This window comes from Neovison vison, chromosome X, assembly GCF_020171115.1.
Source record: "Neovison vison isolate M4711 chromosome X, ASM_NN_V1, whole genome shotgun sequence".
In the NCBI taxonomy this organism is placed as follows: domain Eukaryota; kingdom Metazoa; phylum Chordata; class Mammalia; order Carnivora; family Mustelidae; genus Neogale; species Neogale vison.
The window spans coordinates 29195212-29267300 of record NC_058105.1 but is presented as its reverse complement, the minus strand read 5'-3'; the positions used below and the strand labels follow the sequence as shown (position 1 = coordinate 29267300).

The window sequence follows — 72089 nt, the reverse complement described above, 5'->3', positions numbered from 1 at the left end:
AAAAGCTATGCAAATGACTAATAAGCATTTGAAAAGATGTTAAACATTATTAGTCATTAGGGAAGCGCAAATCAAAACCACAGTAAGAGACTATATCACATCCACTACAATAGCTATTAAAAGAAAGGACAGTAACAAGTGTTGTTGAGGATATGGAGAAATTAAAACTCTCATAAACTGTTGGAGTGAATGTAAAATGGTGAAGCACTTTGGAAAAAACAGTTCAACAGTTCTTCAAAAGGTTAAACATAGATTTTACCATATGACCCAGAAATTCCACTCCTAGATACACACCAAAGATCACTGAAAACAAATGTCCACCCAAAAGCTAGTATTAGAATGTTCACAGCAGTATTATTCATAACAACCAAAAAGTGGAAATAACTCAATGTCCATCAACTGAAGAATGAATAAACAAAGTGTGTCATATCCATATAATGGAATATTATTCAGTTAAAAAAGCTCTGAACTACAGATTCATGCTATAGCACAGATGAACCTCAAAACATGATGCTAAGTGAAAGAAGCCAGAAAAAAAGGCCACATATATCATCCCATGTATATGACATGTCCACAATAGGCAAATCCATAAAGACGCAAAACAGAACAGTGGTTGCCAGGGAGGGGCTGGAGGGGGGTGGAATAGAGTGATTGCCAATGGGAATGAGAATATCTATCTATTATCTATCTGTCTGTCTGTCTATCCATCCACCTCTCTATCTATCCACCTATCTATCCATCAAAAAGACAGAGGGACAGAAATTTATGGTCATATGGCAACTTCTTGTTTAGCTTTTAGTGGAACTGCCAGGCCATTTTCCAAGGCAGCTGCACCATTATACAGTCCCACCAGCAATATATGAGAGTTCCAATTTCTCCATATCCTCGCCTACACTTGTTACTATCCATTTTTTAAATTATAGTCATCCCACTGCGTGTACAGGGGCATCTCATTGTGGTTTTGATTTGCATTTTGCAAAAAATGTTGAACATTTTTTTCATGTGCTCATTGGCCATTTGGATATTTTCTTTGGAGAGATATCTATTCAGATTCTGTGCTCATTTTTAGTTCGGTTGTCTTTTTTACTATTTTTGTTAGAGCTATTTATGGTCTGGATATGAGACCCTTATCAAGTATAAGATTTACATAAATTTTCTCCCATTTTATGCATTGTCTTTTCAAGTCTTGATAGAATCCTTTGAAGTAAAAAAGTTTTAATTTAGGTGAAGTACAGTTTATGTATTTTTTCTTTGGTTGCTTGTGCTTTTGGTCTCATATCTAAGAAACTCTTTCCTAACTCAAGGTCATGAAGTTTACTCCTGTGTTTTCTTCTAGGTGTTTTAGAGCTTCTGCTGGTACATTTAGATCTATGACCATTTTGAGTTATTGCATTTTTTTAAAGATTTTATTTATTTATTTGACAGAGAGCAAGACAGCTCAAGCAGGAGCAGCAGAAGGAGAGGGAGAAGCAGGCTTCCCGCTGAGCGGGGAGACATAGGGCTCAATCTCAGAACCCTGGGATCATGACTTGAGTTGAAGGCAGGTCACACAAGTGTCCCTTGAGTTAACACTCTTTTAATTACTATAGCTTTGTAGCAAGTTGTGATTGGGAAGTAAGAATCTTCCAACTTTGTTCTTCTTTTATGTATCCTTTTTACTTCTATCTAAATTTTTGGCTCTGCTTGTTAATTTCTGCAAGACAGGTTCTATTTCAATGGTTGCTTTAGGATTTACAGCAGGTTTCTCTCAGCATTGTTGACATCTGGGGCCAGGTAATTGTTTTGGGGACTGTCCCATGCATTTTGCCCCATCCCTGGCCTCTGTCCTATAAATACCAGTTTTGGAAACCAAACATGTCTCCAGACACTGTTGAATGTCCTCCAGGGCCCCAAATCACCCCTGACTGAGAACCACTGGTTTAGAGTTTACATCTTTAACATCACAACCTACCTTCAAGTCATATTATACCATTTCATGTATTGTATATGAGCCTTACTGTAGTATATTTCCATTTTCCCCATCCAGACCTTTTGGCTACTATTATACATTTTACTTATTCATATGTCCTAAGTCCCACAACACATTATTATTTTTATTTAAACAATTGTTTTACAAATAGATTTAAATAACAAGAAAATTAATTGTATATATTTAATCATGTAGTTACCATTTCCAGGGCTCTTTATCCCTTAGTGTAGATCCAGATTTCCAAGTAGCATCATTTTCATTCTGCTTGAAAAATGTCCTTTAACATGTTCAGTGGTGTGGAACTGCTGGTGAGGGTTTTTTCAGCTATTGTGTGCCTGAAAGTCTTTTTTTTTTTAATTTTTAAAAAATCTTTCTTTTTTTTAAGATTTTATTTATTTATTTGACACAGAGAGAGAGAGATCACAAGTAGGCAAAGAGGCAGGCAGAGAGAGATGGAAGCAGGCTCCCCGTTGAGCAGAAAGCCCGATGTGGGGCTCGATCCCAGGACCCTGAGATCATGACCTGAGCTGAAGGCAGAGGTTTAACCCACTGAGCCACCCAGGTACCCCGAAAGTCTTTATTTTTGCCTTTTTTTAAAAAAATATGTTGATGAGTATAGGATTCTTGATTGGGAGGGGCACCTGAGTGGCTCAGTTGGATAAGCATCCAACTGTTCATCTCAGTTCAGGTCTTAATCTCAGTGTTGTGAGTTCAAGCCCCATGTTGGGCTCCACACTAGGCATGGAACCTACTTTTTTAAAAAAAGAGTTCTTTTTTTTTAAGATTTTATTTATTTATTTGACAAACAGAGATCACAAGTAGGCAGAGAAGCAGGCAGAGAGGAAGGAGGAAGCAGGCTCCCCGCTGAGCACGAGCCTGATGCTGATGCTGATGCGGGGCTTGATCCTAGGAACACTGGAATCAGGATCTGAGCTGAAGGCAGATGCTTAACAGACTGAACCACCCAGGCATCCCTTCTAACCCTAACCCTGACCCTGTTTGTGAGATTTTCTCTTTATCACTACTTCTAGGCAATATGATATTATGTGCTTGACACAGTTTTCATGCTCCTTGTGATGGGAGTTCATTGATCTTCTTGGATCCATGGGCTTCCTAAAATTTGGAAATAATTCAGCCATAATTTGTTCTTCAAATATTCTTTCAGCTACCACTCCCACCTCATCCTCTCCTTCAGGGACTCTGAATACATATATGTATTAGGTTGCTTTATATTCTCCCATAATTCATTGATACACTGACCTTTGTTTCCATTCATTTTCTATCTGCATTTCATTTCAACTATTTTCTATTGTTTATCTTCAGATACACTAATATTTTCCTCCACACCTGGCAATCTATCATTAATCAAAAATACAGTGCTTATTTCATCTCAGATACTGCAGTTTTCATTTCCACAAGTTTGATTTGGATCCTTTTCATATTTCCCATGTCTCTATTTATTATGTTCAATCTTTCTGTACTATATTAAATACATTTATAATGACCCTTTTAACGATTTATTTATTATTTGAGAGAGAGAGTGTGGGGTGAGGGGCAGAGGGTTTCTGGGTTTCTGGATCACAAAGTCTGAGTCAACACTACTACCTCAGATCTTACAGAGTATTTGATCAATTAGCATGTCATATCACATAACATTGCATTAAGCCGGGAGATCCATTTTACAGCAAAGTAAATATAAGAATGGGACTATGATGATGAGATCTACTGGTTCCATAACATATGACATCCCCCCAGAAAGCTGACAGCCTTACAAAGTAGTGGAATTGCCTGCTGAGGAATAGTTGAAGCACCAACTCAAAGTAAATACTTTGTGAGGACAGAATGCTGTTCTCCAGAATGCATTAAATTTATCGAATCAAACATTTTTACATGGTGTGTATCTTCAATTGGGATACATGGGTTCAGGAGCCAAGAAGTGGAAACAGGAGTAGCCACACTTATCATCACTTCTAGTGACACATTTGGAGAACTTTATGTTTGCCATCCCTGCAATTCTGAACTTTCTAAGGTCAGAGGTGCTGGCCCTGAGGGGAGCTCACTCTAGCCCAGGATTTCTCAACCTTGCCCCTAATGACACTTGGGGCTAGATAAGTCTTTGTTTGAAGGGGCTGTCCTATACATTGTAGGATATCTAACAGCATCCCTGGCTAGATGCCAGTAGCACACTCTTCCCAGCTGTGATGGACAAAAATGTCTCCAGATATTTCCAAATATTCTCTGGGAGACTGAATTGCCCCAAGCTGAGAATCACTGCTCTATCCAATAGAGGAAAAAAAGGTTCACACTGAACTATAATTTGTGGCTGCCACCCAGGCATTTTGATCTCCTAGTGTCCACAGTCCAGCAGGCAAGAAGAGTCACCATTTTAACTTGGTCAGTTGACCCTGACCATCAAGAGACAGGGCTACTATTGCACAATGGGAACAGGGAGGAATGATTGGAGGATCAAGAAGTCTCTAAGCAGAAGCAGCCGCTAGGTTGGGTTACTACTCTGTCAGAGATCTGTCCAGCAAGGGGAAAAGACCAACTAGATACACACACTTCGTTACTGACATAGATAGTATAAGCAAGATCAGCTCAGTGTCAGCTCCCCACATCCCTAATCTCACAGAATGACTCCTGAACCACAGGGGTCAGGTAACAGACTGATAGAGCACTCTGTTGTGGAGGAACCAATTCTAAACTGCAGCTAAGAAATGTTAGAGCCTTTATCTATATGCTAAGGAGGCCAAGGTAGACAGTCCATGCCTCATTGGAACCAGGGAGGTAGATAAGCACCTGATTTGTGGCATCCTCCTGCAAGATAGGGTTGAGCCTTACCCATGTGGCCTACACAGATACATGAAGGCTCCCAGCGTGCTATGGTTGATCCATTTCCTTACAGGTATGTATTTAGAACCCAGGTGATCCACTTGAGTATTTCTAGGTACTACCTTTCCTGGTTATGACTCTAAATGGACAGGTACAGTGACCTTGAACTGAGAAGGACTGAGGCCACTCAAAGGCTAAGGTCCGGGTCATACCTCTAGGTAAGCCACTGAGACAACAGAGGTAGTAACTGGGGATAAATGGATCTTAAAATGGAAGGTAGAGGAAGGAGATATTGACTATCAATTGTGAACCCAAGACCAATGTCTACAGTATTGCCTGTGTTTATAACACTGACCTCCCTCTTCTAAGTTTCCCCTTAGGAGGAAAGATCTTATGGAGTCTTGTAGAATCTGCCCCCAAATATAAAGAAAGAAGCAGTGGCACAGGTAGTATATTGTGGTAGCACAAAAACATACACTACCTAGCTGCCTCTTCGAGGGAAATGGTTGCTGCTCAGCTCTGGGAAGGGCAGTCAGCGGACCCTAGGTAGCTATCAGTGTTCTCAAAGTGTGTCTCAGCAACCATCTCTCTTTGCCCAAGTTACACCCTTCCTGTGGCAGCCCACATGTAGGAACTGAGTGAGTCTGACCCGGGGCCACACTGATTGGCAGTACTCATGCCAAAGCCCTTTGCTGGGTCACCGAAGTCTTTGGCCTATATCATATTCCAGCCTCTCCACTGACCCAATGCTACTTCCTCTGCCTTTCGTGGGTGTTGATCCCTGACAAACATCTGACACCCTAACTCCATTTCAGCATCTGTTTCTGGAGAACCCAAACTGGAACACCAATGATGATGTGCAGACCCAGGTTTAGCGGAAACAGTGTATCTTGATATGTCAAAATATACTCTGCACTGATATTTTTGCAGCATAAAGTTGTTCATAATATTTCCTTAAAGCATTTTAATGTCTGTATGAATCTGTAGTGATGTAGTGATAGAATGATCTCTCTTTCTTTATATTGGTAATTTTGTGTCTTTTCACTTCTTCTCCCCTGGTGAGTCTGCCTGGAGGTTTATCAATTTCACTGATTTCCTTAAAGACCCACTTTAGAGTTCACTGATTTTCCTCTATTGTAGTTTTACTGTTTTCTACCTCATTGATTTCTGTTCTGATTTTTAAAAATTATTTTGCATTTAATTAGTTCTAATATTTTTGGATTCTTTTGGGGGGGTTTCTTAAAGTGGAAACTCAGGTCATCGAACTGGACCTTTCCTCTATTCTAATGTAAACATTTAGTTCTATAAAATTTCAGGTATGTTTAGATTTAAACAATATATTTAAACATGTTTAAATTTTCCTCTAAGTAAGCTTGGGCTTTAGCTACACCTCAATCATTCTGATATATTGTGTTTTTATTTTAATTCCCTTCAAAACACTTTCTAATTTCCCATTTAATTCCTCCTTTAACTCATGAAATATTTAGATGTAGTATTATTTAGTTTCCAAATATGCGGGTATTCATAGGTATCTTTCTGTTACTGATTTCTAATTTAATTTTCCATTGTGGTAAGATGACATTCATTATATTATCTAAATGATTTTATATGTATTGACTTGTTTTATGACTCAGAATATTGTCTATTTTGGCAAATGATCACCTGAAATATATATTCTGATGTTTGCAGGTATAGTGTTCCATAAATATCAATTAAGTCAAGTTGGTTAGTCATATTTTTTTAAAGATTTTTTGTTTAGTTATTTGACAGAGAGAGAGAGAGATCACAAATAGGCAGAGAGGCAGGCAGAGAGAGAGGGGGAAACAGGCTCCCTGCTGAACAGAGAGCCCCATGTGGGGCTCGATCCCAGAACCCTGGGATCATGACCTGAGTCAAAGGCAGAGGCTTTAACCCACTGAGCCACCCAGGCACCCCTGCTAGTCATATTTTTTGCTCAATCATACTTGTCAAGGCTTCTTTGTGTTTGCTGCTCTGCTGTCTACTTTGTTTGAAATTAAAGCCACCATTTCAGCTTCATTTTGGTTAGTGTTAGGAGGATGTATTTTTTTTTCTATTCTTATACTTAAACTTATTTGTGTCTTTAAATCTAAGGTGGGTTTACTGTAGACCACATGTAGTTGGGTCTTGGGTTTTTTCTTATGCTGACAATCTCTACCATTTACTTGAGTTGTTCAGACTGTTTATTAATAACGTGATTATTGATATGAATTTTATTTAAATCTACCATCTTGCTATTTGTTTTCTGCTGGTCTTCTTGGTTCATTGTTTCCCTTTCTTCTTTTTTCTGCCTTCTATTTGAATTAGTTGGGTTTTAAAAATGATTCTACTTTATCCCCTTTATTGATTTATTAGCTATATTGTTTGATTTATTTGTTGGGGGGTTTTTTAGACATTGCTTTAGGGTTCATAGCAGGTATTTTTAACATATCACTGTCTACCCTGAAGTCATATTTTACCACTTCTCATATAGTATAGGAAATTTACAATATACATCCATTTTCATCTTTGTGCTATCATCATATATTTTTCTTCTATATAAACTACAAACATCACATTACATTGAAATAAACTACAAACATCACATTACATTGCTATTATTTGCCTTAACCAATTATTTTTTGCAAACATGACTTTTAATAACTAAATTGTATGATGTACTATTGAGAGTATGGATGTGTCAAGTGTATTTAACCAATTCCAAATTGTGCATTAAAGTTGTTACCTTTTTTGGTTGATATTACAAATTTTATAGCAATAAACATTCTTGCATAAAAATCTCTTTACATGTTTCTGATTATTTCTCTACGATAGTTTTTTATCGTGGTAAAAAGTGCATATAACATAAAATTTAACATCCTAATCATTTTGGGGGCCACTAGGGTGGCTCAGTCAGTTAAGCCCCTGCCTTCAGCTCAGGTCATGATCCCAGGGTCCTGGGATAGAGTCCCGCATCGGGCTCTCTGCTCAGCAGGAAGCCTGCTTCTCCCTCTCCCTCTGCCTGCCATTCTGCCTGCTTTTGCTCTCACTCTCTCTGTCAAATAAATAAATAATCTTGGGGGAAAAAACATGCTAATCATTTTTAAGTGTATAGTTCAGTAATGTTCAGTATCTTTATATTGTTGTGAAACGGATCTCCAGAATTTTTTCATCTTGCAAATCTGAAACTTTATACCCATTAAACAACTCTTCCTTTTCTCCCTCCCCCAGTCCCTGGCAATAACCATTCTACTTTCTGTTTCTGTGAATTTAGATACTTCATATAAGTGAAATCATATAGAATTTTTCTTTTTTGGCTGGTTTATTTCACTTAGCAGAATGTCCTCAACATTCATCCATATTGTGGTATGTGACAGAATTTCCTTTATTCATTTATTGGATGCCTTTTCTTGAGTGTGTCATTTGGGATGGCTTCTACTGCTATTCAAGTTTACTATTTTTTTTTCTTCTGCAATGTCTAATTTGCTGTCAATCTCATCCAGTATATTTTTATTTCAAATTGTACAGTTCTCATCTCGAGATCTGATTTTTGTCTTTTATATTATCCATGTTTTTACTAAACTTTTTGAACATACAGAATATAGTTATAACTGTTTTAATGTCCTTGTCTTCTAATTCCAACATCTGTGTTACCTTGGGGTTGCTTTCAATTGCTTTTTTTTTTTCATTTCATTATGATTTATGTTTTCCTCCTTCTTTCATACCTAGTAATTTTTTGCTGGATGCCCAAGATTATAAATTTCAACTTATTGGGTATTTGTTGCTTTTGTAACTCACAAATATTACTGGGCATTTTTCTCAGACGTAGTTAAGTTATATGGAAACAGTTGGGTCCTTTAGGATCTGGCTTTTATGATACTTTAGGTGGATTGAGAGCAGTGTTCAGTCTGAGTCTAAATACCCTCCACTACTAAGATAAGACCTCAATACTCAGGACACCTGGGTGGCTCAGTCGGTTAAGCGTCTGCCTTGAGCTCAGGTCACGATCTCAGGGTCCTGGAACTGAGTCCTGCATCGGGCTCCTTGCTCAGCGAGGAGCCTGTTTCTGCCTCTGGCTGCTGCTCCCCCTGCTTTTGTTCTTTCTCTGACAAATAAATAAATAAAATCTTAAAAAAAAAAGAGAACCCCAAGAGTCTAGCCAATGTCCCATGAATTATGAAGTCTTACCAGTTTGACTAAGGGATCAGGTACTAGTTCTAGCTCTGTGTTCCAGTCTTTTTGTGTGGTTAATTCCTTAGCCTTGGGTAGTTTCTTCAAATGTATGTGCACATTAGTACTGGGGGGACCTTCTGTTTGTCCGTGGAGTCCTCTCTATATACATCTCTCCTATCTAGTACTCTGTCTTCCAAACTCTAGTTGCCGTAGTCTCCCCAGACTCTCCACTCCATCTCCTCAGTTTTTCAGGTTCCACCTGGGTTCCCTCTCCTTACACCATGGCCTGGAAACCCACTGCAGACCGTATGCCACACAAGCATGGGGTTCACCTCATTTATCAGGAGTCATTGTCCTTAATTACTTAATGGTCAATTGCTTTAAACTTAAAACTGTTATTTCATATCTCTTGTCCATTTTAAAGGTTTTTTTCTGGTGGGAAAATAAATTATTTTCTGTTACATCCCTATCATATCATTTTGGCCAGTAGTGGAAATCTACCTCCTTTTTTGGTTAAATTTTACTTCAAAGTGTGTCAGTCAGGCTTCAAAGTAGTAGAACTACCATGTGTGTGTCCGTATGTGCGCTTGTAGGTATATGCATGTAATTTATAAGGGATTTGCTACAGAGATTTTCCCTTACACAATTGTAGGAATTGGTTAAGGAGTCTCTGTAAAGCTGTTATCTTTAGGTCTGATGCTGAAACTTGAGGTCTGCAGTGTAGAGCTGGACATAATGTAAAGCATCAGAGAACAAAGCCAAAGTGGAACACACAAGCATGAGCTGGCACCCCCAAGGATAGGCTGAAACCTTTGTCAGTTTCTGTTTCCTCTGACCTTGAAGGAATGGGTATTCTGTAGAGGTCAAGACACTTCATTACAGAACTAAATTCACACAACCTGGTCCAGGAGTCAGAGGAGCCAAAGGAGGACCCAGCAAAAAGTGGAACAGTTCCAAACCCAGCTCCCACTTTGTGTCAATAAGGTGAATCCACACAAAAAAGCCACCGTGCGTTTAAGCTACGAAGTGGCCACTGCTTCGTTTTGTCCTCCAAATCTCCCAAAATAAACCCGTTTGTGTCCCACCCTAACCGGAAACATAAAGGAAAGCGAGTTCCCCCAATGTTTATAGCAGCAATGTCCACAACAGTCAAAATATGGAAAGAGCCCAGATGTCTATTGACAGACGAATGGATAAAGAAGAAGTGGTATATATCTACAATGGAGTATTACTCAGCCATCAAAAAGGATAAAATCTTGCCATTTGCAATGATGTAGATGGAACTAGAGGGCTATTATGCTAAGCGAAATAAGTCAGTTAGAGAAAGACAAATATATGATTCCACTCATACATGGAATTTAAGAAACAAAACAGAGAATCATAGAGGTAGGGAAGGAAAAATAAAATAAGGCAAAATCAGAGGAGACAAACAAGAAAAGACTCTTAACTGTAGGAAACAAGCTCAGGGTTGCTTGAGGAGCGTGGGTAGGGTAAAGAGGTAACTGGGTGATGGACATCAAGGAGGGCACTTGAAGTAATGAGCACCGGGCATTGTATGCAACTGATGAATCACTACACTCTACCCCTGAAACTAACAGTACACTACACGTTAATTAAATTGAATTTAAAATAATTGTTAAAAATTTTTATTTTATTCTTTTTATCATTATGTTCAATTAGCCAGCATATAGTACATCATTAGTTTTTGATATAGTGTTCAACAGTTCATTAGTTGCATTAAAAATTTTGGGACGCCTGGGTGGCTCAGTTGGTTAAGCAGCTGCCTTCGGCTCAGGTCATGATCCCAGCGTCCTGGGATCGAGTCCCACATCGGGCTCCTTGCTCGGCAGGGAGCCTGCTTCTCCCTCTGCCTCTGCCTGCCTCTCTGTCTGCCTGTGCTCTCTCTCTCTGACAAATAAATAAATAAAATAAAAAAAAAAATTTTTTTTTAAGTTAAAAAAAAAAGAATTCTGGGAAATGTAACTGAAAAGGAAGGAAGGACTGAAGGAAGGAAACCAGGAATGAAGGAAGGGAGCGAGGGAAGGAGGAATCAGATACAGCGGAGAAAACAAAACAATGAAACAGAGGTCCACAGTTTGACCCAATTGAAGATCCAAAGTTTACTAAAAGAATTTATAAAACAGAAAGATAAAAGTGTGCTGATTTGCTTTTGCACCTCTACAACATAGCTTCTGAATTAACTTTAATATCTGCTGAAATGCATCAACTGGCAATCCTTGATGGCCTTAATCAATACTTGGGCTCAAATTCTAGTGATACCTGAGGATCTTTCTAAATTTGAACACAAGCCCTATAACCATAGGAAGTTACCATAACATAAAATAGAGGGCAGTTATGCCTCATCTTGATTATCAGGACAATAGCTTTGGCTAAATTCCCTGTGATGGTAGCACCCACTGCCCTAAAATATCCCATAATAAGGACACAGACGCTCTAACCTGATGGATACTAAATTAAAATAAAATCTTTGTCACTTAGAAATTGGCTTTTAAAAAATGAGACCACAGTGGGTCGCCTGGGTGGCTCAGTGGGTTAAAGCCTCTGCCTTTGGCTCAGGTCATGATCCCAGGGTCCTGGGATCGAGCCCCGCATCGGGCTCTCTGCTCAGCGGGGAGCCTGCTTCTCCTTCTCTCTCTGCCTTGCTCTCTGCCTACTTGTGATCTGTGTCTGTCATATAAATAAATAAAATCTTTAAAAAAAAAAAAAATGAGACCACAGTGTTCGCACCCCCCGCCGCGCCGCCGTCGCTCGCCAACACCAGCGCCGCCTCTCGCTCGCCGAGCTCCAGCCGAAGGAGAAGGGGGGTAAGTAGGGAGGTTTCTGTACCATGGCTCGTACAAAGCAGACTGCCCGCAAATCGACCAGGGGTAAAGCTCCAAGGAAGCAACTGGCTACAAAAGCCGCTCGCAAGAGTGCGCCCTCTACCGGAGGGGTGAAGAAACCTCATCGTTACAGGCCTGGTACTGTGGCACTCCGTGAAATTATACGATATCAGAAGTCCACTGAACTTATGATTTGCAAACTTCCTTTCCAGCGTCTGGTGCGAGAAATTGCTCAGGACTTCAAAACAGACCTGCACTTCCAGAGTGCAGCTATTGCTGCTTTGCAGGAGGCAAGCGAGGCCTATCAGGTGGGCCTCTTTGAAGACACCAACCTGTGTGCTCTCCATGCCAAACGTGCCACAATTATGCCAAAAGACATCCAGCTAGCGCGCCGCATACGTGGAGAACGTGCTTAAGAATCCACTATGATGGAATACATTTCATTCTTTTTTTTTAAAGAATTTATTTATTTATTTGACAGACAGAGATCACAAGTAGGCAGAGAGGCTACACAGAGAGCCTGATGTGGGGCTCGATCCCAGGACCCTGGGATCATGACCTGAGCTGAAGGCAGAGGCTTTAACCCACTGAGCCACCCAGGCGCCCCTACATTTCATTCTTTAAAAAAAAAAAAACTCTCTTCTTCCTGTTATTGGTAGTTCTGAATGTTAGATATTTTTTTCCCATGGGGTCAAAAGGTACCTAAGTATATGATTGCAAGTGGAAAAATAGGGGACAGAAATCAGGTATTGGCAGTTTTTCCATTTTCATTTGTGTGTGAATTTTTAATATAAATGCAGGGGCATATAAAGCATTAATGCAAGTCAAAATGTTTCAGGGAACCCGTTTCAGCAGTTCAACTTTATAACAATTATAAATAAACCTGTTAAATTTTTCTGGACAATGCCAGCATTTGGATTTTTTTTAAAACAAGTAAATTTCTTATTGATGGCAACTAAATGGTGTTTGTAGCATTTTTATCATACAGTAGATCCATCCATTCGCTATACTTTTCTGAGTTGTCCTACATGCAAGTACATGTTTTTAATGTCTGTCTTCTGTGCTGTTCCTGTAAGTTTGCTACTAAAATACATTAAACTATAAAAAAAATGAGACCACATGCAACTTCTCCCCTCCACATACCTGTTAAAAAAAGCTACCAAGGTCCAATGTAAACTTAAATAGGGCCTTCAATGATAGAAACCCATTATATACTATATGTTATGTAATTATATATTTAGAGAAAGAGTGATTGTTAACCACTCCTCCTCCATTTAACAATTCACTTTGACCTGTTCTTAAACTTGGAAAGAACAAATTACCTCCCAGATTATTGCAGCCTTGGTGCTGTGGTCCCATTCATTAAGTCTCCCATACTCAGAATTATTGAAATTACTATCTGATCAGCAACTGGTAAATATTTTTCCATAATAGATTTGGCTCATATGTTCTGCTTAGTGTCTATTCTACCGTTAGTTTCCTTTACCTGCTGATGGACATGATACACCATAACCTGGTAATCTATGGAGTACCACAACAGCCTGGCCATCGCACACAATCATTGCAGACGTGATCTTAACAACATCTAGATTTTTCCAGGGGCACACGTAAAGCCTTATACTTGTGACACCCTCCCAGGGGACATTCATTTGGAACACTTATTCAGAGCATACGAATACTCACAAGGGAGCTCGGCAAAGTGGATGGGCCATTGCCTCACACATAGTGCAAGGCCCCACCATCTCTGTAAATTCCTGAAAATTATTTGGGAAACCAAGGGCCCCTCCATTCCTAACACTGTCCAGAAACACCTACTGACTCTTTCAACACCCACAATATTAAAACAAACCTGGGCGCCTGGGTGGCTCAGTGGGTTAAGCGTCTGCCTTTGGCTCAGGTCATGATCCCAGGGTCCTGGGATTGAGTCCCGCAAGGGGAATCCCTGTTAAGCGGGGAGTCTGCAGCTCCCTCTGCCCCTCTCCCCCACTGCATTCAAGTGCATGAGCACACACACTCTCTCTCTCACTCTCTTGCATGGGCTAACATGCAAACATAAAAATTAATAAAATCTTTAAAAAAAAAAAAAACCAAGCCCAACAGCTTTTAGGCCTTTTGGGTTCCATAGGCAACATATTCCTCATTTACAAATTTTCCTTCAAGCCCATTTCTGCAGTTATTTGTAAATCAGTCCAACCTGAATGGAACCCCTTCCAACAAGAGGCTCTAGATTCTGTCAAAATTGCATTACAACAACCACTCTCATTAATGCCCCTCCACCAGACTTCCTTCATGGTAGAAGCTTTAGCAACCTTCTCTCATGCCCCCCTGGAGTCTCTGGGCCACCCATACTGGCCATAGGTTGCTGTCCTCTGCAGCCCTGTGCTGTATACTATAGGAGAGGCAATTGCTGGCCATAGTCTGGGCTTTCCCACAGGCCCTGAGCGCACGTTCCTCCATACCTAGCCGCTCACTATGCATTGGGTCATGGCAAAAGCACCCATGAGTTTGCCGTGACCACAAAGGCCTCCTTTGCTACAGGATAGAACCAAATTTAGGGCACGCCTAGATGGCTCAGTCAGTTACGCGTCTGCTTTTGGCTCAGGTCATGATCTCAGGGTCCTGGGGTCGAGCCCCACATTGGACCCTGCTCAGTGGGGAGTATGCTTCTCCTTCTCACTTTCCTTCTGTATTCTCTCTTTCTCTCTATCTCAAATAAATAAATAAAATCTTTAAAAAAAAAAAAAAAGAACGAAACAAACCTAGGCCCCCTGGCATATCCCATCTGCAGGAGGGGTGACCTCCCCTGTCCTCAGTTCTTTGCCAGATGGCATGGTACTGGAAGAAGCCATCCCTCTAGTAGACCCCTTGGCTACTTGGGGAGCCCCTTGGGATCAGCTGAGTGAACAGTGGGAGTTTACACATTTTAAAGATGATACTGTCCATCACATGTGACAGAAGTTCACTGGAGGGCTATATTGTTTTCATCCCTTAACCAGGACATTCCTAATAAAGGATAAGACAGAAGAGTCAACACAGTTGCCCAAATTTCAAGCCTGCATCTCAAAACTATTTTTCCTGGCCAAGAATCAGCCCCATCTGCACCATTTTACAGACTCGCAGACTGCTGCCAGTGGTCAGGCTCTCTGGTCCAGCCAATGATAGGAATAATAATTCTTTGCCTGGGGTTCTCCCCCTTGGGGTAAAGAACTTTTGCCTCACAGACACCCCACATAAAATCAGGGTCACATATGCCTGTACGTATACTGAAACCACGATAGAAGGCCTTACCAAGACACTCTTTATCCCCTTTGGAGTTTCAAACATCACTGATAGTGACCAAGGCACTCATTTTGTTTCTCAAAAATAAAATACTGGGCTCTTGAACAAGATATTCTGTGAAACTTTCACTTTCCTTACAGGCTACAGGCTTCAGGCCTCATAGAGTGCCATAATGGCTTATTTAAACAAGTTCCAATTCGATTAAATGAAGCATGGTACATTTTTGTCATCACTCAAATATCCAGGGTGAATTATAATGAACAGCCTGACTCCATTTTTTGATGTTTTACTGCTGACAGCTTTTAAGCCTCAACCCGCACTCTCTCCCTGAGTTCCACATGTGGGCAAGTTAATAAGAAGGCCTAAGTTTTCCTTTGGCGCCGACAGGGTTTTCAAACCATATCCATGCAGGTTTCAAGCCCCTGCCCCATGCAGGAACTGTCAGCCCAGCCCTAACTCTAACCACCATTAAAATCCCAAACCAGTCTCCTTTCCTTACTGTCTTAAGCCATTTGCGGAGGCCTGACTTCTCTCTCCAGAGAGTCCCATTAGGTAAGTAGTAAACACTTTCATACCCTCTTTCTTTTTTTTTTTTTTTTAAAGATTTTATTTATTTATTTGACATAGAGAGATCACAAGTAGGCAGAGAGGCAGGCAGAGAGAGAGAGAGAGGAGGAAGCAGGCTCCCTGCTGAGCAGAGAGCCCGATGCGGGACTCGATCCCAGGACCCCGAGATCATGACCTGAGCCGAAGGCAGCGGCTTAACCCACTGAGCCACCCAGGCGCCCCTCATACCCTCTTTCTGATTGTCATCAGTCTTGACATCTGAGTCAAATTCTGGGTGGGAATTCACCTTGTTTCCACATGATGTTCACAACATATGTCTGCCATGTATCTCTTCACGGTCTCAAGGTCTGACAACAACCCATCTTCATACCAGCATTCCAAGGATGAGGGCTTGTGGTAAGGTTTTCATTTTATTGCTCCTTTATCACAAAGGAGCATCTTTCACTGGAGCCACCAGGAAATTTTCTGTGTCCCCCTGACCAGCACAGCGGAACATACCCACCCCTCAACCAATGACTGACAAAGGGAAACAAGATGGCTGAGACCAATCATGAGACACTGCCCATATCTTAACACATCACTGTCTAAGCAACGTAGAGGCTGTGCTGGCAGGTAAGAGAGGATGGCTTCCTGTTGGTTATTAACCAGCAATATCTGCCACCGGAATGCTGATATAGTCCTTTTTCAGATATTTAATGTAGAATTTCTACAGATGGGCCAGTATGTTTTATACTATATTATTTTTTACGCTATTTTTTTCTGATTGGCTGTTATATTTCATTGGCTTCATAAGAGCAACTGGGAAGCTATCCATCTTTTTCTATGATGTGGAATATACATCTTTAGCTTATCACAATATACCTTTAAGAGTCATCATACTCCTTCATATATAATGCAAGAATCTCAAAACAGGGAATTGCTTTTGGATATTAACCAAAAGTAGCATAGAAATGTTGGTACAATCTCTTTGCAGCTATACTTATAAATGAAATGGGTTAGTAGTGTTCTTTTTGAGGTAATATATTTTTCTCACTGGATACTATAGTATAATGGCTACACAAAATGATCTAGGGAGCTTTTCATGTTTCTCTATGGTTGAAATGCCATATGTCATAATCATCTGATTTTAAAGGCTAAATAAGAATTAGCATGGAAGGGTGCCTGGGTGGCTCAGTGTGTTAAAGCCTCTGCCTTCAACTCAGGTTATGATCCCAGGGTCCTGGGATCCAGCCCCGCATTGGGCTCTCTGCTCAGCAGGGAGCCTGCTTCCTCCTCTCTCTCTGCCTGCCTCTCTGCCCACTTGTGATTTTTGTCTGTCAAATAAATAAATAAATAAAATCTTTTTTTAAAAAAAGAATTAGCATGGAATCATATTTTGTGCTTTTAATAACTGACTACACTCAAACAATGCTTCTATAGGTTGGACTGCTCCAGGACTCGGTCCTCTTGTTTTCTACTCATCTCTTTTCCTAGGGGATCTCATTCAAGTCCATTGTTAAATCCCATCAACTCATTGTTTTTTCCCCCAAAATTTATATATCAATCCAATTTCTCCCCTCTGCTTCAGACCTGTATATCCCAGAAGGTCTGCTTGAAATCTCTATCTACCCTAGTCACAAAGAGACATCACAACCACAACTCTGAAAAAGTACTCCTGTTTTTTCCTTTCTTCCCCTGTTCTTCCCCGTCTTAGAAGTGGTACTATCAACCACCCACTTGCTCAAGCCTAAAAACTAGGGGTCATCCTTATCTCCTTTCTTTTTCTCAATCTTTATAACCCTCATACAGTCTAAAAATACTTGTCAATTTTACCTTTTTAAAATAGAGATTTTATTTATTTATTTGACAGAGAGAAAGAGAACCCAAACAGGGGGAGTGAGAGAGGGAGAGGGAGAAGCGGGCTTCCCGCTGAGCAGGGAGCCTGATGTGGGGCTCGATCCCACCACCCTGGGATCAGGACCTGACCTGAAGGCAGATGCGCAACTGACTGAACCATCCAGGCACCCAATTTTACTTTCAAAATACATTCTCTCTCCCTGTGTCCATATCCACTAACACCACTTTAGACTAAGCCAAATCATGATCATTTCTTGCTTAATCCACTGCAATAACTTCCAAACTGTTGCCCCGTTTATGTAATTTCATATAATGTCTATTCTATAACATCCAGAGGGAAACTTTTTAAACCTGACAACACTACCACAGGAAATACTACGACGTTGCTCCTTCATACTTAGAATAAAATTCAATCTTCTTAATATTGCTTCCAAGGCCATTGCAAGATGGCCCTTTTGTTTATGTTTCTAACATCATCTTATTCCACTCCCTCCCTAACTTAGCAGGCTCTTGCCCACTTGGATCTTTTCTACTCCCTAAAAATTTGAAAATTTTCTGCACCAAGACTTCTGCCACTGGAATTCTGGGTCTCAGTTCAAATGTCCCCTTCTCATAGAGACCCTCCCTAAACTCCTTATTCACAAGGGACAATTTCAAACCCCTGCGGAATCTCTATCTCTCACATCAACTTATATATTAACTTGATAGCACATATCACAATTTACAATTATTTTGCTTATTTATTTACATTTTTCATTTATTATTCCACCAGTGGGATATAAATAACAGGAGGGCCAGGAACTTTTCCATATTTTTCACCTTTTGTCCAATGAGCTTACTATGTGTTTAATAACTATCTGTCAAAGGAAGAAATATATACGTATCCGATGATGAAGAGAAAAGTCTAAACTGGAAATACAGAGCTGGTGATTTGAAGTAGTGTTTAAAGTTACTGGAGTGGATAAGCACAACCAAAGAGGAGGGGTCTGAAGACAAAACTGGAAAAACACCAATTCTGGGGCTGTGGGCTTTAGAACAGGCAGTTCGACGAAAGATAAGCGACAGAGCTGAGAGGAACGTCAGTGAGAATTTGGTATCACAGAAACCAAGACAGTATGGCATCCAGAAGGGACTGGTCAACAGAATTATATACTGCTGAAAAATCATGTGAAAACTAACTTTTGGGGCACCTGGATGGCTCAGTTGGTTAAGCGTCTGCCTTCAGCTCAGGTCATGAACCCAGGGTACTGGGATGGGACCCCGCCTCCTGCTGCCCGCTGAGCAGGCAGTCTGCTTCTCCCATTCCCTCTGCTCTGCCCCACTGCTTTGATCGCGCATGCGCAAGTGGTCTCTCTTACAAATAAATAAGAACTTTTTTTTTTTAACTAACTTTCAAAGTATCCACTTGTTTTGTGTTGAGGTAGGGACTGCTGGTGACCTTAACAGAGAATTTTCACTCAGGTTTTGGGAGTTAAGAACCAATATGCAGCAGGCTGAATGGTAAAAGGAGCATGATGAAGCGGACAGCGAGTAGACTATGTCTAATGCGACATAGTCAATTTCTCTAAGAGAGGAAGGGAAGGACATGGGGTAGATGGAGGAAATTATTCTTTTTTTTCCAAAGATTTTATTTCTTTACTTGACAGAGAGAGATCACAAGTAGACAGAGAGGCAGGCAGAGAGAGAGAGGGAAGCAGGCTCCCCGCCGAGCAGAGAGCCCCATGCAGGACTCGATCCCAGGACCACGAGGCCATGACCCGAGCTGAAGGCAGCGGCCTAACCCACCGAGCCACCCAGGCGCCCCTGAAGGAAATTATTCTAAGCATAGAGGGAACTTGAACAGGTTGACTTTATGGGAGAAAAAGATTCAGTAGCCCAGGGGATGCTGGGAAATATGGGTGGCGGGGATGAGATGTATTGAAGCGGCTGAGGAAATGGAACAGGAGGGACTAGGGTCTGGGGCAGGAAGATAAGGTTTAGCAAGGCAAGCTGAGGGACTCCACGGCTCAGTCACTTGATTTTCTCAAGGACAGGAACTCTAAGGTCACCTGCTTAGAACCAAGAGGGAAGCTTGGGACTACAGAAAGTTTGGGATCGAACCTGAGAGCTATGGGAGAGGGCGCTGAACCAAATAGTCCCCTCCCCGCCCCCTGCACGCACTCACCCGACCCCCAGGTCAGAAATTCATTCCGCGCGCCTCTGGGTGCTGTCCAAGCTCTTGGGAACGACAGGCGTCCTCTGGGCTTGCAGCAATTTCCAGCACAGTCGCTCTCCGGAGGCGCCCTGTAGGAGGCGCTTGCCAAGGAAAGGGGGCAGAGCCCAGCGCCGCAGCCCTCCTGCCAGACAAGCAGGGGGCTCTCTCCCGAGAGGGGCGGTTCCCAACAGGCCTTGCGGTCGTGACTCAGAGCCCAGATCTCTGACGCGCTAGTCCGCCCCGACCGAGGGCGGTGTGGCGAGCCGGCTTCACGCTTCGTCGGGAGGACGAGTGGGTGAGAGAGGAAGCCCGCGGAAGGGGAGGCCAGGACCGGGCAAGGACTAAGGAGGACCGAGGCGGGTGGGGGTGCGGAGTGCGGAGTGCGGGGCAGACCCGTCCTAGGCCGTGGTGGTTTCCCAGCAGCAGGGGCGGTCGGGTTCGCCGACTAGGCCGCAGCGGCCATGGCTGTAGATTTCGGGGACCCCCGGAGCGGGTTCCGCCACAACGAGGTGGTGGTGTTCATCAACGAGGAGGTGCTCAGCAACGGCGGCGGTCCCGACTTCTACCTGACCTTCTGCTCGAGGCCCTGGAACGAGGTAGAGGACGAGCTACTGTCCATCGTGGCGGACCCGCAGGTGCCGCGCGCCGTCAAGCGGGCTTACTCGTGGAGCGCGCTGGCCTTGAGCGTGCGCGCGGCCGCGAGGCAGCAGGAGCAGCAGGCGCACCGCGTGCGGCGGCTGCAGGAGCAGCTGGAGGAGCGCGAGACCACCACTTGGGCTCTGGCCAACCAGCTGCAGCGGCTACGCCAGGAGCGCGAGCAGGTGGTGTCGCAGTTGCGCCGCGTGCAGCACGACCTGCAGCATGTGCTGGATGAGCGCGAGGCGCTGCGTGGCCAGCTTCTCCAGGCCCAGAGGCAGCCCCAGCAGGTCGGGGCTCGAGTGCAGCGGCTGGCGACGGAGGTGTGGCCCCTGAATGCAGAGGAGCGGAACGAGGTGCTGGCCGCCACCCGGTCGCAGCGTGAGCAGGATGCGGAGACCCAGAGAGGAGAGAGAGAGGAGAGAGAGAGAGAGGAGGCCCGCATGGCCTCTGAGACAACAGGTGTGCTTTACGCGCCAGGATCGCCGCCGCCGCCGCCGCCGCCGCCGCCGAGTCCCTGGGCCCAGGTTGTTCAACCCTCTCTGCCAATGCCGTTCCCCATGCCATTCCAGGTGGCGTTCCCCTACCCACCACCTCCCCAACCCAGGGTAGTCGCAGAAGCAGCAGCAGGAGCGGCGTTCACACCCCAGATGCCTGCTGCAGCCATCTACCCACCTGGCATATGGCCTCCGTTCAGGCCTCTAGAGGAGATAGCCATGTGGTGGAACCAGAGACGCCAAAGCCAAGAGGAAGGTCCTGCCAGGCTCCACTTTGGCGTAAACCCCGCAGGGCGCAGCTGGAGCCAGGGAGACCTGATGAAGCAACAGCCACAGGGAGAGATGCCCAAGCAACCAAATGGTAAGAAAGGCTTTGAATGCCAACAAAAGGAGAAACCTGCCTTGGACTTGGGGAGGAGGGATTGGGGCTGCCTATGGTGTCGAGTGTGATTCATTTTTCTGGACACTTGGCTTGTGATAAATGCAAGAAAATCTAGATACTAACTTTGACCCCAAACTAGCTCCTCCCCAAACCTGGGCATGCAGAAAAGAATGGGGACAGCCTCCAAAGAAAAACCAATTTTGGCAGGCTCCTTTCTGATAAAAAACTCACTCTTCTATGTACATCTTCTGTTTACATCTCTTCTATTTACATATTTACAGAAAATTTTAAAATGCCCCACATTTTCAGTATCCTACCATCCAGCAATGACCACTTTTAGCACATTGATATAGCTGTTTCCACAGGTGGCTCTCTTTCCCTCGTTGCGTATTATACATGTATTTGTGTCTGTGTTTAATGTGTATTGCTTTAAAGAAAGATGAGACTTTAGTGAATAGTTAATGAGTCGTTTAAGGGAAAATTTTTCCGATTGTGTTTGAGTTCACAGGTGGGGGACTCTGGATGGCGGCTACCAATTGCTTCACCCTCTGGCAAGGCTGACATGATGAAACCTTCTTTTTCTCGTTTCTGTGTTCTCATTAACTTCCTCTCTCCCACAGTAGCAGGTCTTTGGCTAAGAATAATCATGCTTTTAGAACACATGCCCATTACATTCTAGGAACACCACTTCTCCTACAGAATGCGATTGCTGGGCTGTAAACTGCAGCAGTGTTCCTATTTGTTTCTTGATTTATTTTTACAAAATTCATAGCCGAGGACCTGTTCTTTGTGTCTCTAAGCTCCAGGAACTTTGTGTGAAGCCGAAGAAACTCCAGCTCCCAGTGTGTGAATGAATCCTCCCAAAATACCCTCTGGCTCTCAGCGGGCTTCACCTCAGTGAGACCTCAACTGGCTGGAGCTAGTAGAAGTGTGAAGAAATCAGGGAAAAGGAGACATTCTGGCACACATCTTGAAACGGGGGAAGCAGACAGATTTTGTTAGAATTTGACCCTTCTCTTATGGAAAAGGGATTGGCAGCAGATTTCAAAGGGTGGATGGGAAGATAGTATTAAATGTTAGAGGTTATAGCAAGTTTGTTGAATTTTGTTTATTAATTCATTGAACAAATAGTTACTGATTGCCCCGTAAGGGTTAGGAACTACAGTGATATTTTATTCTCTGGTGCATACATTATAGCTCAATTGGATGAGTCTGGTTAGATAAGAGCCTTATTTGGGATACAGTGTACACTGGGGTTGTTTTTTTGTTTGTTTTGTTTTGTTTTTTTGCCTAGCATGCAATATGGCTTTTGGGTAAACCCAACTGAAATGACACAAGATCCATTTCTGTGATTCTGGAGGCAATGTCAAAGGCACTTTCATGGAAGGACTTGAATGACTAAACTGCTTAGCACATCAGTCCCCACAGAGACAAACAGGCCGTGGCAAAGACTGGGGGAAGCAGCCTCACCAAAGGATAGGCGGGACTTTTCCGAGACTCCTGCTGATTTCCTCCCTTGAAAAGCACTGCTAGTTTTCCAGTTGTCTGAAAGACCACTGGGCTCTCTTGAAGAAGGAGAGTGTTGGCTACACACTCAGTCCCTCAGCTTGGGGCCACCATCTTCCCGAGCTCCTTTCCAGTCAAGATGGATGAAGAACAAAATGGATTCCAAGGGCGGACATCGTGCTGTGAATGGTGCTCCTCTTGGAAGACTGATTGGATTAAAAAAGAACCGGACTGGGGCAAGCACTTTTGGGAATGCCCGGGGCCCCTTCTCTTCCATTTGGTGTGTTCCCTGCAGGCTCTCTGCTCCCCCGAGGCGGATAGAGCCCAGTGGGTGGGAAGTTAGATGGTCTCCAGTCTAAACAAAAGGTGTTCTTGAGATTCCCCCATGAAGTCCCAGCTCGCCAAGCTCAGCCTCTGTCAGAAGCTTCCTGGTTCTGGTAATAAAGAGTGTGCACTTGTCCTCTGGGTCTTCTGTGTGGTGTGCATCTCGGGGCAGGTTTGCTCCGGGGCATTAGTTTAAACCCACATCTTCCTACTGTCCCACCAAAGCGAAGGACATTTCGATCTTATTCACTGTTAGAGGGCCTCTCCTCTTCCAGTGAGTTACCCAAGGCTGGGAGTGGGGGAGCTTCTAAGGGACCTTCAATCTATCATGAATGTCCCTGTTCCCCTCACTGTCTGAGTCCACATGAAGGTGGGCATCTCCGCTGCTCTTGGGCCCATGGGACACGAGAGGTGAGGTGGGGAGGGGGCTTCAGTCTAGGCTGGGAGCCTGAATGCCTGGTGTCCAGCCTCCCTATATGCACCGAGAAGCCATTTACCTGAGGCCCCGTCTCCCAGAGGTCCCAGCAGAAATTTCCCTCCTGCATTTCTGCCCTGCAATGCACAGTCCCCTCCCTCCTATGCATAATCCCATGAAGGGGCTCATGATTCTAGAAAACATCCAGGTTTAGATAGCCTGTTAATAAGGCAAATGTTCCCTGAGGCAAAGGGGGTGGTGGTGCAGAACCTGGCTGCTTGCTTGGTGTAGGGACAGGGATGGGGCAGAGAACTGGCCCTACCCCACCAGCTTTCTCTCCTCAGTCCTGGTAACTGAGAGGACTTGCTTACTAGAGGGCAGCACTGGGGAGGAAGGACCATCAGGGACATCAACCTAAAGCCAGGTTTTCTGGGTTTTCTAGGGGCTGGTTTTGTGATACTCCTGTGTGTGCTGATAGCTCCCCAGAATCTGGGGAGGATGGGGCACAGATGTGACTCAGCAGTGTTATAGGATATTTTTATCTGGTGGTTCTCAGCGTGTTTTCTGGATCAGCAGCATCAGGATGACCTGGAAACTTGTTACAAATGCAGAAGTCCAGGGAGTGGAGCCCAACAGGTGTTTCTGATGCCTGCTGAAGTTCAAGAACCTTTGTTTGTAATCCATACTGTAACGTGAACAAATCACCCAAGATTTCATTATGGTTGGTACATTTAGGGCTTCACAACTCACTCTGATGTCCACTGGAATATCTCTAGGTCTGCCTGAAGGCAGACTCATCCTTGGGCATAGCTTTTCCACAGCCCATTGTGATTACCCAATATTGCAAGGCTGACTTTTTTCATAAAAACCTTCATAAATCTTTGGCCAGAATTACTGAGGCTGGCTCTCAATGATCCCTTCATTCTGGTCTTGGCACATGCGTGTAAAGCCAGTAAGTTCGGTTTAAGGGAAGAGCCTGGGCTTTGGGGCCAGAGACACCTTGGTTCATGTATACCCGTTCTGCCATTCACTAGCTGTGTGACCTTGAACAAACTACTGAATTTCTCGGGTCCCCAGAAAGTGTTGTCTCCCTTTCCTTACCCTTATCGTTCTGCTCTGTGATAATGGGGTAACGGGTATAACAGATACCCACTGAGTACCTCTGAGTACCGCTGAGTGCCTACCATGTGACACGTCATGGCCGTTATCCCACTGTGACTGTCACAGCTCTGTGACATATAATAGATTCCTCTACTAACAGTTCTTCAAGGAGCATATTGTATTCCCATTTTAAAGATGTGGCAACTCAATAACTTACCCTAAATCATTCAGCTGGGAGTTGGTGAAGTCTCGGTTCTCACTCCAATCTGCCTGGCACCAAATTCCATGTTCTTTCTACTGTAATACTTCAGTGCCTCAAACTTCTACCCTTCCCAGTCAACAGCAGTTAACAGGGTCTGTCAATGCTTGGACTGACAGAATTAACTACAATGAAAGGACTTGAAGTCACAAAGGCAGTCTGGTGGGGAAGGAAGTGGGTGGAGACGGCAAGAGTCCAGCTTTGGTGGCCAGGAGTGTTGGTGAAAGAAAAGAAGGTACTGGAAGAAAAGGATTGTGGACACACCCCCTAGAGGTGTCAGCCTGGTGGAACCTGCAGAGACAGAAGTCTGGAAGATGGAGCAGCATGAAGGGGGGACTTGTCCCCAGCGCCACCTGCACAGAGCCCCTGGCCAGCTACACTACTAACCCCATTCACCTCCGCTGCAGAAGGAATGGCTCCAATCCCACCCTTTCCGGTGGGGGCGTCTGCAGGCAGCATGTAGAAAAGTGTAGAGATGGGGAGAAGCAGCTCTCGGATACCACAGGAGGCAACGACAGCCTCATGAGAAACTTGCCTCTGCATTGCCCTGGAGGGTGACAGAGCTGTGCACGGAGCGCAGTTACAGGCCAGGTGCCCGGACTCAGGAACAGGATAAAATAAATGCATTTTTCTTTGAATTAAGTATGCTTTAAGGGGCACCTTGGTGGCTCAGTCGGTGAAGCTTAGTCCCTAAGCGCCTGCCTTCAGCTCAGGTCATGTCATCCTGGGGTCCTGGGATCGAGCCCCACATCGGGCTCCCTGCTTAGTGGGGAGTCGGCTTCTCTCTCTCCCTCTCCCCCTGCTTGTGCACTCTCGCTCTCTCAAACAAATAAAATCTTAAAAAAAATAAACGTGCTACAAATGAGGGGCAAGTCCTGGTAGGAGTGGAGGCTTTGTCCTCTCATCTAACTTTGATCTCTCTCACATGAGGGGGCGCTAGTCTCAGAGCAGAATGCCAGAGAGCACCATGGAAACCCCAGACCCACCACCCTCTCCGGGAATTAGCTTCCTGAGGCCCTTTTCTGATGATCAAAGCAAACTCGGCTGACCCAAAAAGAAGCATCAAAAACTGTTAAAACTGCCCACAATCCCCAAACCTGGAGGTGACTGCTGGTTATACTTCAGTGTCTTTGTTTTATAGGCACACAGGCATATGTACACGTCTGCACATACAGATCTACTGAACAGGATAGGGTACATGCTTTTTTCTGGAGCCTCCTTAGCTGAAGTAGTGGTTCCAATCCGGACCCCTCTTGCTGGGGACTCTGCACCCAGCATGAGGGAAGGTGGAAGAAAAGGGAGAAGCATGTCTAGATACAGATAGATAGAGATTTATTTACCAAATCAGAATCGTGGCACATCTTTCTTTCCAATATTTTTCGCTTAATGGTTAAGACCTGAGCTCATATTCATCTTGAGAATGTGATTTCAAATGACCATGTAACATTCTGTCACGTCAACGTTTCAATCGACTTAACTAGTTCTTCTATCTCACTGGGCATTTAGATTATTTTCAAATTTTTATTTTCACATCCAACATCGTATCAGTACGCACAGTCTTCTGAACCACAGCCAAGAGTGAATGTCACAGTTAAAAATATCCTAACTGGTTTGAAAGATCTCGTTTTGATTTCTATTTCTTTGCCTACCTGGACAATGGAAACTTTTTTTCAAGTTACTTATTCAGTTTTTGTTTCTTCTATCATGATTTAGCTATTCACATTCTTATTCAAGTTCACTCGTGGAATATTCCTCTTTTTTTTTTAAAGATTTAATTTATTTATCAGAGAGAGAGAGGGAGAGAGAGCAAGCACAGGCAGACAGAATGGCAGGCAGAGGCAGAGGGAGAAGCAGGCTCCCCGCCGAGCAAGGAGCCCGATGTGGGACTCGATCCCAGTATGCTGGGATCATGACCTGAGCCGAAGGCAGCTGCTTAACCAACTGAGCCACCCAGGCATCCCTGGAATATTCCTCTTATCTTGTTTTGTGTTTGATAGTAAGGAGAGTAACCCAACCCTTTGTCATACTTACGATTGAGAGTCATTTCTCTTGTTTGTAGTTTCTCTTTAAATTTTTGCCAGGTGGTATTTCGGTGATCAGAAATATTTTGTTTTTATATATTGAGATCTTTTCCACCGGCATGTCTTCTTTTTCCTTTATTCTCAAGAAGGTCTTCTTTATTTTGAGGTAAGATCTACAGCCATCTATATTTTTTCTTTATTTTATAGTTTTCAAAAATTTAAGTCTTTAATCAACCTTGAATTTATTTTGGTACATATTGTGAGGTAGGTGTTTAAGTGTAATTAACCTTGTGTCTCAGCTTCAGTGTATACTCCTTCCCACTGATCTGAAAAGAATACCTTTATCAAATACACACACACAGAGTTTGTATGTTGCCTGTTAAAACTGCTGGTCTATTCTTATTCCCATCTAACATTTGATTCTGGCTTTATAACACATTAATAAATGCAGTGCAAGTTATCACTCATCTTTTTCTAAACTTTCCAGGGAGTCATCACCTGTGTATTTTCTCAGCTGAAGCGTGGTAATTTAACTCTTTGTTCCTTTGAGTCCCGGATGTACTTCCCTCATTTGGATTCTGAGAGACCTACCCTGTAACTTCGTAATTCACTCCTCTTTTTAAAAACCTAGTCTGAGTGAATTTCCATTCCTAAGGTTTTTCTCTCAGCCCTAATCTTTACTTCCTGTGTCTGTGATCTTGTCTAAACCTTCAACATCTATCACCTTTAGAAAGACCTTGCTCTGCATCATTAAAAAAAGCCCATGTTTATTGCCTTACTATGTATTGGGGGGCATTGTGCTATTTAGCTCTCTTTAAAGCCCGACAAGATGGGGGCACCTGGGTGGCTCAGTCAGTTAAGTGACCCGCGGTCCTGGGATGGAGCCCCATGCCGAGCTCTCTCCTCAGCAGGGGACCTGCTTCTCCCTCTCCCTCTGCCTGTTGCTCTACCTGCTTGTGCTCTCTCTCTTTCTCTGTCAATTCAATAAATAATATCTTAAAAAAAAAAAACCCTAAAAGATGGGTAACACTATCATCTCGATTTTAAAGATGGAAAAACCTTGGCATAGAGGTTAAGTCCAAGGTCATACCACCACTCTGTGGTTAAGAGCCAGGATTCAAATTCTGTTCTCACACACCTACAATACTCTACCATATAGCATTTAAAAGAAAGTGAAGGCTAAATATCGTTTCCTCTAAAAGTGAAAATTATAGGGGGCGCCTAGGTGACTCAGTCATTGGGCGTCTGCCTTCTGCTCAGGTCATGATCCTGGGATTGTGGGATCGAGTCCCCCTTCAGGCTCCCTGCTCAGCATGGAGCCTGCTTCTTCCTCTCCCATTCCCCCTGCTTGTGTTCCCTCTCTTGCTCTTTCTCTCTCTCCTTCTCCCCGTCAAGTAAATAAATAAAATCTTAAAAAAATAAAGTGAAAATTATAGCAACCAGAGACGGACTTCTGGTTTTGGAACTGAAAATGACACAAGAACCAGCAGCTCATGCCAAGGGGAGGCTGCTATGGTAGAGGACTGATGGGCTTCGACTACTTGGGTCTGAATCCCAGATGCATTCAGTGGATGAAAGGCAGAGGGTAGGGCGCCTGGGTGGCTCAGTGGGTTAAGCCGCTGCCTTCGGCTCAGGTCATGATCTCAGGGTCCTGGGATCGAGTCCCGCATCGGGCTCTCTGCTCCGCAGGGAGCCTGCTTCCTCCTCTCTCTCTCTTTGCCTGCTTGTGATCTCTCTCTGTCAAATAAATAAAATAAAATCTTTAAAAAAAAAAAAAAAGAAAGGCAGAGGGTAGAATCCATGTCCAGCACTCTTTCCCTGGCACATATCAAGTCTCATCTTCCTCTTCATCTGCATCTGTTCATTTGTATACATTTTATACCTTTATACCTTTTATACTTTTGGCACCAATAGGGTCCTCACAACCAGTTTATTTTATTTTTTTGAGATTTTCATTTATTTATTTGAGAGAGAGAGCATGAAAGAGATAGAGAGAGCACAAACAGGGGGAGGGGCAGAGGGAGAAGGAAAAGCAGACTCCCCGCTGAGCAGGGAGCCCGATGCAGGGCTCCATCCCAGGACCCTGGGATCATGACCTGAGCCAAAGGCAGACGCTTAACAGGCTGAGCCACCTCGGAGCCCTTCACAACCAGTTTAATTGGCATATTTATCTTACAACGGATTGCATCTTAGAATTGATGAAATAAAATAGTAAGTGCATAATAAATGTTTAGCTAGGACACAAGATGACCACTCATACACCCAAGCACTATTTATTCCGTGTGAACGATGTGCCAGGCCCCATTCTCGGGACTGGGACAGAGTAGTAAACACAGCAAAAATTCCAGCTCTCAGAAGTTTCCCTTGTAGGGGTAGCCATCCATGAAACCTAGATTCACAAGCAAAATGTGTGGTTTGCAGATGGTGATAGGAGATGAGCGGTAAGTGAAGCAGAGGAAGGGGAGCGAGAAGCGGAGGCGGGAGGGGGGTGCTATTTTTACGGTGGTCAGGGAATGCTGCACTGGCTGGGGGACATTTGAAAAGAGAACTGAATGGGATGGCAGGGTGAGCCTTGAGGGGAGCTAGGGGAAGATCTTTCCAGGTTAAGGCAGAGCAGGTGCGGGGGGCCTTGAGCACCCTTAGAGACTTGGAGGAAAAGCCCAAGGGCCGGTCTGGCTGAGTACAGAAGAGCAGTGGATGAGCTGAGAAAGGGGGGCACTGCAGAGGGGGCTGGAAATTTGAAGTATGTGGGTACAGATTTCCTGAAATCCTCTCGAAAAGGCTCTACATCTGAAAGCAGGAACCGCATATCGGAGCTCAGAACCACCTAGAAAGGACTTCTGGGTATCATGGCTACAGGGCACTTAAAGCTGGGGGACGGCTTGGGGGAGGGATGGCATTAATTTAGGCAAAGTGAGGAGAAAGACAGTTCCATTTAGTCTCTTAAACACACTAATGCACAGTCAAAATGATTCACGGTGCAGAACAGTTTGAGGGCAGAATGATGATACGTGATCAGAATGAACTAGACGAGGCTCCTCTGGAAGAAAGTGACATTCAGGGCTTCCCATTACTAAGGAGGCATAGCACAAACAGGCCTTGGCTTGATCTTTCAAAAGCCGTGTGGCCACAGCATCCGTCCGCCCCGTGAGTGGGCTGGACAAAACTCAAGTTATTTTAAGAATATTGAAGACCATTTCTAGGATGACCACACACAGGATAGAAGAGTACAGGAGCCAGATTTCTCTAACCATTTAACATAAGGCATATGGTTGTTGTTTTTTAAAAATCTATTGTTCCTTAGAAACCAGAATGCACAGTGGTTAAGAGCATGGTCTTTTTTTTTTTTTATAGATTATTTATTTGATAGAGATCACAAGTAGGCAGAGAGGCAGGCAGAGAGAGAGAAGGGGGAAGTAGGCTCCCTGCTGAGCAGAGAGCCCAACGTGGGGCTTGATCCCAGGACCCTGAGATCATGACCAGAGCCGAAGGCAGAGGCTTAAACCACTGAGCCACCCAGGCGCCCCAAGAGCATGGTCTTTGAAGGCAGACAGAGCCAAGCTCAAATGTCACGTTCGTCACTGACTTCCTGTGTGACTTTGGTTAAGTAGCCAAGCTTGTCACGTCATCTGTGAACTGGGAACCACACTGCACTACCTCAGAGAGTAGCTGCGAGAATTAAATGCAATAACGTGTGTCAAGTGCACGGCTCTGTAACGGCTAACAGCCACTACAGCTTTTTCCTACTAAAAATGCATTGTGTTCCAAGAGGCTTCCTGTATCTTACGCAGATCTCTTGAAACAAAGGGACTCAAGTTTACGCTGCCATCAAAATACACACAGAGAGTAAAAGCAAAGAGAAAAGAAAACATTTCCTCAGAGTCCGAAAGACAGTTCTAGACAGAGGAGACACACTGGGCTTAAAAAGATGAACCCCCATGTTGACTTTTTTTCTTCCCCCAAGTGGGCTTTTGAGATATACAGAAACCCTCCCCACCCCGTAGAGAGAACCCCTCTTCTGTCAGCCACGTCCAAGTGCTTGTTTTTTTCCGAGGTCTCATGAGGTGCGAACTGTGAAGTATAGTCAGTGAAGACAGCTTCTGCCAAGAACACCCTTGCCAGTCCCTCAAATGCAGGTAAGGCCTTCTTTTTTTTAACTTAATTAACAGCCATTAAATGTCTAATAGAAAGCAAAGCCCTATTACTCAGGAGCTATAGCGAGAATGAGTGTTCAATTCCATCTGCCACCCGCAATGCGCCCAACGTAAAAAGGAATGTGTTGTCATTTAACACAATGACAGAACGCGGGCATCAGACTAGGTCACAAGGAAATTTAAAGGAACCTGTGGAAAACGGGTAGCTTCTCCTCTGCTGCCCCTGCCATATCCCGGAGGTACATCGTGCTCGGATGGAATGAACTTCACAATGAGTGCTGTTTGTTAAGGAAAAACAGACACGTGCTGGAAGTCCATTTATTCAGAAGCTCTTACATTTGTTTGATTTCCGCATTTTCTTTTCAGTGTTTTCCCGGAATTTTCATGACCACGTAGGCCCCCATAAAGGTCCCTAATGCCTTCTTCCCGGTGGCACTGGGTTAATTTGCAGACCTATGAAATCATAGGATTCCTACTGACAATCCAAGAGACTAGAATTTGAGGAACTTAGATCATGCAAATCAATCCAAGCTCTTAAGGCTGAGCACACGGAGTAAAAATGAAGTTATCCATAGTGATATGGATTGTGTAACCTTTATTATCTCTGAATCCACTCGTCTAAAAATCACACAAATCAGATTAAACAGGAATACCACAGTATGCTTTATTTTGCCAGTATCCGTTAGTTCATTAAATTGATATAGCCAAAACTTTAGGTCGCAGCAAACATCAGTTCTTCCAAAGAAACTTGGGTGAAAAACAATCCTTTTTGTCTGTGAGTTCCAAGTCCTACTGTGTGATCCACTATCATACTGACGGAAAAACGAACTCAGTGAGCAAAACTAATTGAATCCTCAGTTCACAGATCTGGGGCCTTCCCCTATTTTATTGGAATTAAAGCAGCTTTTGTTTTAACCCTCCACAAATATTTTGCATTTTAGTCTTTATTCTCAAGTAAGAATTAAACACACCTGCTAATTACCTAAGATAAAGCCATGATACCTAATGAAAAATTAGTGCTCTTAGTCTCCTACCGAGAAGGTAGGAAACTTTTAAGTGAATCCTTCATTTTCTATGTATCTGAATTTCCAGTTCATATACTTAGCAAGGACACAAGCTGATTTACATAATCTGGCTTCCCAATCATCTCAAAAATATTTATTGAAATGAAGCCACTGTTCTTTACAGTGCCATCATTTTGACCAAATAACAAAGAAGCAATTGTTTTCACAGGAGAACATTTTAAAAGAAAACTTTCTATTCTTAGCAAATAGAGGAGAGCTTGAATCTGCAAGTCAGAGCTGGAGAGTTCTAAGGGAGATGTACTGAGCAGTCTAACCCTATGCCATGTTGGAAGAGAAAGATCTTGATGAAATCTCTTCCTTTTTAACCAAAATTTCTAATTCTAGTTATTGGCAAAGAGTTCTGGCATCAGTTGACAGCAACACCACAGTGGCAAGCACTGCACTGGGCTGAGAGGTAGACTGGGACTTAATCCTTGGATTTAATAGCAAACTAACTTTATTTAAGGTTTAGGCTTCATTTTGTAATCCATGGAACACTTCCCAAGTGAAGGCAGATCTTTGGAGACTTCTGCTTTTTTAGTTAGAGAAAAAACAGCCCGGTTAAAATCAACATCTGCCTTATACTAATAACAGGTATGCAAAGTAGCCATTTGGGCCCTAGAGAAATACAGCCCTGCGCTTCCAAATCGAAGGGCAATTTAACAGCCTAGCCAACCAAATGGCCCTGGGATGAACGGTCTCCAGGACCTTACTCTGGAAGCCAGAGCCGTGAGAGGTCCCTATCGGGATATAAGTCTCTATCAAGATCAACAAATTTACAGTGTAATCACAGTCTAGTTTTGGCTAGGCAGCCATCTGACTGAGGACACTTCAGGGCCCACTAGCCTCTAGAGTTAGCACTTGCTGCTGCAAGAAAAAAAGAAATCAATACACCGAAAACTGTCAATTAGAACTTATTCATATAGGGAATGGGAGAGTGCAGGAGACCCACAAAGTACAGAAGTGTTTTGGGGGGGTTTTTTGGTGGAGGATGAATTCACTTTCTGAGTAAGTTAAGGCTCTAAGGGAAAAAAAAATCTAAATTATAACCCTAAAAAACCATAACCCATCCTATAGCAATACTTTAAAAAAAAAAAAAGCTGAAGATCTTACTTCATCCTTCAGCATAAATATCAAGTCTGAGATAATCAATATATTCCAAACTCCAGAAGGCAAAAAGAAAAAAAAAGACATCCTTATTGAAATATAGCTGCCACTAACGGTAATGAAGAAAACAGGCAGACTGTTGCTATTAAGCACATATTGTGAAGCCATTTCTTTCTCACTTTTTTTAAACAGAAAAATACTAAACAGATTTAAATAACCCTGATCAGGAGGTGAGGAAAGGAAGTCTTATTATGAACCAAATTTTATGCTTGCCACCAACGAAAAGGAATTCATGATGTTCTTGAATTTATTTCCCAAGCAAGTTAAATTCTCTAACAGCTTTGATTTTGTAAACACTGTCAACCAAAGTAGCAAACACAAGTAGCTGCAACATATAAAATTATTCTTCAGTAAAAATGCTTTCGTAATTGAATCCAGAGGCTTAAAATCATCATTTACTAAAAAACAAATTCTAAGCCACAATTTTTCTTCTGATAACACTTTAGCAAAGGAAGAAAAAAACAGAAAAAAAAAAAGAAGAAATTGGTCCTAATACTTTTTTTTCTTACGTAAGTGCTACTCATGCCCAAGTTAGCTAGCAATTCACCGAGGTTAGTCAGCAGATCTTAAACAATTGGCTGCACAGAATTTCCTGGCATCTAGCCAATGGAAATGTAACTTCTGATAGCAAAAAAACAGCACTAGATTTAATTGATTATACAGACTGATAACCAGTACGACTTTTCCTTCTTCCAATCATATAGGAGATAAAGACAACAATTATAAGGAAGCCCAAGGCCACACCCACTGCAACAGGAATAAGAAAGTTGAGGTCAGAGTCAGCAGAACATTCTTCAGCTGTTAGAAAAGAACAGACAGAGAGCAAGGAAATTAGTATGGCAGGCAATTAAGCAGCAACAAGCAAACAAGAAACAAGCATTTCAAAAGTGAACACAGATTAGTCTTTAACAGCATTACCTCTATGTCCCTATTTTCTCCATATCCATCCAAGTATTTCTAAGGAACCAATCCTCCAATATCTCCCATTATTATTACTTCATCTCAGATACCTAATTTCCTCAGTACAAAAAGCAGAAGGGACGAACAAGATCTGTGTTCGCCCAACACGGGAAGATTTTATGTTTTGTTGTCTAATGACACTGTGGGAAAGAACCATCATCTACACTTAGCACCCCGCCTGCATGTTTTCCCACTCCCATTCTCCCTTGCCACAATGACCATCAACATACGAATATGAATTCTGCAGGAGTAGTAAAATTTCAGTTAAAAAGGACTTAGGATCAAGAGAATGCAGTATAGTTTTTTCCCCCATATGGGCATTAGCTTGCCAGCGTATACGTAATTATTTGTAGCTGAGCAGGGACCTAGAAGAGTAATAGAATCCAACACATTTTAGTCCCTTCCGGGACTGCCAGGAAGGCAGTGTGTATGTCGATTTTGAGCTCTGGGCTCAGACGGAACCGACTTTGCATCTCAACTACTTCTATGTCTGAACCGACTTTGCATCTCAACTACTTCTATAACTAGTTAAAGGACTTTGGTCAAGTTACTGAAACTGGGCTCGTGTTCCTCATCTGTAAAAGGGGGATAATCATGCCTGTACTTAAGGTATTTGAGGACTAAAGACAATTCTATTTCTAAAGCATCTGTCACACATCAGGGGGTCAACAGGTGATCTTTCCCTTTTCCTTTCCTGCCATGTCTGTGATCCCATCCAAGGGTTAGGTTTTGAAGTAGCAAACAGATCAAAAGCCAATATTCAGTACTTTAAAAAATTACTTAATTGACATCGTGTTAGTTACTGAAAGTAGTTAGTACAGAAGCTCAAAGCCCCCTTCTGATCTCCTAATTTCATGTTTAAACTAGTTTTACTAGTGAGTGACTAGATTTCCTTGGGATAATCAAAATGCTAGTATGGTGTTGCTGCCCACGAGATATGTAACCTCAATGAAGTCACTCCCTTTCCTGTGAAATTACAGGGTTAGAGTCATAATCTTTAACGCCCTTTCCAGTATAAGCCTAATGCGATGCACAAGATGTGGTACTTGGTGTGATTTATGACTGAGTGATAACTTGCCCTTTTTCCTCTAATTTTATCTTTTGTTCCTCTTGCACTTTTGTCATTCATTAAAAACACAACACAAAACAAACAAAGAAGAGTTGCTAAGGTTCCAAGTACATGAATTTCAGGAACGACCATAGCCTTTATTGGAAGGATTCACCGTATTTCACGGAAAGCCTTCAGGAAAGACAGATAGCGGGGTACCAAGATACTGTAATCAGTGGATTACAGAAATTCTGAACAAGCCAATATATACACAGAAGGAATTAATAAAATAATCACTTCAATGTGAATGTCTGCTCCAATCCATTGATTAAGCTTCCTTCTTATTTGTCTATACATTCAGTATCTGAGCAGCCCTCATGGCAAGGAGGGTGCTTCAATAGAGGCTGATTATCTAGCTCATTTTCATGCCAACAGCTTTTCTCTCCCCCCCCCATCTATGCTCTGCCCCACGGGGGCCTTCATGAAGAAGCAAGAGCCTAGTTGCTATGCTTCACTGCCTCCCTTCTGAGATTGCTGTTAGCTTACATTTCATAAGTAGCAGTCTGATGACAACACTAAATAGATTTTAATGCTCTAGAGATCAACAAGATGAGGTAGAGAAACACAACACAATCTGTCCTAATTAGTTCATAGAATATTTCTATCTTTCAATGCTAATCAGGCATCCAAAGAAGAGAAAAACACAAGGGGGAAAAAAGGCAAGTGGTTACATGTGTTTGCATCTTCTCAGTCTCTACTGCTGAAAAAGAAACAATTTTTCTAAAACTCTAGTTCTGAAGCCAGCTGAAGTTCTGGTGTGGCCCCTTGGGGCTGTTTTTTACCTAGGGAAAAAAATCACAAGCCCGAGATACTGACTCCATCCTTAAATTGAACTCAAAGAAAACAGCAAAAGTCATATAACCTAAAAAATGTTGATGGTCCTGAGGACATTCAACTGAAAACCAAGTTTGAGCATATCTGATGGGCACTTATGTCACATCGACATTTATTTAATGAACTAGACACAAAAGTACTGTGGTGAGCTTAAATCAGGATAGTTCTCATACATTAAAACAGAACACTGGTGGTGAAAGAGTATTTATTAATTCCATTGAGAGACAACTGCACATTTTATTCTTATAATGGCCATGTTTGTAAGTTTAAGGCATCTCAGGACCAAAATCTGGCTGAGGCCTCTTAAGATAGACCTTAACATACTGCACACCGATGTGTTTTTAACCAGTTTGTCTTCAGGACCAGTGAATACAGTATTTAATTTTCAGGTGGGAAAAGAGAACAGTTTTTATTCAGAGAGACTTCTCTCAAAATGCTGGGACTGATTTCAGAATTACCGTTTCAACAAGATCAATCTTAAAGAGCAACGTGTTTCAAGATGGAGAGGCAAGAAAATCTCATGCGCGTGTATTTTATGTCATCGATCAGACTGCAGGTTCTAGAACTGCTCATATCCAGCGTGATGGCGCTTCAGACCAATAAAGTAAGCCAGCAACACTAGAATAAGTACTCCTGCCAACGCTGCTCCCACCGCAATGGGCACAAGGAAGCTGTCGTCATCTGCACTGCAGTCTTGAGCTAGACGTGGAGAAAGGACAATTGAGAACAGGAACAATGACACAATTTCAAAGCCGCAAATGTTGTTAACACACAGCCTTGCCTTTGACACCGCGGCCATCAGGCTTTGGCCTTCCTCACCAGCGAATGAAAGGTTCCATGAAAGTGATCCTCCAAGGAACCAAATTATACATTTTTAGGTACCCCGCTCCCCCCCCCAGCCCCCCGCACAACACAGTCATTTGGGATGAATGACAGATTTTCAATTGATCACTGACTTCCCAGATTCCCTAAACAAAATATAATGGGTAAATATAATGAATCTTTCCTTGATGATCGGCTGTGGGCTTTCAGGGGGCAAACTGCTGATCACGTAGCAGCAGCACAGCGCCCAGAACACCACTGATCGTGGGGTATTCATGAAATGAACCGAACGAAAGGGAACAACGCCAAGCGGACATGCGAACTCCACGCCCCGCACTCGCGGGTCGGCTGGCGTGGCGGCTTGCGTCCAGCATGAGTCAGACAAGAGAAGCAGTGGTTCTAGTCTTGGAAAGGTGCTGTCACAGGGGCAGGCAAAGCACAAAGCGTCACGGAAGCTTTTCGGAGAGACACTCGACTCAGCCTTGTTACACAAGACATACTTTGAGAGGGGACCCTGGAGCTGAGCTGTTGAGGACCAGTAGGAATTCACCACCCAGGTAATGGGGGAAGCGCGTTCCAGGGACAGGAAACAGCACAGACAAAACTAGCTGGAGGGGAAATGCAGGCAGAGCTGGCAGAGCTGGGACGGCCGAAGGGTACTCAGGGCTGGAAGAGGCAGGAAGAGGGTACTAGGACCAGCTCACAAAGGCACTGTAGGCCCGACGTATGTCCGCCTTACACTGATGGGAGGAAAGAGCACCGTGGGATTTCAGGCAGGGCGGAAGTCATTCCAACAGGAGACTGGAAGCGAGGCGGGGCCTCTACTGATAGAGGCCAGAGGACCAAGAATCCGGTCCTGACCTGAGTGACCTGTGAGAACGAAGCGCAGATACAGAAAGGGACAGACTAGATCCACTGAGAAGGCAAAATGGACCAGATGTGGACCGAGGTTAGTGGTGCGAGGTGATACAGTGGCTTCCAATTCCCCCCTTGAGTGACTGCGTAGATACTGCTGCCGTTCATCCCAATAGGGAGTACTGGAGGGAGAATGTATGTGTTCAGTTTTTTTGGTAGTTATTTGCATGTGGGAAGGGTCAGGAGGGGTAAGGGCAAGAGGGAGACGTTCAGTTTTGGACCTTCTGGGCTTCAGATGCCTGTGTCCCAACCAGGTGGCAGTGAAAAAATGATTAACCTGAGTGGTCGTAAAAATCACGTTTGTTTCTCAGCAAGAGCAAACAATCTAAAAAGGCTCAGAGACACAAGCCCCGGGGACACTCCTATCTGAGGAATAAAGGAGCAAGAAAAAGAAAAAGGCAAGTAGACAACGGTGCCACAGAAGCCAAGGAAGGGAGTTTCGATTAGTACGGGGGAAGAGCGAGAGCTATTAGAGAGGCCACGGGGTCTGTGGACATGGAGGGTATTGGCTGTGAGGCAGATCGCTGCTGCTTTAGGAGCAAATGGGAAGCGATCGTTTAGAAGACCAAGAACTTGGGTTGGGGAACATCCAGTGGTCATCCCGAGAAGTTTGGAAGAGAGGGCACAAGGGAGGGAGTCAGAAGGTGAACAAAAGGGTCTAGAAAGTGTATCTTCAGGGTGGAAGAGACTCAGATGCGTTTGTAGAATGAGGACAAGAGCCACAAACAACGGACCGAAGCCAACAGTACGAGGTCTCCCAGGAGGTAGGTGAAATGGGATCCCAGAAGCAAAGCCAGGGAGAGTGGAGAGGAGGAAGGGGTGGCGCCTGCAGACAGAAGGCAGTTGGGATGTTGAACCCCCACTTCTGATTCCCACGTCCTTGCCTCTTATTGCCCTAGTTCTCCTCCTAGCTCACAATCTACCAGGGGTGGATAAATCAGATAATTATGCTTATTAGAACTGTGTCAAAGAAAGAATGAATAGGCTGCCAGGCAATTCTGATCGTGCCCGCGTTTAAGAAATGTGCCAGGCTTTTGCTAGCCTCTGCGTAATAACTGGGAACAAGATGCAATCCTGGAGTTTATGGACTTTATGATATCAGCTTTGGCTGCCAGCTCAGTGAGCTTTTTTACTTGCTTCCTGGTTCTGTTAGAAATCCGGATAGCGGAGACTGCCGGATGTCTTGGTGTTAAGAGCACCCAGTTAGCGGACTCCTCCCCTTCAATTTCCCAAATTACCACCCACCACATAAACCGTTAGGTGACATGAACCATAAAGTATTATGCCTTGGATTTAATGTAACTTGGTTTTTAAAAAATTCATTAGTAGATTAATTTCTTATTCTGGCAACGGATTCACTGTCCTCCTTTTCCCAAATTGGGTATTTGACCTAGTACTGAAACAACTTTCATAAATACTGCCAATAAGGCTTTCATGTAAGACAAATATTCCCAGAGTAGATCAAAAAGGCAATTCCACTAATACAAAGATCTTTCTAGATGCTGTCACTTACTTAAAATGCTCTCAATTAGTATGTGAAGTATTAATTTATAATAACTATTGATTTTATGAATTCAACCTTTAAAAATTCTTTAGGTAATGGAAAGACATTTTGGAAAACAATGATTTTAATAGGATCACATCCTGAGGAAAAGAAAATCTCATTCTTTAAGTCATTTCCACCTGATTTGCATAATGTACACTGGAAACCAAACTGAAAATATGGGGGGGAGGAACAGTATATTTGTGGAAGAACTTAATGATTAATTACAGAAGCAGTGAAGATTTTTAAGGATAAAGGTTTCGTGGCCATTGAAATGTCAATGTAAAGTTTCATGAAGATTAAAAATACTGTTAATCCTCATTTTTCTTTTAGCTCAGAAGTTTTTCAGATACAATTTTCAGTGTGAGTTGGAAAGCTGAGACACACATTTGTAATAAAATATAAAACAAATTCATCTTTTTGCCAATTGTGTCAAAATTTCTATTTGGAAGAATCAGCATTAAGAATCATATTCTTGGGGTGCCTGGGTGGCTCAGTGGGTTAAGCCTCTGCCTTTGGCTCTATCAAATAAATAAATAAAATCTTAAAAAAAAAGAATCATATTCTTATGTGACATCTTATTATTTACATTTTAATTTTAGATCTACAGTCAAACTGAAGTATAGGACATGAATCTGAAAATAATTGAAGCTACTCAGTATGACCCAAACATGTCTTTTACTAGTTTTAAAAACAAGATATGGTAATTATTGATGCAGAAAGTTAGTTACCAGAGTAAAGGAGATGGGTGGGAGAGAGATGAGCCCAAGACAGTGTAACCTTATCTACTTAAAGAAATGAGGATGAAATGGTATCATCTTAAAAATATCTGAGTCTTAAAAGAATTCCTCCTGAAACATGCAAGAAACTTCAGATGGCACATTTACACTGTATATAAAATATGTTCTTGATTTTAACTAGTAGCTTATCAGATTCCTTCTAAAACTCCTCAAATTTTCATTGTAATAGAAACTATCACTCACAGAAATGAAGAGGAACAGGATTATAGAGACCTCGGTGGGCCCCCAGATGAAGAAACGGAGACCCCAGAAGTTAAGCTGCTTGGCCAAAGTCCCATGGCGGCCAGTTGTAGAGCTGGGAGTTATGAGGATTAACTGGCAGTCAGGGAGCTTAAGTGGGGAGGCCAAAGGAAAGTTACTAGCCAGGCTGCCAAGTTTTTGTGTGTGGGAAGCTATGGCAAACTTGGAAGGTTCAAGTTGTTTTAGGGTGATCGGACAGTGACTGCACACAATCCTATTTTGGTTTAGATCAACAGCCGGGTCACCGGGTCGATCGGTGTGGCAGCAACCCGCACCTATTAGGAGCAGCCTCAACTGAGAGGGGCTGAGGAAAGTGAAGAGATACTCTCAAGCTTTTCCTATGAAATACATATTCTAGATCACTGGTTTTCTGATCTACACACCAGATCCCACTCGGGACCTTACGCAACCCCACCCCCCAAACACATGCACACCCGTGCTCACACACGCAGGCACATGCTTGTACACGCACACATGCCCAGACCTGCTAAGTGAAATTCTCTAGGAATGGAGCCCGGCATGTGCCTTTTTCTAACAAGCTTCCAGGGGGTTCTTATTCTAGCAAGCCCAGCATTGGTATAGAGCTATCTATGCATAGGAACATTTTTCTAGATGGTTAACACACAGAATATTCTGGAAATAACTTAGTTCCACTTCTAAGCTTTTCTAAAATTCTCTCTTTTGGAAGAAATTTTCATTATGTAGCATACAAAATTTTTACTTTAACCAACAGGAAAAAATGTGAGCAAATATCCTTAAGAAATAAAAGAATCTTTATTGTTTGTTTCAGAAGCAGTATGTTAAGCAAATGGACAGGCAAATATCTAAAGAGAAACACCATACATCGACTAGTGGTTTAAACATTTGAAGAAAAAAAAAAAAACCATGGAAAGTATTTACATGGACCAGTTTCTTTATACAAATGCTAAAACATGAAAAACACCCAGAACCAGATAGCAATGTTAGACCATCACGGTATAAACCCAGTAAAATGAACAAAACTACAAAAGGTATAAAGAACATGTGGCTACAGGAAATAACAGTGTAAATAAGAGTATATAAACTGGCCCATGTAAAATAAAAAAATATTCAATGAAGTCAGAGTTTCTATAAACAGTGCTAATTAGAGGTATTTTAGTATGAATTAGGTATATAATCTAAATGTAAAACCTTTTAGAAACATGAACAGCATTAAGCTAGTCCCATCTGCTTGTGCTTCCAATTTTTATTTTCCAAAATAAAAGGCTGCTGTTTCGACTCATGAGAAGTATCTAACGTCTATATTCTTCTAAGCATTACCCATTCATATAAGGTTAACAATCATACACTAGAGCATTATTTAAGTAAAAAATAAGTTTTAAAAATCAGATTTCTATTTAGTCCTCAAAAGGTGCCTTAAGCTGGCAATGCAGCTCAATGTAGCTGTAGGGGAGGGGCTGGTCAGGAGATTCCAAGCCAGTAAGAGTTTCAGGCTACTCTAAGCAGAGAGCAAATATAAGTGGAAGAAAATTTTTACCGCTCCAATATAACTTGAAAGATACTTAACGGTCATACACATGCTAGCATGCAATTGCCTGTGTGCGTGTGTTGTGTAGAGCTAAGCTACCAAATTAATTCAACATCAGTAATTGTTTGGAACCCAGATGTCCCATTTTCTAGTGAATATGGGGGCACATCATCTCCCACCTCCAAAACACAAGCACCTTCCATATAGGAGTGCATATTAACAACTCTTTAATATTTACTCAGCCATTCCAACACCAAAAAAAAAAAAGATCTCCTGGAAGCAGCGCAAAATCCTTTGTGTGTTAACTATCAAGCTGAAATGTTTTGCTTTCTCATATAAACATTAGGTAGTGCACAGTAAATGGACAACTGGTGCATCTCCCAGGGCACAAAACCGATCACAAAGTACATGAATGAATAATGATTCTACCATAATGAACAATGATAATTCTAAGTTTTGATTAGCACAGAACCATTTAACGGTGAAAGCCAATTTAGTAAATGCTGTGTCAATGCAAGCTGGAAACGAAGAACAACTTTTTAATGGGATAAGAGAAGACCAAGACTTTTGGATTAGGTGCAAGTTACTTGCTAAGTAGAAGTGCGCTTCTTTAGCAGAGTTCTAGAACTTCCTGGCATTTCTTCTTTAAGAAAGAGAAAAGGAAAAGAAAGAAAAGGAAAGAAAAAGAAAAAAAAAAGAATACAACAGCACTAGCAAAGATACTGCACTAGCAAAGATACTGCAAAGCTGAAGAGAAACTACATTCATTTTAGCAGGGTACCTAAAGCCCAATTTACAGGTATGAAGGACTAATGCCCCAAATTGGCATAACCTAGCAATTATCTCTAAAGCACCTAGAAAATAGATTGAAATGCCCAGTTGGAGTCTTGTGTCTTGCCATTTAAAAGATGGAAAATTCCAGATTTTTTTTAAAGGATTAAACAAGATTAACACCTATTCCAAAATGTATACAGCTTTTGTACCTTTTGTCATTACAGCCACATCAAATACAAGTATATTCAAAAGGCATTAGAAAAGCATTCATTGCTAAGAACATAATACCAGACTCTATGCGAATCTACTGGCGTAACTCTCATAGGTCAAATATGCAGCAATGCCAAAGTCACTAAGTTAACCTGCAAACAGAATCACAAAAAAATACAAAAGGAGCAAGTACAAATCCACTGTAGGATGCACAGTCTCAATTTGGACTACATGCAGGGGAAAAAAGAATCTCTTTTTGAAAAGTGCTTCTCCTAAACTGTTTGCTTTTAGTCAGAATACATAAAGTGAAAACACTGAAATCCTAACTCAAGATAACAGAATGGAGTCAATCATCCAGGTGACTTTACACATGCTTTTTGCCACAGAAATTAACAGTTTTAAATTCCATGGTTGAGGAAACCAAAATCAGGTGACTAATTTGTAGTTGATATTTTCATGGTGTTTTTATTTATTAAGTTTGAAATCCCCCACACCACCCATTCTAAAATGAGAACTGCAACTAAATATACCTGAAATTGAACAGTACTGCCATGTTGGAACTTGTACTTGCTTTATTATATTGTAACAGAGATCACATACGGATTAGTATTACAGAGTCTGATATCCGGCATAGCTTTTTCTTCTGCCAATTAGGTAAGCAATCACTATAACAATAATCAAGCCTGAAAGACCAGCACCAACTATAATTGGTATTAGAATGGTGTCATCATCCAGCGAACACTCCTGGGCTGTAGGTGAGAAAAAGTGTGTAACAAATAATGAGTATAATAAAAAATGAATGTCCAAAAGTAAAAGATGTTGATTCAAAAGTCAGAAAGGCTCTTACAAAATCAACTTTAAGGAATTAAGACAGGTATATTTCAATGATAAAGCTACAAAAAAGTATGGATTGCTCTAGAATTAAAATCCTAAACTTATTTGTCTCTTCTTTTGTCTATGTATATTCATATATATGAATACACACATACTCATTTATATCTAGGAGTAAATACATATGTATGTGTATGTATTTCATATTCTAAGTCCCTTCCAGAATAAAGGAGTGAAAAGGGGCATCCGGGTGGCTTAGTCCGTTAAAGCATCTGACTCTTGGTTTTGGCTCAGGTCATGATCTCAGGGTCCTGAGATCCAGCCCTCCATCAGGCTTCGAGATCAGCAGAGTCTGCTTGAGATTCTCTCCCTCTCCCTCCACCCCTCGCCCAGCTTACACACATGCTCTCTCTCTCAAATAGATAAATACAATTTTTAAAAAATGTTTTTTAATCTTTTTTTAAGAAAAGATTGTATTTATTTATTTAAGAGAGACCAAGATAGCAACAGGGAGGACAAGTTGCAGACAAGAGGGAGAAGCGGGCTCCCAGCTGCACGGGGAGCCCAGTCTGGGGCTCTATCCCGAGATCATGACCTGAGCTCAAAGCAGACATTTAACCGACTGAGCCACCCAGCTACCCCAATAAATAAATAAAAACTTTTTTTAAAAAAAAGAAAAGAAATGAGGAGAGTGAATTCTAACCCATCTCTATATAATATAGTCAGATTAGCCTCTAAGTGCTAGAGTGAATGTCTTTTGGGAAAACTGAGAACAGATCAGAAAGGTTTCATCAGGGGATTAGAACCACGCTGACTCTGGAATCTTTCAGAGCAGAGAGCACACTATAGACTGGAGGCCCTATCTGGCCCAAGAGCTAAAAATGGCTTTTCTCCGTTTTTATTTCAATAGCCAAAAAAAAAAAAAAAATCCAAAAAAACAAAAAAAGAAATTCTGTGATACAGGAGCATTATATGAAATTCAAATCTCAGCAGCCATAAATAAAGTTCTGTTGGAACCCAGCCACACTCATTTATTTATTGCCTGTTTATGGCCGTTTTCGTGACAACAGGAGAGCTGAATGAATAGTGGTCACAGAGCTCTTATGGTCTGCAGACCTGAAACGCTTCCTGTCCATGCCTTACAAATGAACTCTGCACACCCCTGACCTAGAGTGTATGATCTTAGTGGCTACAGAAGTCAAGAAACGGGGACCTCTTACTGATCTGCGTTGTGTTTACTACATTTATTGAGCTGGCAACCCATAGGGGCTAGCTTTTCTATTTCCAGAGAGTCGTCTGATCCAGTAAAATCCATTCAACGCTCTTTGACCTGACTACAAGTCTACTTCCTCCTCCTGCACAGGCAAGCATCAGCGGTGTGTCTTATCCACAGGTACCCAGGGTCGGGAACCTAGCTCCGCGAACACATTACACGTTCGTTACCGCTATCGAATGCTGCGTATTCCTTTGGGTACCATTTTTAATTTGACATACAGAAAAACCAAAGTTTCAAATTCGAGAAAAGAACACAGCTCATTGCTATTACAGCTGACTAGATAAACAAGACTCGAGCTGGTATCCCGCTGCAAATGATTTTCAATTCTAAACACCAATCTGGACCTAAAATTAGGGTAATAATGGAGGGGAGCTAGATAACGACTCAAAAATAAAACTATGAAAAGGATTAAAATAATTGTAGTGCATAAGCAAAACCGACACGAGGGAAAATGAATTCTTGAGAAAAATTTCTAAGTGTGATTAACCTCTCTCGTCACGAGAGTGGTAGGATGAAGATCCCAACTTACCCGGGCCTAACCAGGTCAAGCTGGGGACCCAGAGCCACCGCAAAGGTGGCCACATGGTTCACGGCAGCACGTAACTGCCGCACTGCCTTCTAAACCATAGAATTAATTGTTAAAAAGGAGGTGGATGGTTTGAAAAGCTCTGCTCAGCAGAGCTGTGATCCACAAAGCCCCAATCTTAAGTAAGCAGTTTAAAAGGACAAGTTAATTAAGGAATTTTAGGGACTTTTTTTTTTTTTTGCCTACGTGCAAATTTTAATCTGGTAATGGCAAATGCACCTTTCATATTCATATAAACACACTGCCATGAGCCCTCCACAGAAGGTTTCAGTAAAAATCTAATAGATACCACCATGAGCCCTGAGCAGATCTTCCAAAACGCCTCATGCACACTGGCGTTATGCTTTTAAAATGCTCCAAGTCACGTGGGATGGCCAAAACACTGTCCATGGTATCTGAGGCTTTGCCGAACCATCACCTTCTGTCTTAACAAAGTAAGACCAGACTGCTTTTATTTGTGTATGAGAATATTTCCAACGAGAAGAGGGCCCCCAGAAAACAGATCCCAGCTGCTCAAAGCTGCCATCCTTCCTACAAACTAAAACTCAGAAGGGAGTGTCTATGAAGTCATCGGTTTTGAGTCTTAAGAACTTGGTTGCAAATAAATGGGTTTCCGATCCCCACACACAAAAAATCCACTTTGAGCAAAATGAGTTCACAGAACTCGCTCAGGGCCACGTGAATGCTCCAACAGAGTCACAAGAGATGAATTCATATTTCTCTATTTCAGTGCTTAAATTTCCATGAGTCAAAGGAAAAGCCACCTATTAGTCAACGTAAGAACATAAATTATTGATAAAACTTGCTCATCTCTTACCTGTAGAGTATTTTCCTTCCATCACATTGAAAGGCTGAACCCTTAGATCAAAGGTATTTATCTGAAAGGCTCCAGACACAGAAACGGTCTGCTCTTTGTTACACATGTAAGAACTTCCCAGGGGGGCATCCCAGTAGCTCAGATTGTTATTTGCGATGCTGAAAACTTGAAAGAAAACAAACATGTTAGGAGCTTTTTTTTTTTTTAAAGTAGGCTCTACACCTAACATGGGGCTTGAGCTCTCATCCAAGATCAAGAGTCGTACATTCTACCCACTGAGCCAGCCAGGTGCCCATTAGTAACTTATTATACCAACAGAAGAAATGGGACAGTTCTCAGAATTTTTCAGTGAAGTATAGGAGCCTGGGGTACAGGGTCTACCAAAAAAAAAAAAAAAAAAAAGCGATTCTTAGGATCACTAGGTTTCCTATCTTTCCATAGCTGTTCCTGTGGTCTAAAAATCAGTCATCCTTAACTATTACCCACCCTATTTGAAAACAAGGGGGACTGAAAAGATAAAACACTCGAGTTCTCAATTACTGATTTTCAGTTGTGGTCAAGGGACCATTTTTACCCAAATTCTTCTGTTCCATGAAGTAAAAGGCACTATTTGGTAACAAAACAAACTATGGTTTCTATGCCTTCAGTGTAACTCACTCTCTTCCCCAAGGGCAATGCTTTGCTTACCAGAGCCATTAACCAAGTACACGCTGACATTCACTTCCTTCAGATAGAATCGGTTTTCATTTTTCTGTTAGAAAAAGAGTATCCAGTTAATCAACACATCACAACCGTCTACAGGTACAGTTAATACCTACAGATGAAAAGCAACCTAATACTATGAACCAGAAGATAAAACCAAGGATCAGACCCGGACCAAAAGAATGAACTGCAGCTAAGCAAAATTAACAGAATCCCTTTTTCCTCTGTGTTCTGTCTCCAATTTTGGGGCCAAGGATGTAGTCATGTGGTTCTTCGATACTCAACAATTCGTTCCCTCATTTTATTCCTCCTGTCAGTTGCTAAGCCCCCACCCACTCTAGCCTGGATCCTGTCAGTCTCTTAACTGGGCTCCCTCCCTGCCCTACAGCCTCTCCAGCTGGGAGCTTTCCTTGCCACTATTATCTCAGTGAAGCACGCATCTGATCAGCCCGTCATTCTAATTACGTCAGTGCTTAGCATGTACAAGGCAACATATCTAAGTGCTCCAGGGAACTAGCCAAATGAACCAGGCGTGGATCCTGCCCCCACCATGTTTGCAATCTGCCAGGGAAGATAAGATAAATACATGAAGAAATAACCATATTGCAAAAAAGACAGCAATCAATTATAAAAATTAAAAGGAGATAGAGGGGGGCGCCTAGGTGGCTCAGTGGGTTAAAGCCTCTGCTTTCGGCTCAGGTTATGATCCCAGGGTCCTGGGATCGAGCCCCGCATCGGGCTCTCTGCTCAGCAGGGAGCCTGCTTCCTCCTCTCTCTCTCTGCCTGCCTCTCTGCCTACTTGTGATCTCTGTCTATCAAAGAAATAAATAAAATATTAAAAAAAAAAGGAGAGAGAGGACTTCCATGTAGGGGAGAAGCAAAGCAATGTAAGCTTAGGGATATGCCACCTGAACTCTGCCGAGTCAGGGAATGAGCAGGAAAGGGTATTCTGGAAGGCAAGAGCAGGAGTAAAAGGTATCCAGAAAATAAGCACTATCACAAGTACGCCATCATTTGAAAATTTAGTGCCAAGCGATGTTCCTAAAACTTTACTTATAAGGCACCTGGGGGGCAGCTTAGTCAGTTAAGCCTTTGTCTTCAGCTCGGATCATGATCCCAGGGTCCTGAAACTGAGCCCTGCATCAGGCTCTCCACTAACTGGGGAGCCTGCTTCCTCTCCCTCTGCCTGCCTCTCTGTCAAATAAATAAATAAAATCTTAAAACATTTTTTGAAGATTTTATTTACTTATTTGACAGAGAGAGAGACAGATCACCAGTAGGCAGGCAGGCAGGCAGATGGTGGGGGGGAGCAGGCTCCCCACTGAGCAGAGAGCCTGATGCGGGGCTCGATCCCAGGACCCTGAGACCATGGCCTGAGCCGAAGGCAGAGGCTTAACCCACTGAGCCATCCAGGCGCCCCATAAACAAATAAAATCTTTTTTAAAAAAATTTTACATGCAAGCTATCACTGAATAATTGTAACATGTTAAGTGATTTTCCCCCAAGACTATACCATCAGTGGTCAGCGAGGTGGGATTTGAACCCCGGAAGCCTGGCTGCAGAGCTGAAGCGCTGGTTGCTACTGGGCTCTCCTACCTCACAGAACACAGCGAGGGAAGCATGGGCTTCCTAAGTGAAGGGAAAGGAGGACACAGAGAGTCAGACATGCAAGATCCGCTGCGTGGCGGGAGCGGGGGGAGGGGGCGCGGAGCGGGGAGCAGCTTGGGGAGAGAGATTTGAAAGAACCTGCCGTGGAGCTTAGAGGTTATCTTGTCCATAAAACAGAACCGAAGCTTTCTGAGGACGAGGAAGATGAAACGAATGCAGAAGAACACTGAGGGGGGAGAGGAAGAGGACAGACTGGTTGGGAGGCTGGGAGGTAAGAGGCCACGCAGGCTGGACTCCGAGCAGAGGCAGTGGGGAACAAAAGCGGAAGGGACAGATGCAGAGAAATGTCAGGAGGAGGCACAAAGGAGGACTTGACCACCTCATTACACCTTTCCTCGCCTGAGGCTATGTCTCGGCTTGGCATTCAAGGCTCCTTGCAATTTGTCCCAACTACTTTCCCATACCTGTCTTTCCCTGATTATGCCACGTGCCTTATTCGCCAAGGTGGTCGTGATTGCATTCCTTTTTCCAGAAATGATCTGTACTTTTCTGCTTCCTCCCCTTATCTCCCCACGTGTACAAACCTATCCTTGAAGGTCCAGCTCAAATGTCGTCTCTTCCATTAAACCTTCCTAACTCTCCTCCACCCAGCATTAACCACTGCCTCCTCTATGCTCCCACAGACTTTGTCTTTTCTTCTGGTCTATCATTCATCCCAACTGGAATGCACCTTCCACGGATCTCTAACTGCCCTCAGAATCCAGTTCCAAAGTCTCAGCATAGCACTCCAGATCTTCCACAAAAATGGTCATTATTTGTACATTCTTATCTTTACCACTGAACTGTGAGATCTTTATTAATACAGGGCTTCTTCTTTGAATCCCACCATGGGATCCAGCACTCAACACACTCAAACTCAAGAAATTTTCCTTAGAAGCATCTATCATGACAGGGTTGAAGATGGGCCCCAGTGAGGTCTGGGTGACATTACAGGTGTTTCTTCATTTTTTGAAGAGCCTACGGCATGGTTAAAATGCCACCATTTTGGTTTATTTCATTTTTTAAAAAGATTTATTTACTTGAGAGATACAGGACAGAGACAGCAAGAGAGAGCAGGAGTGGGAGCCTGATGTGGGGCTCGAGCCCAGGACCCTGGGATCATGGTCTGAGCCAAAGGCAGAAAAGGCAGACGCTTAACCCACTGAGCCTCCCAGGTACCCCAAAATGTCACTGTTTTGAACTGCAATCAAAATAATCTGTTGGGGGCACCTGGGTGGCTCAGTGGGTTAAGCCTCTGTCTTTGGCTCAAGTCATGATCTCAGGGTTCTGGGATCAAGCCCCACATCACATCAGACTCCCTGTTCAGTGGGGAACCTACTTCTCCCTCTCCCTCTGCCACTCCCCCTGCTTGTGCTCTCTCATCAAATTTTTTTAAAAAACGAACTTTTGGCACGCCTGGGTGGCTCAGTGGGTTAAAGCCTCTGCCTTCGGCTCAGGCCATGATCCCAGGGTCCTGGGATCGAGCCCTACATCGGGCTCTCTGCTCAGCTGGGGGCCTGCTTCCCCTTTCTCTCTCTGCCTACTTGTGATCTCTGTCTGTCAAATAAATAAATAATCTTTAAAAATAATAAAAATCTTTTTAAAAAATAAAATAGTCTGCTGGGAAAATTAGATATTGTAATTATTAAATACTTCCCCACAGGGGACGCCTGGGTGGCGCAGTTGGTTGGACGACTGCCTCCGGCTCAGGGCGTGATCCTGGAGTCCCGGGATCGAGTCCCACATCGGGCTCCCAGCTCCATGGGGAGTCTGCTTCGCTCTCTGACCTTCTCCTCGCTCATGCTCTCTCTCACTGTCTCTCTCTCTCAAATAAATAAATAAAATCTTAAAAAAAAAAAAAAATACTTCCCCACAACAGTCAGAAGAAACCATGTTCCTTTTAGGACCCAACCACAGCTAGAAAAATCAAACTCAATCACTCCAAAGGGAAGGAACCTAAAACACCACTTTCTTCATTCTTATAGTATAATCTCTATGAGGTAACTTTAAAAGAGAACATGTCCAGGGAGGCCTGCTCTTACCTCATCGAAAAGGACGAGCCTGACCAGACATTTTTAATGTTAATCCTCTGGTCATATATGTACTGTAACAGAGGAAAGATTTCAATGCTGGTAAAGGGAAGATCCTTATAAACCTTTCTAAAACTGTAATTGCCTGATACAGTCCTCAATTACTCCACATATATTCCACAGAGAAAAGGGCTTCAGACTAAAGATACTAAGTTCAGACTTGAAACAAACTCCACACTCCTAATTTTTTTATGTATCAGATGTTGAGAGTGTTTCTCCATCCTAGATAATACAACCTGATTTAAAAGCAGAACTGGTTTTTTTATTATTATTTTAAGATTTTTTATTTATCTGACAGACAGATCACAAGTAGGCAGAGGGGCAGGCAGAGAGAGAGAGAGGAGGTAGGCTCCCTGCTGAGCAGAGAGCCGGATTCGAGGCTTGATCCCAGGACCCTGGGATCATGACCCGAGCCGAAGGCAGAGGCTTTAACCACTGAGCCACCCAGGTGCCCCCAAAGCAGAACTGTTTTTTAATCTACCTATACAATAACTCTCAGTTTGAGAACTGCTGGCAGCTTAACGTTTTCCCTGATGGCTGTCCCCTTTCCCATTTGCTGAAACACGTGTGTACACACACACACACACACACACACTCACACCCTCAAAAATTATGAGGGTAATAGCTGCTTCTGAGAAGGGAGAAATAAAAGTCCTCAATGATGAATTTATGCTAGCAAGAAGTAGAGCACATAGGCTTAACCTAGAACCTTCTCTTTAGGGTTCAGCCCTTCATGCAAGCATGAACAACAAAAACCCGAATGCTACCATTATATACTACATTGATTTAATGAATTTATGCATGGTAAGTACTTACACAGAGCCTTGTGGGTGGCAAGTACTCAATAAACGTTAACTATTATTATTCCTGATACTATGACAAACAGTATAGCCTCCAAAAAGCCTAAAATATTCAAGTAAACAAACATGAGTTTTCTAACCAATAAAAGAGAAACGTGTGAGGGAAATTACTTTTTACCTTTTATAGCATGTAATATATAAATATATACACTTTTTTTCTTTTTTTAAAGATTTTATTTATTTATTTGACAGAGAGAGATCACAAGTAGAGGGAAAGGCAGGCAGGCAGAGAGAGGGAAGCAGGCCCCCCGCTGAGCAGAGAGCCCGACGCGACGCGGGACTCGATCCCAGGACCCTGAGATCATGACCTGAGCCGAAGGCAGCGGCTTAACCCACTGAGCCACCCAGGTGCCCATAAATAAATACACTTATATTATTAAGTATTTCTACAGCAGATAGACTAGAGATTATTTTTTTTTGATGTGGGTTAATTTTTGCTCCTACCCTCAAGTCTTCATGAGGGCAGAACAGTCACTTCTGGTGAACATGAAGCTAAGAATCTAGTCCGCAGACCCCCGAGGTGACTGAGGGGTTAAGAGGGACCAATGGCCCACACTTTATCATGAAGCAGTGCTGAAATGGAAAACAGAGCTAAATCCCCTGCTACACACACACAGCTATTTAGACTTTCAGATGTGTTTCTAAGAAAACAGCCCAGATCTCAGGGAAATCTGTTACTCACCACAGCGAAGACGAAGTCAAGATACTTGACGTTGCTGCTGTTCAGGCTGAGCAGGGCACTCCGAGGCTGGCAGCTCCCAGTGAAGTCCGTGGTGTTGGGGTTGATGTTAATAATTGAAACCACCTAGAGTGGAAGAAGAGGGAGAAAGGTACAGCTGACCCGGGCGAGTCCATAGCAAAACCTTATGCTCTAATAAACAACTTCGGTGGGGGGGGGGACAACAAAAAATGCTTTTGTCTGAATACTTAAGTTTATGGTGTTTTACTTTCAAAAGAAGTTGGCCCAGGCCCTCAAGATATGACTCAGACAACTTAAAAAAAAGGAAAGAAAAGAAAAACAAGAAGAAGCTTCCTCAGTAATGAGCCAAATGAAAAGACACATTTTTATGGAGCATAAGAGTCATCTGTGCCGCTCGCTTATTGAGGGCGCAAGACTCTGGAAATGGGATGCGTCCGTCAGCACGCCCCCTGGAGGCGCAGGGGAACACTGCAACCACAAGCGCCACGGCAGACGCAAGCCTGGGGTGCGCGGCCACCGTCTGAGTCATGGAGAAACAGCTGCACTTTCCCCTAAGTCAACCTACACTGCGTTCCAGATACAAATGTGAAGGAGTTTTATTTTAAACGGACTGTCTGTACTCCGATCTACTGATGGTAAACAGAATCTAAACCCCGAAGAGTCCCTGAAATGGCTAGGTTTCCGGCAGGCCAAGAAAACCCCTTGCCTGGGACATTAACTCTTCGTGGTTACAGTAACTCTGAATTTATCAGCCCTCAACAAGTCAACATCAAATCTCCATTTAAAACAGAATTGGGGCAGGGGTGCCTGGGTGGCTCAGGTCATGATCCCAGGGTCCTGGGATCGAGCCCCACATCGGGCTCTCTGCTCAGCAGGGAGCCTGCTTCCTCCTCTCTCTCTTTCTCTCTCTCTCTGCCTACTTGTGATCTGCCAAATAAATAAATAAAATCTTTAAAACAAAAACAAAAAAACAGAATTGGGGGCACCTAGGTGGCTCCATTGTTAGGTGGCTGCCTTTGGCTCAGATCATGGTCCTGGGGTCCTGGGGTCGAGTACCACATCAGACTCTCTGCTCAGTGGGAAGACTGTTTCTCCCTCTGCCCCACTCCCTGCTCATGGTCTCTCTCTCTCCCCCCTCTCAAATAAAATTTTTAAAAATCTTTAAAACAGAACCAGTCTAGCAACAAAACTACTCTTGGGCCAGAGGTAAGATAGAGCATCTGAAGGGAGATATGAGAAGAATGTATCAATAAACACAGAGAACTATACCTTGTTGTGAGTGAAGTTCAGCTGCAGCCCCATGGTAGCCAGAAGACAAGTACCATTGCTGTTATTAACCGAGTAGGATCCCACCTCTGGTTTCTCCTTTGGAGTAGGTGCTGTAGTGGGGGATGGTGCAGCGGTGGAGGTGATGGGCACCACAGTGGTGGAAGTTTTATCTTTTTCACACAGATACTCTAAAGAAAACAAACAGGACAAAATAAACTGAAGTGGCCTTCTTCTTAATTCGTAAGGCCAGGAAAGAGCAAAATATTTCTCACAATACAAGTTCAAAGAGTTATATTAGGGGGCTCAGGCAGAGGTTCCCAAACTGCTGCTTCAGATACTCAGGGGTCTCTCAGAATTATGACACACCCAACACATACAAATGCTTCCTCCAGGGGTGCCTGGGGGGCTGGGGGGGTTAAGCCTCTCAGCTGAGGTCATGATTTCAGGGTCCTGGGATCGAGCCCCGCATCGGACTCTCTGCTCAGCAGGGAGCCTGCGTTCCCCCTCTCTCTGCCTGCCTCTCTGCCTACTTGCGATCTCTGTCTAATTAAAAAAAAAATGCTTTCTCTACTTCATACTTCAGCTACCACACACTCATCTTTTTGCGCCCTGATGTCCCTTTATTCACAAAGAGTGTCACCTGCCTCTGATGTGAAAATGAGAGATTTAAATCTGAAAACATCTCCCTCCTACCCTCTTCTTTCCCACACACAACCACCAGAAGGAAGGAGAGTGTTCACCAGAGGAACATTTAGAAATCACTACAGGGTTCAAATACAAATGAACCCTCTATTTGTTTCACCCCTTCAGCAAACCAGAGGCATTTCAACCTCTTCTTAGGAAGGGCTGGTCGATTTTCAGATCTGGTGAATGAGAAACTATGACATTTCCATTTAGCTATACCTAAGTTATAAAAGCAGTTTCTAAGTAAACTCAAGATTCAAACACAAAAATCTCATTCCTAAGCTGTGGTCTTGGATCATCAAAAGCTAAAAAGCTGATGATCAAGCAAGCTATCTGAGGATTTGTTCAAAGACTGGGTTTGATCCGCTGAAAATGCTGCAGGTCAAGCATCTGCAAAAAACCATCCCCATAATGTGTGCATCATCAACTTGAAACTGCGAAGTCCCACAGGAACAAGAATTATGGTTATCTGCAAGAACCTTACGGTCCGGTGTAAGCTACGAACAAGTCTTAGTGTAGAAATACTTCCATATAACAAGACTTCAATGCAAGCCAGCTGGTATACTCGAAGCTTAAATCAGGATCCAAGTGTATCTGTTTGAAGAACTCACCTTTTGTGCTCACTGTGCCATTCTGGACAAAAGCCTGTACGTGAACATCCCAATAGTACTGGACGACACCGCTGTTCTCTAGAGTTGATAAACTATTGCATCTGAACATGTCGTTCAAAGGAATTCTGAATCCCACAGCGTCACGGACGGTCAAAATTCCTATAAAACAAAATTAACACTAACGGTTTCCAAGACGGCATGAGAAAAGTGATCACGTGAATTTATCTGCAGACTCTCTCCTCCTTCAGCCGTCCTGCCTCACCGCATCCACATGGGACAGAGGACACGGCATGTTCAAGAAATGACAAATTCGGGGCGCCTGGCTAGCTCAGTGGGTTAAGCTGCTGCCTTCAGCTCAGGTCATGATCTCAGGGTCCTGGGATCGAGCCCCACATCGAGCTCTCTGCTCAGTGGGGAGCCTGCTTTCCCCCCTCTCTCTGCCTGCTTCTCTGCCTACCTGTGATCTCTCTCTCTGTCGAGTAAATAAATAAAATCTTTTTTTAAAAAAATGAAATGACAAATTCACTGGGGCTGAAACAGAGCGAGTAAGGAGGAAAGCCGTGATGGGGGTTAAGAGGGAAAGATGAGTCACAGGTGGCCACGTGTTGAAGGAAACTGGAGGACAGGTTAGGCTTTATTCTGTCAGCAGTGGAGGGTGAGCTTGAGTTTTTAAAGCTGGAAATAAATAACACACATATAATTTATTCTAAGGGAGATGACAAAATCGCAGGGGCTAGGCAGGGGCAATAACTTCTGAGGGAAGTCATTAAAGAAGGAAAGTAGTTAGAAGGCTGCTGCTCTGGCTGAGGTAAAAGGTGAGGGGCTGCCTAAATTAAGATGGTGAGAGGCAGAAGACAGACAGCGAAGAGGCCAAACTGAACACACAGCTAACGTACGATCAACAGGGCCTCGCGACCAAAGGAAGGAAGGAAGATGGATTCGGCAAGGACGTCAGAGGAAGTCCTTACTTTTGTGCTACTATCCCGAAGTCAGTTACAGTTACTAAAATGAGCTTCTGGAACCTCTTCCTGGCTAGCATTTCAAGACTATTCCATTTCAGGATATCTTCAGAATGTGAAAGGAGTAAGTTACAGTCAGTCTGTATGGAGTTTTTTATTGTAAGGCCCATGGTGAAGAGACTATGACCACAACTAACCACACCCAAATGGCTTAGTTTCTTCCGGAGAAGCATCAAGGAAGGAAGGGATACAAGGTCCTTAACAGGGGCTTGTCTTCAGGGCCTCTCCATGAAGTAGCAAAACAGCCAATTAATGCTGTCATGGCACCCCCTAATGGCCAAAGCGGGGAAAATTTTAAATCAAAGAAATAGAACATTTTTTCCCCCAAACTGGTTTTTCTCACTGTTAACGTAAGTGAGTAGGTATTTGAACTGTCTTATATAAACAGAGCTCAGAAACCATCTACAGACAAACTGGAGATATACTATGAAACGATAATTTTTTAAACTATGTATTATTTATGAACATGTACTGATTAGTCCAATATAATAAACAGACCAATAGGAAGGCTCCACCCCAAGTTCCTAAGAGTGGCTGCCACTTGGGAGGCAGAGAGGAAAATGACTCCGGGGAGTGAGTACAAAGGAAACCTCAAATGTATCTGTAAGGCTTTATTTCTTTAAATAAATAAAAAGTTGAGGCAAAATATGAAAGAAATGGCATTTATAAATTCTGGGTAACAGATACATGTAGGTCTATTACATGACTCTCTGGACTTTTCTGTACTTTAATCACGAAAAAAAAATTTAAAAGAAAACAGCAGTTTTCAAAATTACTCCAATTATCAGATGCCTAAAAATAAAACACTAAATCATTTCAAAAACAACAGTCCATTTAAGGAAACCATTCTAAATTCCAAATAGTTTCAAATATGTTATTTCATAGATGTTGGTCATTTAAAAAAAACTGCATTGCTCATTTAAAATAAAAACAAGGAGAGTAAGATGTTAGAGTCCACGGTTTTTCCATTCAAATCTGTCCCATCTGTCCTTTTATCGCCACCCCCTTGATCTTGGCCCTGGTCTTACCACCTCTTGGTTACTGCAGCAGCCCCTTAACGTGGGCATCTCTGCCTGCGGTCTCCTCACTTCCCAATGAATCCTACAGAACATTCTTTATAAACTACTGTTCTCTGCTTTTGTTATGTCATTCTCCTGCCTAAAAACCTAAAATGGTTCCCCAGTGCCTAAGCCATCAAGCTAAATGCCTTTCCTTGGCTTCCAAGGCCCCCTATAATTTAGACCCGCTGCGCCCAGCCAACTTGATTCTCCTGCTACACACACAGCCTCTATTTTCATCAGGAAGCTTTCCAGCGACTGCTGCTCATACCATGCTTCCCCCTGCTGGAAAGCCTCCGCTCCAACTCCCTGCCTGACTCAGCTCGTCCTCCTCTCTCCTCCAACACCCGCCGACCTCTCCTCTGGCTCGCCGGCAGACGACTGGTTAGGACACATTCAGACCACGCACTCTAGAACCAATCCGGCGTGTTCTACTTTTGCCATCGAACTTGGAAAAACCATTTTGCTTTGTCTCCCCAACTTGTTTTACAGCTCCTTGAAGGTGAGGGGCAAACCGCAGCCTAGTTGGAAAGGACAATGCAGGGCGCAAAGTTAAATACACAAGTAAACCAGTTAACAGACTCGCTCTAGTTATCCTTTCGCACGAGATTAGGAAAGAGAAAAACTAGGACTGACTTCCAAGTCTCTGTCCCTGTTGCCTCCCAAGTTTTGTATGAGCTCATTCACCTCTGGGTCCTGAAAATAGATCTTTTGCTATCCATACCTCCAGTGAGTCATTTATCCCCAGGGCTTGCAACTAAAGACCATCTGCGTGTGTTTCTGGGGTTGAAAGGAAATACTATCTGTGAAAGCTACTTACAGACACCCTGTTGACCCAAATCTCAACAGAAGGGAAAGAAAGGAGAATTACAACCCCGACTAAACTGAAATCTCCACTATCCGTGCCCTCAAAATACTCAGTACAAAATAAAAAATCCAGTATGCATTTCAGTTCTAAGAGTGACAAGAATGCCTTATTGCTAATGCTTTTCCGAGTTGGTCTGGATCTGATATTGTCTCCAAATAGCAACATTTTGCCTTTCATTTTGCCTTTAATTAATTATTTACTTTTCAGTCCAAATCCTATCTAAATGGTTAAAAAAAAAAAAAAGATCTGAAGATGAAACATTTCTGCTGATCTCAGGTTACTGAACTCGTACAGATTTAAAATCTCTATGGGGGGTGGCCTGTGTGGCTCAGTCATTAAGCGTCTGCCTTGGGCTCAGGTTGTTACCCCAGGGTCCTGGGATCCAGCCCGCATCAGGCTCTCTACTCAGCCGGAAGCCTGCTTCTCCCTCTCCCACTCCCCCTGCTTGGGTTCCCTCTCTCGCTGCCTCTCTCAAATAAATAAAATCTTTAAATAAAAAAGTAAAAAATATCTATCCCTAAAGGGTGTTCTCACTCATTCAGCATTTGTTGATGACCCACTACTGAATGAAGTAAGTAAAAAGAGTAAAACCCACAAACGCTGCAGCTTAATAGACTTTGGTTCAAACACCAGCTTACCACTTACAAGCTGTGTGACCTCGGGGCAAGTCACTTAATCTCATCAAGACTCACTCCCTTTACCTATAAAGCTGAGATAATTTCTACTTCCCAGGCTTGCTGTCCTGGGACTGAAACTCAGCTAGTCACACACTTAGGGTACTCCGTGGTACAAAGTAAATCAAAGAGAGACAGCAAATTACCATCACCATGTCGAACACTGCCATGCATGGGTGGTGGGGACACAAAGACATGAACTTTCTGTTCTAGTTAGGAAGACAGTGCAGATGATTTTTAAAAATTATTTACATTTGTATTATTTTCTAAATGTGTATACAGATACATACACACACACTTTTAAAAAAGATTTATTTGAGAGCGAGCGAGCAAGCATGAGCAGGGTGAGGGGCAAAGGGAGAAGCAGACTCCCTGCTGAACGAGGAGCCCGATGCAGGGCTTGATCCCAGGACTTTGGGACCATGACCTGAGCCAAAGGCAGAATGCTCAACCCACTGAGCCACCCAAGCGCCCTACATTTGTATTACTACAAGCAAGAGAGGGGCGCTGGGTGGTGCAGTAGGTTAACTGTCTGACTCGGTTTCAGCTCACATCGTGATTTCAGGGTCATGAGATCAAGCCCCATATCGGAGTCTAACCGGGTGTTTCTCTTTCCCTCTGCCTCTCCCCCACCCCGCACATTTTCTCTCTCAAAGATTAAAAAAAAAAAAAAGAGTAAGAAAGCGTAACACAAATCTAATTCATAAGCTTACCTTTATCTTTAGCATCGGGAAAAGTCACCTTATCACTAGTGTTGTAGGAAAACGAGATGCTGTCAATTGAGTAAGTAGACTCTTCCTTGGTGAAATTCACAGTCCAGGAAAAACCAGATCCAAACTGCACCACTATTTTGGGATTGTTCTGATCATCCCCACAAACGCTTCCATTATATGATGCAGTGCTGAAGTCGGAAATGGTTACAGTTTTCTAAAAGAAAAAGGAGTGCGGGTGGTAAGGAGGAAACAGGCAGTACCAAGCACCAGGCATCTGTAGAGGACGCGCCGTTTGGGTCTCTGTCACCGGCCCCGGCCTCTCGCCCCCCACAGCCAGGCTGCCCTTGACCTGCCCCATTGCATAAACCAGTCTCAGATTCTTCACCTACATCCTAGTCCTCTGGACAAATTCATATATGTCAGAAAGGAAAAAGGGAAAATTGGCCTGAACGTCTGCTCTTGATTAAAAAAAAAAAAAATTTAGGTTATAAGCAGGCAGGACCTTAACTGAAAGAAAATAGGAAGGCAAAAGGATTGAGAGGCTACCCCTCAAAGGAGATTTTAATAGCAAACTATTAAACTGGGAAAGCTTTGATGTGTACATGTTAAGTGTTACAGACGTAGTCAGACCTCAACGCCACAATCTTTGGATCATTTGCCCTTAATCAGCTGCAAGAAGAACTCCAAAGAACCCAGGAAATAAAATATTCCTTCCAACACTAAACAGAACACCTTCAAGTATCTACTTTTTTTTAAAGAAACCAACAGAATTTAAATGTTAAGTCAGTTAACATATGCAATCTTATTTACGTGAATACATACAAAGGATAAAGGGTAGAACTGAGTTCCTACTGTAAAACTCAAAGAAAAGCACTTACGTAAGTTTTGTTTGTAGTCTCATAGCGTATTGTGAAATTCATCTGCCATTTTGCAAAAAGGCAAACGGCTTTTTCTGAGTCTGTCACATTAAATTCCAATGCATAAGATGAGACCGCTCCTAGATTAGAAAGAATCAGACTGTAAAATTGTACGACAACAACATACCTAAAAGAAAAAGCTCTATCCACCACTCAAGTTCAACCAGCTCTAAAATGAAACAAGACTCTGAACATATATGGCATCTTGGTAATGGTTTTTCTTTGTATTTTTAGCAGAATCCTATTGATAAAGTCAGCATCACCCGTTCCAGAAGGAATGGTTACTTGACCTAGGATGCTTAGGTAATGGCACAGACTGGTGACATTTGCCTTTTGCCTCCTAACAGTCATATATACACATTCATCTGTGTCTTGCTAGTTTTGCCTGTCAGGACTTTTGTTTTTAAGGCAAATGAACTTAAAGGGAAAGGCTCAGGAGGGGTGTTCAACTGTCCCTCTCCTTTGCAGCAAGGATAGAACTAGAGGGTATTATGCTAAGTGATGTTAAGTCAGAGAAAGTCAAATACCATATCATCTGCTCTGATACAGAATATAAAAAACAAAACAGATAAACATAGGGGAAGGGCGGGGGAAAAAAATAAGACATAATCAAAGAGGGAGACAAACCATAAGAGACTCTTAACCGTAGCAAACATACGGGGTTGCTGGAGGGGTGGTGAGTGGAGGAATGGGGTATTGGGGTGATGGGCATGAAAGGGGGCCCCTGATGGAATGAGCACGGGGTGTGACATGCAACTGACGACCCCCTAAACTCTACCCCTAAAACTAGTAATACACTATGTTAACTGACTGATTTTAAATAAAAACAAACAAACAGGGATGCCTGGGTGGCTCAGTTGGTTAAGCCGCTGCCTTCAGCTCAGGGTCCTGGGATCGAGTCCCCAGGTGGGCTCCTTGCTCGGCAGGGAGCTTGCTTCTCTCGCCGTCTCTGTCTGCCACTCTGCCTGCTTGTGTGTACTCTCTCTCTCTCTGACAAATAAATAAATAAATAAAATCTTCTAAAAAATAAAAAATAAAAACAAACAAAAACAAAACGACCCTGTCTCCCTCAAACCAGCCAATGTGGAACTTTCTCTGTCAAAATAACGATAGACCGGATGTTCTATGGTCTTGCTGCTTTCAATCCTGCCAAAAGCTATGTGACCTATGACACACAGGTACCTTGGCAAACTAATATTTTACTCTGATAGGAAGGTGTGCAAGAGCTTTGTAAGCAGGTGTACCATGTGACCAAAAGAACAGAGTTTCAAAGGTTGTTAGGTCTAAATGCAAAAGGTTAATTTTTTATAAATGTAACATTCATCACTTTGTTTTATTTTAAAATCCAATCGATTAGGAAGGCTGACGAATCTTTTGATACAGACCCAGAGACATTTCCCATGTTTGGAACCTGCAACCTCTTTTGGCAGAGAAACCCTACAGGGTCAAAAGCCTTGGGACTTTTGAGCTCACGTGCCTCTGATCTACACCAGGATACATGCAGGGACATTACCTGTTAAGCTAAAGTGCCCAAGGACTCAAAATGCTATGTGCCAGCAAACACGCCAGCGGCCCAAGTGACTGACAACCACGTCAGGGTTTTCTGCACTGTCTCCCACATTACCCAAGGGGTGAGCTGTTTCCTGTTAAGACACTTGTGTATCCTTTAATGATACCTGAGCGATGCGGCGTCATCTACAAGCAGGGACATGCTGCGGACTACAGAGCAGAAAGTCCTAAGAGGAATACCAAGAAGGCGCGCCTCAGCAACGCCTTTCAAGTTGTACACAAAGGCCGACCGTGGGGATGCACCAGAGACCAGGCTGCCTTGCCAGCCCGAATATTATGCTAAAGCTTGTGGTTACTGAGTGCCTAAATGTATTGGTTAAGGCTAGAAAAGACCTCCGAGGGGCCTAAGTAGGTTTCATGCCATTCTTTTCTAAGTACGATGTGGAATGGAGAAGCTGTCAGCCCTGACCCCAGGCTACCCAGGAGTGGGGCTGAGGACTCTGGCTTCTAATGCTGCCTATCAAATGGAGGCCTGCTTTTTATAGGCTGTCTCTCTGCACCTCATTTCAAGTGCCCCAGCTTTAACATAAACTCCTTGTAGTCAAAGGATTCAAATCAGCTGGAAATAACCAAGAAAAGCCTCACATTCACTTTCCATACTAATCATTTACATTCCAAACTAATCATTTACTTTCCGAAGATATTAAAGTGACAGAAAGAAAATGGCAGAAGATGGTTAACAGCCCCACCGTGCCCACGCGGACCTCAAACTTCAGGAAGCAGAAGGCACCAAGTCAGTTGTGGTTCCGGTGTACCACTACAGTCAAGTCAAGACAGTCTAGCTGCTGACCTGAAAATGAGAACCGAGAAAGGCCCTGAGGGCTCCAGCACTTTCTGTTCTGGTGCCTTCGCTGCCTTTCTCCCAGTGAGAGCTACTCCTTTCACAGAGCTTCCCCAGTCCCTTCCCTCTGCCTCTCCCAACCGCACTGGAAACCACTTTCACTCAGTATCTATCACCTCACACTCAACGATTCCAAAACTGAAAGTCACTCTTCTTCTTCTAAGCTGGTCCCCTTCTCAGCCTCTCTAGCTCTCAAGGAGAGATGGGACCCAGCAGAGTCATTCAGGCACAGAAGTTTGGGAATTAGCTTCTACTTCATTCCCTTCCTGAAGTCCTACCGGGTTTTTTTTCCCCTTCAAATGCTCTCTTAAATCCAACCTTGGCCTTTTATTTCTACTCCCAATCCACTGCCCCAACCCTACATTACTACAGATGCCTCCCAGCTGTCCCTAGAAATGCTTCCTGATTCATGGTCCTTAAATACCTCTTCCTCTCTGGACACTTGTTCAGAAACTTTTACTAGCTCCCAAACTCCCATATTAAATTTAAATTCCTCCACCTGACTTTCAAAGTAATCCTTAATCTCATCCCAACCCTATTCCTTCAACTTCTCTCAAACCATTTTCCCAGAACACACCCTTTAATCCGGTTAAACTTGTCCCGCAGGACCCAAACAACCATGCTTTACTCAATTTCTACCCCTAGGCTTCGACTGTCCCTACCATTTGAAATTTACAATTTTTCTACTGACCTCAATGTTCAGTTCAGGAAGGATATCTCTCTCCGTCTGGCTGCCCCCAAATACAAAACCCCCCTCGCTCGACACTGCCTCTTCCTAATCATTTCTGGTCAGTATCACCACCCACTCTAAGAGCTGAAAATGCCAGATACTCGCCCGGCCCGTCCTGGCCTCCCTGGCGGCAAGGATGGGCACTTGGGCTCGGCTCTGCCTGACAGGGGCATCCACCCCAGATTTTAGATAGGAGGGGTGGACTCAGAGCCACGAATGGAACTGTCTCCCTCGGGCGGAAGCTGCCACCACAGGCAGGATCTAGGCGGGACAGCCGGTTCAGGCTTGGCGCCGCTCCGTGGTGCGATTTGGGAACCTCAACCAGGCTTCAAGATACACAGGCAGGAGCTCTGGCGATTCTGACTTACCTGATACACGTTTTTTCATCAAGTGAAACTGTACCAATGTGCGACATACACATAGAAGAGTGCACACTGCAACACACGAAAGCAAAAAGCGCACTAACACGAAGCAGACAGCTCCAAGAATTTTCGCTAACTGAATCCACTTGTGTCAAGAAACAGAACATTCCAAGAGCCCAGAAAGCCCCTGCTGTGCTCCCTTCCAGGTACCTTTTTCCCCCTCCCAAGGGCATCCACTACCCTGACTTATAACTGTATTAGATTCATTTTGCCTGTTTTTCAACTTGCTATCAGTGGAATCATTCACCGTGTTCTTCTGTGTCTGGATTCTTCAACCGCGCCTAATGTCCGTGCCGTTCACCCAGGCTGCTGTGTGTACTGCAGTCTGTCCCTGCTCACTCTGTATGTGTAGCTTTCTGTTCCTGGGCAAATACTCCCCTGCTGAGGGATGACAGATCGCAGATGGCACATGGATGGTTTCCAGTTTGGCCTTACCACACGCGGACACGCTGGCGAACACACATGCACGTGTACCTGCTGGGTGTATATCTAGGGATGAAATGGTGGGACTCAAGCCTACACATATGCCCTGGTATCTTTTTAATAAACTCCTTTTCTGCTTAGAATCGATCAGATTTTATTCCTGGTGCTTACAATGAAGAACCCGGACTGGGGTGCCTGGGTGGCTCAGTCGACTGAGTGTCTGTCTTGGGCTCAGGCCATGATCAGGTTCCTGGGATCGAGCCCCCGCGTCGGGCACCCTGCTCAGCTGGCTTCTCCCTCCCCCTCTGCCTGCCGCTCTACCTATTTCTGCTCTTCCTCTGTCTGTCAAATAAAAAAAATCCTAACACAAAAAAAAGAACCTGGACAGATTAAGCTACCCATTTTTCAGCAGCCATTTTTCTCCACCATCTCCTTAACTGTAAAAGCTTCAAGGAGCAATCGTACATGGTGTATACCCCTACCTTTCTGTATATTTTATACTATCCTGAATCATTCAGGGTTTTTTTTTTAAGATTTATTTATTTATTTATTTGTCAGAGAGAGAGAGAGAGAGCGCGCACGCGCACAGGCAGAGTGGCAGGCAGAGTCAGAGGGAGAAGCAGGCTCCCTGCGGGGCAAGGAGGCCAATGTGGGACTCGATCCCAGGACGCTGGGATCATGACCTGAGCCGAAGGCAGCTGCTTAACCAACTGAGCCACCCAGGCGTCCCTCATTCAGTTATTTTATGCCTGTAAATCCTGACCCCTATATTGTCACAGGCACTGCCTTAAAACAGCAGTTTTCAACTATAACTTCACAACAAACTGATGTGTCATGGTAAATTATAGTATACAGCAGGTAATTTGTTAATTAAAAAAAAAGAACCTCAGTCTGTGAATGGATGATATATATGGATTTAAGATTCCCTTTTGATAATGTCTCCACCACTCATTTGAATTCCAATATTCTCCCTTCCCAGCAAAAGATCTAATCTATGCCGCTGCAGCGTGCCCCTTAGATGAAGGTCATCCATAAGGAGGCCAAGGTCGGGGAAACCGTGTCTATCACTCTCCCTCCATCTTCTATCATTCCTAACAGTGTGGAATACGTAATAGTTTCTCAGTAAATCCTGGTTGATCATATCAAGGTAAAAATACCCTGCAATAAGGACCTGAAATATAGTTTAATTACAAAAAGGTCAGTGTTTCAGCTCTTCCAAATCATGAACCTAACCTACGTGGCTTCTAGATACTCCCTCAACCCCCAAGCCAAGTTTTTGCCTCAATAAATTGTGACATGAATTTCAAGCTTGGAATCATCCATTTCCTGTAAGGCAAATTCATAGTTGAAACATTTGCACTTTGCTAAAAATGTCTCCGGGCAAACCATTTCTATCCTTGTTGCTGTATTTGATTTTAGCACAGTTAAACCACTTTTGTTTAAGTCTTTACGACACTAAAAAAAAAAAAAAAAAACCCACAGCTGTGTCAACTATACTCAAATTTTTTAAAAGACAAATTAATTAAATTTAGTTAAATAATGTTTTTTATAAGAAACCCCACACCGCTGACTATATCCTTGAGTGTGTAATTATAGAGCTGGGAGTTTATTCTCCACAAAGAAAAAGGCATGCCTCAAAATCAACTTTTTCAAATTTAAATATCCTCTCAATCTTATTTCCAGAGAGTTCATTTATAGGTCCTTTTAGAACTCATTAACTTTTCTCGCCAAGCATGAGATGCTGCAAAAAGTGGCTAGGTTTTTACAAATCTGACCCGAAGCGTAGTTGAAAAATAGACATTTGCAAACAAAGGGAGGGGTGGGGTGGGAACATAATAGCAGTGGTAAAACAAAACCAATAAAAAACAATGATCTAAGAGCCAATATAATGAGGCGATCAAGAGCCCCATCCCTGGCACTGAAAAGCTAGAATTCAAATCTAGTCACAGTCCAATTTACTAGCTGTGAGACTCTAGGCAAGGTATCCTCGCTAAGAATCGGAGCATTTCTCTGAACAGGTTCTTCGAAAGCATGCAAGCCCCTCAGAGCTAAGCGAACTTCGCCAAGCATGTTGGATATTCCCGCTTACAAGCTTCCCTTCTAGTAAATATAGTAACTAAAGGAATCCTTCCCAAATTTTAGTTCTAAACATACTTTCATCATATTAACTTATGAACTTCTGAACTCAAACTCATCAGCTCAGAATGATGCTGGGCAAAGGGTCTTTAAAAAAAAAAGACATAGGCACACAGTACTTATTTATTCCTTCTTTGCTGTTCCCAGGTTTAATAAATCTGATTAACTGTTCCTCATTTACAAGTCCTCACTGATGCTTCCTAATATAGGTACAACGACCCATTCCATTGCTGATACTCCCGATTTCTGGTAAATCTCTTTTAAAAAGAAAAGTAATGAAATGATTTTAAGCTCCAAAATAATTTATTTTTAAGATCAGACAGTGGGTAAGGAAGGAAGGTTCAACACTATTCAACTAATGGAAATGCTTATTGCTGAGTGAGTGGTGCTTGGCAGACCTCCAGAATTCTTCTGCAATGCACAGCAAGACACCACCAAGTACTCCTAAAGCACACTTTTGGATCGCAGGCCATCTCTGATCACTTTAATATGAAATTATAATCAGAATGCTTTCGTCACTGCAGGAGAAGAGCAGACTTCCTGCACCAAGGATCACTTGAGTCAGCCACAGTGCTATGAAATAACTGTCAATCGCAAATTCCACTCAAGGACATAAGAAGAAAGCCTCACTCCGGGGAAACATGTCAACATATTTGAGTATAATCCTATCAGATGTGATAACCAATGACTAATGGACAAATAATAAGCCTGTCCTTCCAAGTATCTCTATTATAGCTAAAAACAATTTCAGCAGAACCTTGAAATCGAAGTTACCAGTTTACCGAAATGTGGTTAAGGTTAGAGAGCCATCGCCCGCTTACCTTCTCTCAGATCACCTCCAAAACGGGAGAGACTGGTTCTTTGTGAAAACCTTATTCTCCCTCCTACCAAGGACTTCTTAGTTCTCCCTGTTAACCTTGCCTCTTATGGAGGTACAGCTGAAGGGGTACGAGTAAGATACTAGCATTCCATATGGGATCACACATCAGTAAAACGGTTTATAATTATCTGCACTGCTCAGCACCGATCTTGAAGTTCTCAATCCAAAGACATAAGAAACACTTCTTGCAAAACATAATTTAAGGTTCACAGAAGAAACAAGCAGGTCTGAGAGTCCTATTCCCAGTGCCCACCACTGAACAGCCTCCATAGAAATCTACTGAGGGTTGGGATGCCTAGGTGGCTCAGTCGGTTGGACGATTGCTTTTGGCTCAGGTCATGATCCCGGAGTCCCAGGATCGAGTCCCGCATCCGGCTCCCAGCTCTACGGGTAGTCTGCTTCTCCCTCTGACCTTCTCCTCGCTCATGCTCTCTCTCACTGCCTCTCTTTCAAATAAATAAATAAAATCCTTAAAAAAAATCTACTGAGGGTTAAAACCATGTACCAGGCGCTCTGCTAAGTAGGCAATGGGATTTTTCAAAGAGTGGAAAACAGGCCAGCCTAATAACCTTAAGAGGCTGGGAATGGCCAGATTTATTCTTTCCTATTCCTCCAGATGGTCACCTGGCCAGCCTCCCTGCAACACTCAGGTCTCTGCTCACGGGGCCTTCGATAGATAACCGTTTCTGGGAGGGAGGGCCTCCTACCAGTGAGGTCCACACTCTGGATATTTATATGAGGTTTCTCCCACCCAGAAAATATCAACCCCGTAAAAACCAGAAGTCAAACTAGTTGTAAAAAATCAGTAACTACTGAAGAATTCTATAATCTCTGACGCCACAAAGAAAAAATACTTAGACAACGATGCTAGAAAATTATTTTTAGCCACTACTCTCTTTATGATGCATCCTAGAGTTTTTCTTCAGGAAACTCCTAGAGCTAAATGTTCTCTCGTCAGTTGTTAAGTCATTCAAATAAAGAGCATAATTTAATCTCTGTGGAAAGGACCGATAACACATAACCCCTAAAAGAACTCCTAAGAACTCTTTTCTGTACTGGCTCTAAAGCAGCTATTTTTTTAAAAAGTTTCCGTGGAGCTGGGATAGTTACAAAGTGAAACTGGTACAGACTGAGCAAATTCAGGACAGATCCCCCTTCAATGGTAGCCAAGAAGAGCTCAAGATTCGCAACAGGTACTTTATAAATATTTACTGAGTTCTTAAAAACCTACTCTGGGTATCCACTGTGATGGATGCAAAACCCACCAAGCAACTCAAGATGGGCTCAAGTCTTAAGGGAGAAGAGCCACATGGAAGGAGTCTGAGCTCCACTGAACCAGCAGATGCCAGAAAAAGTAGCTGTATGGAAGAGATTATTTCTTTTTTTTAAAGATTTTATGTGTTTATTTGACAGAGAGAGATCACAAGGAGGCAGAGAGGCAGGCAGAGAGAGGGAAGCAGGCTCCCTGCCCAGCAGAGAGCCTGATGTGGCTGGGACTCGATCCCAGGACCCTGGGATCATGACCTGAGCCCAAGGTAGAGGCTTAACCCACTAAGCCAACCAGGTGCCCTGGAAGAGATAATTTCAATTTTATCCTGCTATCGTCTGAAAAATCTAATCTAGGTACATTATGAACTTTTTACTCCACCAAACCCTGTTCTAAACCTGGAAGTGGAGGAAATCTATTTTGGAAATCTTCCAAGAAGATGAATCTAGTTAGTCCCAATCAATAAACGGCAAACTAGCAGATAGCTGACGGATTCTTTCATGTGCTTCTTTTTGCCTGTTTATTTTCTACCATGAGCAAGCATTGCTTTTGTAAAAACAAAACAAAAAAGCTTTCATTAAAAAAGAAAGAAAGAAAGACACACAAAAAAACCTAATGACACGAAAGCCAACAAGTAGGACAACTATTATTTTTTTTTTCACTTTCTCTAAACAATAACCATGTTGTGTTTGTGCAGATTCAACTGGCAGGGAAGTACTGATTAACAGATGCCTGGGTCAGATGTGTTCTAGCCACTGATAAGGTGCTTTTCGTTGTAAACAATCCTCTCTTAGGGTCACTGGCCCCTCACTAACTGCTTCATGGCAGTGTCAGAGCTTCGAGTTATGTTTGAGCCAAGTCTCCCTGGCCCCCTTTCAGAAGGGCTATGGAGGTGGTCTTCTGTGCTATGTGGACAGTGGCACTGGATCGGAGACTCTGAGACATGTGGTATCATCAGGACCCCTTCCTCACTTACCCACTGAGGACTTCAAAGAGCTTTGGTTCATGTGCATTCTGTCTACTGGTATTTACAAAGTTTGAAATTAAAAATGGTAGTGAATGAAACATAACATCAGAGCCATCAGTGCTGATGTCATTCCACATCATGAAGCCTCTGGAAAACTCCACTGTACACGGGTGAGAGTGTGAGTGAAAACGACAAATAACTTCTTGGTGTTCTTTCAGAAATGAGTTTTTATCTGACAAGCACCCTCTCCCAAAGTTCCCTGAGAATCACTAGGTGAGATCACCAAGAACCCTTCCCGCACAGTCACTTTGGAGCAAGACTGCTCAACTTGAGCACTACTGACGTTCTGAAGTGGGTAATTCTTTTCTGGGGTGGAGGGAGCCCTATGCTGAGCACTGTAGGATGCTTAGTAGCATCCCTACCCTCTACCCATCAGATGCCAAACGTAATCCCCTGATGGGACAACCAAAGATGTCTCCAGATAATGCCAAATGTCCCCTGTTTGAGAATCCACTATTTCAGGGTGTTGATTTTATTCTACCGATATACGAACTGCAGAATGCACACCTCTCATGCCTTCTCAGACCCCAAATAGCTCTATTTCCTCGCCACTCCCATCTGGGTCTGTCCTTTGGGTTTATTTGGTCACAAACAGCATGTCAGTGGAAAGCAAGCACAGGATGAACCAGGTCAGGAAGAGACATTCTGGTCAAAGTTCACCTTTCAGGCATTAAAGCCCTGGGGACCCAGTGATCTTTGGGCAAGGGCGGGTAAAATACAAATCAGCGAACAATCATCCAGCCATTCTTATGACTGGGTAACAACCCAGTCTTTGGCAAGTTACCTATCTTCCTCCTCCAAAAAATGAAGTAAAAGGCCAGTTGTGCCACTGAGAAGAAAAAGGGCTTCTTTTTTTTTTTTTTTTTTGAAAAAGGGCTTCTGAAGGCAGAAGGAACTCAGATACACCACCCGCAAAACCTCACATCTGGGAGGTCCTCCCAACCGAAATACCTGTAAACTTTTTTTTTTTTAAGGCTTTAAGTTGTTGTTGTTGTTAATCAGGATCTGGCTGGGAGGAAATAGCAAAACTGACATGAAACCGACATCCTCAACACCTCCAAGTCAGATCTTCGCTCCCCATCGAAGTTCCCCCTCTTCCCTTTAGTCTCCAGAGGTTCAGTCCGAGTTTTTCCCCCCTGGAAATTGCCCCGGGCCACCTTAGGTCCCTACCCCTCAAAACTCCAACTAACAAACTCAAATCCAGCATCTCCTTCCTCGTCTCTTTATTCATCCTTTCTCCACGGCCTCAAATTCCCACCCACAAACCGCCCCCCCAGCCCTCTCGCTGTCCCCCCGACTCTACTGTCATATCTACCCGTACCCCTTCCCTTCCCCCAAGCTTCTTCATGTAGGCGACAGTCTCGTCCCTCCCCAATTTTCGCTCTCATCCCATAGATGTCCACCATCTTCAAAACTCTTCTTTGGTTCTAAGATCGTAACCAGGACTCTCCTAATGGTCTCGGCCACCCCAGAATCAATCGCATATACGTCCGCTCTCCACTCCTCAGTATCCTCCCCAAGTTACTCTTCCTACCCAGGTCGGCTCCACGCCTCGCTCTTCCCCACCTACTCCGTCAGCGCCCACCCCCCCTTACTTGCCCCTTCTCTCTCTCACGGGCCCTTCTTCCCCGCCATCCCTCGGTCAGGCCTTCTCTAGGTCACAGCTCGCTTCCTCGGGCCAAGCGCCGCCGCCCAGTGTCAGCTGCTCAGCCTCTCACCCCCGCCCTGCCCCGGACCAGTCTTTCAGGTTGTGGCCTTTGAACTAGGCTCCCCCGGCCCCGGCTGCGGGAACACAGCAGAAGGGCCCGACAACTCACCCAGGACGAGGCAGAGCAGAACGAGCCCAGTGCCCGGAACCGGGGAGAGGCGGAAGCACACCATGATTCCGCAAAGCAGGCGGCGGCTGGTCGGAGTAGAGGTGGCGGCGGCGGCGGCGGCGACGGCAACAGCAGCAGCGACACCAGGGGAAAGGCTTGCCGGAATCCAAGCGAGAGAACCGCAGACCACCGACCACAGCACTGCCAACGCCAGGACTCGGCGCTTCAGCGCGGGTCATAAGACTAGGGGCGGGGCTTTTTCTTGCGTTTAGCCAATCTCCGCGCTGGAAAGCGGCAAGAGGGGTGGTGATGTAGGGGCCGGTGGGCGGAGCGACCACGCCCTGGCTTTTTGGTTCACAACCATTCTTATGAGCCTAAGAGATACGTGCGGTCGGGCTTTTTCTAAGGCTTAAGAAAGAGGATTAACTTTTCGTGGTGTAGGTAGTGGAGTACATTTCAGTTCCAACCCCTTGAGGAGGAAGAGAATAATTTTGTTGAATTAAAAAGGTTGCTAAGCATCACAACGTAATATGTATAAAAGTAATACACAATTATTTCAGGAACACTGTTGTTATCCCTGCAGTTCATGTGATTAGATGGATAAGGGAGCTGGGGGTAGAGCGTGATGGCAGACCTCCCGACCAAGACGCGGCCTTGAAGATTGCCTAGTTACAATGCCCTGTTTTCGCAGATGGAGGAATTGAACTCAGAGAGAAGAAGAATCTT

The 72089-nt window shown here is 43.4% G+C and overlaps 2 protein-coding genes across 3 annotated transcripts; one reads left to right on the top strand and one right to left on the bottom strand.

Annotated features, from left to right (window-relative positions):
• The first annotated feature begins 11728 nt into the window (after nt 1-11728).
• Nucleotides 11729-12263, top strand: LOC122897165 (histone H3.3A-like). Its single transcript, XM_044235335.1, has one exon. The coding sequence runs from the start codon at nt 11820-11822 to the stop codon at nt 12228-12230; it is 411 nt and encodes a 136-aa protein (XP_044091270.1). The 5' UTR covers nt 11729-11819; the 3' UTR covers nt 12231-12263.
• Nucleotides 12264-36306: 24043 nt separating this feature from the next.
• Nucleotides 36307-71601, bottom strand: LAMP2 (lysosomal associated membrane protein 2). 2 transcript variants are annotated; one of them, XM_044235700.1, is made up of 9 exons: nt 71364-71600; nt 60213-60331; nt 59335-59548; nt 55003-55161; nt 53708-53895; nt 52421-52543; nt 47127-47190; nt 46440-46604; nt 36307-36817 (listed from the first exon to the last, which is right to left on the bottom strand). In XM_044235700.1, the coding sequence occupies exons 1-9, from the start codon at nt 71425-71427 to the stop codon at nt 36678-36680; spliced, it is 1236 nt and encodes a 411-aa protein (XP_044091635.1). In that variant the 5' UTR covers nt 71428-71600; the 3' UTR covers nt 36307-36677. The 2 variants fall into 2 exon arrangements, with proteins under 2 accessions (XP_044091635.1, XP_044091636.1); XM_044235701.1 differs by lacking the exon at nt 36307-36817 and adding an exon at nt 41191-43678 and having other exon boundaries at nt 71364-71601.
• Nucleotides 71602-72089: the final 488 nt, after the last annotated feature.

Coding starts and splice junctions, on each gene's coding strand:
- LOC122897165 (XM_044235335.1), top strand. CDS start 11,820: ATGGCTCGTACAAAGCAGACTGCCCGCAAATCGACCAGGGGTAAAGCT.
- LAMP2 (XM_044235701.1), bottom strand. CDS start 71,427: ATGGTGTGCTTCCGCCTCTCCCCGGTTCCGGGCACTGGGCTCGTTCTG. Junction 52,544..53,707: donor TGAACTTCACTCACAACAAG/GTATAGTTCTCT, acceptor CTTCCACTCTAG/GTGGTTTCAATTATTAACAT. Junction 47,191..52,420: donor TTGACTTCGTCTTCGCTGTG/GTGAGTAACAGA, acceptor TTTTTCTAACAG/AAAAATGAAAACCGATTCTA.